This window comes from Schistocerca nitens, chromosome 2 (assembly GCF_023898315.1).
Source record: "Schistocerca nitens isolate TAMUIC-IGC-003100 chromosome 2, iqSchNite1.1, whole genome shotgun sequence".
Classification (NCBI taxonomy): domain Eukaryota; kingdom Metazoa; phylum Arthropoda; class Insecta; order Orthoptera; family Acrididae; genus Schistocerca; species Schistocerca nitens.
In genome coordinates this window covers 808,106,894-808,178,982 of record NC_064615.1, presented here as the reverse complement: position 1 = coordinate 808,178,982, position 72,089 = coordinate 808,106,894, and the positions used below count along the sequence as shown (strand labels likewise).

The 72,089-nt window shown below is 39.8% G+C and overlaps 1 protein-coding gene across 2 annotated transcripts; it reads left to right on the top strand.

Annotated features, from left to right (window-relative positions):
* Positions 1-26,851: 26,851 nt before the first annotated feature.
* LOC126237068 (tumor protein D54) lies at positions 26,852-50,456 on the top strand. Of its 2 annotated transcripts, XM_049946863.1 has the most exons (6): positions 26,852-28,290; positions 30,139-30,251; positions 35,387-35,535; positions 46,665-46,724; positions 48,297-48,459; positions 48,629-50,456. In XM_049946863.1, the coding sequence occupies exons 1-6, from the start codon at positions 27,996-27,998 to the stop codon at positions 48,770-48,772; spliced, it is 924 nt and encodes a 307-aa protein (XP_049802820.1). In that variant the 5' UTR covers positions 26,852-27,995; the 3' UTR covers positions 48,773-50,456. The 2 variants fall into 2 exon arrangements, with proteins under 2 accessions (XP_049802820.1, XP_049802821.1); XM_049946864.1 differs by lacking the exon at positions 46,665-46,724 and having other exon boundaries at positions 26,856-28,290.
* Positions 50,457-72,089: the final 21,633 nt, after the last annotated feature.

Here is a 72,089-nt window from a genome sequence, read left to right as displayed (position 1 = left end):
CTGTGTTAAACGTTTCGAGAGATTTTGACGAAGGGCCGATTTGACACAGTTCGACAGTACACAAACAATAGCCAGCTGTTAGCCGGACTAATACTTTGAGATAGGCACAACGTGACAGCTGCTTCAAAAGTGGGTTAAATTTGGCAGACTCAGTTGGCACTTCAGCTCGTTTGTTTGCAAGACCGGTGGATAGAAATAGCGAATTTGACGAACAAGTATGACCATTTACAGACGCCTTTACTCGTTCTTTTCTTCATTTATCTTGAACGTTGCGTTGTTTTCTCAGTGAGCGTCTAAAGACTCCTCTGTAAGCGATAAAGCTAATTTTTCAAATTAGCTGTTCGTTATCCACGGGTTTGTTAAAAACAATCGCACAGACGTACCACCAAGTTCGTCAAACGTAACCTCACTTCTGAAGCAGCTGCCGCACTGTGCGTATCGTATCGCGAAATATTTTGACCATTGTGGACAGTTTAAGAGGTGCGATGCAGGATGCATGATACAGCATACTTTAAATCTCAGAGATACATCAAAATTATAAATAGTAGTCGGACAAACAACGTGCTATTGTTTGACAAACGCATGCGTAAATGGTCAAACTTATTTATCGACAGACTGTCCAATAATTTAACAAACAGGTGATGTTTGACAAATAGTTAGTCTAGGAGGCCTCTTTCCCATGTCATAGAGTAGGAATGTCTGGGTAGTGAGCATAACATGTTGCGCACGTCGTAAATATCAAATGGTAGATGTAAATCGACTTTTGACACAACGGCCTTTGTTTACATTTTGCCGCATGACCGAGTTTCCGATATTACACTGTTTTGACTTGGTTTTAGGCATTTATTGATTAGTAAGAGCAGTGTTCAATAATTGTTATATCTACGGATGCAATCAAAATACGTTACAGGAGGATCAGTTGGTTATCGTAAGTACCTCAAACCTATTACTGTTCAAATGGTTCAAATGGCTCTGAGCACCATGGGACTCAACTTCTGAGGTCATTAGTCCCCTAGAACTTAGAACTAGTTAAACCTGACTAACCTAAGAACATCACAAACATCCATGCCCGAGGCAGGATTCGAACCTGCGACCGTAGCGGTCTTGCGGTTCCAGACTGCAGCGCCTTTAACCGCACGCCTATTACTGTGAAGGCTATGTATATTGGCCACAAAGATTTTATTCTGCTTCCACTCTATGAGCATATCCGTAAAAATTTTTGAAGATAATCTTGCCCACTGCTGCAGCTCGTAATTGCGTATTGGCTTTTGTTCTTATGTAGCTAAACCTTAACCATATTCTTTGCTAGTCATTTAAAAATTACATAAACGCTATTTACATATCTAAGTAAGTGGATAAAGTCTCAATAAATCCAATCACTCTTTTAACAAATATTTAATAAAGACTAACGGAAAAAAGTAAGAAAGATACAAATATCAGGATGGCAGAAAACAATGAATACATTGATACTAGAATAATACAGTACTGTGGTTGAACAAACAAAAAAAGATACGTGGTATATCGTATCAAATAAATGGGAGGGTAGGTGGGTGGGTGGATTTCAAACTTCGGCGCGAAACAGCGTTGTCATCAGCGCCCTATCTCAAGATTGTGAAACTGGTATATGAGCAGTCGCACTTACTAAAATGGAAAACACTATAACTTCTGTCACAGGCACAAAAAATTTCACGGACAGTCTCCAGTACAACTATTCATACCGTTGTTATACGTTAACAGTATTAAGAAAACAGTGGATAGTATCAAGAGGGCTGATTGATCGCGGAAATAATAGGATGAGCCAGCCACCCAAAAACACATTTAAAGCATCGTCCAGTTAAGTTGGGCAGGGGTCCTGACGCCATCCAAAATGTCAACAGTTTACTTTATTGCTTAGTCTTCGCTTAAAACTGAAGGTAAGTCCGTCAATAGATGAAAGGCCTCCCTCCTGTCCGCGTAAAAAATATTGGAAGACTAGAAAGAAACCATAATTTACATACTGTACATGAGGTAATGAGAATTGCAGTAATTAAGCTGGCATTAGTCAGTTGAATCTCTACTATAATATAGCCGGCAGGTATGACCGAGCGGTTCTAGGCGCTTCAGTCTGGAGGTTCGAATCCTCCCCCCCCCCCCCCTCTGCGCCCCTCTCTCTCCCCTATTTTATGACATAGATTAGGTGCACGAAAATAAAGGGGTATTGGCATTACAAGGCTATGCATGGTCTCACAGCATGAGAATTCAATTTTGTCTGATAATGAAATAAGTGTCTCAATTTCGTGATATGGAATCGAACCTGAAAATGTTCCTGTGAAACCTCCCTCCACTCAGTTCGTATGGTAGTCCACGAAACATCAGTGATTGCTAGAAGACCGTAGTGATGAAGTTGGAGCCCAACCATTTCCCAGTAATTCGCAGTGGACGACATGTCAAGCGAACGTGTATGCCATGTAAGGTGTAATTCTGCGTGATCGGCTTCCACATTCTCTGACACTTGTAGTCGGCCATTCGTCATGCTCAAATGTAGCATGCGGAGTTACTTGAAAAAGGGCAGTATCTTTGGGGGGGTGTTCTAAAATGTCCCTATGTTGCACTTGCTGTTCAGAATACCTTCAGTACATAGGAGTTCGGATTGCATGTTGGAATCAGTGGCCCTAAAAGTTGATTACACTGTACATTCATCCTCTGTCGGTCGACAGTGCAGAATGCTAGATTCCAGTCAACGCGGTAGTGAGTAACAAGTGTGCAGCCATTGGATCGGTATTGGACCGAGGACATTACATTTTCCGAGCACGGAAGCAACTGCGGTCGTGCACCCGTTACGATCGCAGGCATGTTTGTCTTTGAGGGAAGTTAAAACCTACGTAAGGTGTGTACACCGCCAGTCACAGCCCATAGTAGACGGCATCGAACTGTCGATCCAGACAGGCCCACGTCTATTTCGCCACGCTCCTGCGTCGAGCCAACACTTTTTGACGATGCTATGAGGCCCGTTATCGCAATGCTGACAGAGCGTCGGTAGTAAGTTTGGGTAGTCCAGTACCGGCTCGTATCTGCTTACTAGCCTTTAGTCTCCACTGGTAGTTCCATGCACGCACTGCTGCTGTAGCAACCTGCCCTTCAAGAGTCGAAATGTCACGGTATGACAATCCCATGTCTCAGAGAGCGATCGTCTCCCCCCCTCCCCCGCCCCCCCCTTCTTCGGACCCTTTGACATAGATATCACAAAATATTTTGAAGCATCGATGTATCGATTTTTCGGTAAAGCAAATGTCTTCGTTCACCATATGTTAAAAGTAAATTAGCGATATTTTCGGCATATCGTAATTTTTATATATCATAAGTTCTTAGGTTTGAAAAACGAAACTGTTTAGATTTTTTTTTTTTTTCAAAATTCGTCTGGCCATTTTTCACATACAAAACAGTTACCGCTGCTCCGAACGTACTAATAACCCGTGGCTGCCAAAAACTGAGTGAAATGGCGCATTGGTGAGCTACACAGTTCTTATTGGGGGGGAATGTTGTTTCAAACCCCATTTTGGGCATCGAGATTTTGGTTCTCCTGTCTTTCCTTAAATCACTTAAGGCAATTGCCGTGGTGGTTCCTTTGAAAGATCATGGCTGGTTTCCTTCCCGAGACATATCGTGTTCTGTCTCTAAAGGAGCTCCTAGTCGGCAGTATGTTAAAACCTAATCTTCCTTCCTCCTTGCAATGATAGAATAAAACCAACAAAAGTTAGTGAGGGATAGTGCAAAATAGGCTTCGGCACACTTTTGCACGATTAACATGCGAATGTTTTCATATCTCCAAATATCTGCTGGGTGCACAGCTCAATCTGAATGGAATTTGGTAGACGGCCCATGTTCTCGGAAAACGCGAAGATGAACCGGAAGAAATACTTAAAACCCTCAAATTAGGCGTTTGATCCTCGTAGTACTGATTACAGGGTAGATACATACGCAGAAGCAGTTTTGGAGGACGTTCTGTCAGTGACAAGTTAACAGATATCCATCACACCTTATTTGGTTGCTCGTGGTCGATGCTTTACATAAACTTAATTTGTGAGGTCTTACGAGTGACATAATGTTTGAAGTATTCCACAGTTGCCACCCGTACCACCAGTTCTGTTGCTGCTTCACTTTAAGGAGCGTGGCCTCACTACTCAACTTTGACATCAAATAGAAATTTAAATGTTACGAATTATTGTCCGAAGGTATTGTTTGAAGTGTAGCTTGTACGGAATTGATATACGGACAATCAAATAAACAGTTCAGATAATAACAGTAGTAGATTTGAAATGTGATGCTACAGATGGATACTGATCAGATGGGTAGATTGAATAGCATACGAAGAAAGGCGGAATCGAATTAGAGGGGAAAAGAAATGCACGGCAAAACTAGATTAAATGAAGGAATCTAGTGTTAGGACAGATCATGTGGCGTTAAAGAGTTGTCAGTTTGATAATGGAGGAAATTGTGTGTGTGTGTGGGGGGGGGGGGAGAAAATGGTAGAGGGAGATCAAGACTTGGCTAAAGTAAGCAGATTCAAATGGATTTTGGGTACAACAGCTTGCTGCCTCTGCATCACGGAGTCCCAGGTTCGATTCCCGACCGGGTCGCGGGTTTTTCTCCCCCGGGGGACTGGGTGTTTGTCTTGTCCTCATCGTCATTCGGTAAGTGCGAGACTGGAAATGGAAAGATTTGGACTTGTACGGGCGCTCATGATAACGATGTTGAGCGCCCCACAAATCGTCATCAGCAGCATTTGGACTGAAAACCACGACAACACGTAAAGATGGTCTATCTCTGCCACCAGAGTTCTCGTAGGTGTGTTTTCGTGCTGTTGACAGTATAGGTAACTGGATCGATATACCTGTGAACGAGTTGCAATGCAGGAATAGTGTGCCCCTCCCCCCTCGTGCCGTTTCCCGCTGAGCTGCACTTTCTCGTCGTCGCGCTCTGATGCCCGCTTCGGTGTCTCCACAAGAAACACTGCACCGCGCTCTCCTGCTCTTTTGTTTCCTCGGGTAACTGGAACCTGTCCAGCGGGCCTCTGTCTAGAGAGAGGAACGCGAGCCCACTTCCCTCGAACACCCGGTCACTACAGGCGCTACTGACACGGTCACTCCATGCGTGTTCAGTTAGATGACAAAGATTGATGGAGGCATCGAAACTACCTTTAGTCACCGGTGCTCACGTAGACTGCAGGTCTGCATTAGTGAACCGCTATTTGTTCCTGGCAGCTATGCGTTTTACAGAGGTAGATCGTGCGTGTACCTAAAGTCTACTTGCTCACCGGGGTTATGGCCTTTCGCGGCAACTGAATAGGATTTAGTTCTGATAGAAACGGCGTTCGCAGATAAGAGGTCATCTCTGGGTCTAGATAACAACATAACTCCGGTTCCGGATGACATATGTAATGAAAACATTGACATCTGGCACGGAGGCAAGATGCCTGCCAGAATTTGTAGGAAGGTAGTTATATAATATCGCAGACAAGATAACAGTTTCTAAGATGCGTTTGTGATACATACCTGCTGTTCATCTGTTGATCGACTGCCATTTCCTCCGGAGTTTTGCCAGTTAGACACAATGCCGACGGAGTAATATGTTTGTGTGTGTGTGTGTGTGTGTGTGTGTGTGTGTGTGTGTGTGTGTGTGTGCGCATACATGTATGAAGTTATTTTATCTTCTTTCGGAACATACTAGCTGATTATCCAGTGCTGCCCGGTTGCCCTTGTGTCCCATTCTTATATTCGGTACGAAAAGGAATTAAATCTGTTTGTAGTATAAATTGCACCCATCCACCAATACACTCAGTGAGGAGAAATATCATCTGGGCTATCACCAGTTAGTCCAGCAAACCAGAAAACAATGGATTCGTCAGTAATATAGTTCGTTTCAGATTTTAAAATGTCACCACCTTGACATCTGCTCCCATACATAAGGGTGCTAGGGGTGTCTCACTAAAGTAAAATGTTCTGCCGAATTTCCATATTCCTTAAACAAGTTCGGCCCATAACGTTCCAGAAATTACAGATCTTACAAACGATAAATAATTGTAGACAGAGGAAATCGAAACGATGATAAGCCCCGGCCTCTTTGGCCGAGCGGTTCTAGGCGTTTCAGTCCGGAACCGCGCGACTGCTACGGTCGCAGGTTCGAATCCTGCCTCGGGCATGAATGTGTGTGATGTCCTTAGGTTAGTTAGGTTTAAGTAGTTCTAGGGGACTGATGACCTCAGATGTTAAGTCCCATAGTGCTCAGAGCCAAATAGAGGGTTAAGCGTGTGTGATGTCTCACAATAAATTGCGCATTTTTCAACCGAAAATGACCGAGGGAAAAAGTGTTTCATTACTTATCGAACGGTCCTCGTAGATCAACAATTTTTCACATACTTGATTTGAGGATGGTAAACACCGTCATGTTAAGCGCCGAAAAACATTTACCCATACAGCTATTGCAGTTCGTGTTCTTTTTTATTTGCCTTCCTTGTTTCTGTCATTTCACCTTTAGTCATCGGAAGAACTTTCTTACGGAAGAGCACATGTTTATATGCGATGCCCTCCGCCCCCACCCCACCCCCAAATAAGTTCATAGTGAATGCGTGGATGATCCCTTCAACGAGATTAGGTTCCAGTCGACGTCCTGCTGCACTCTTATTATTTATCTCGAACCTGTTCTGTTTCCTGTTACTTCGACCTCGGCGGGCCGTTGAACTTGTCTTTGTTTCCAAAAACGATACACTATTCACATTCGTCGACACCAGACTGTCCGTGACGACGTGCAGCGACCGACGTGCGCGCAGGCTGGCAGAGAGAATCTTCCAGTTGTCAGCTTAGCAACAGCGTCGTCTTTGTATTCATTTGTCTAAAGCTACAGATAAGCTTTAAAACATCCTATCCAAGTCGAGACCCGACAGTCTATTCTTTAATCACAGAAAGTAACGATCAGTCACATTAATGGAAACTTTTCATCATCTGTTCAGGTGCAGCAAACTTCAGAATTTCTGTATATACTTTTGGAAAAGCAAATAAAATTTCAAAAAATTGCTTGTGCTCGTCGCGGTCCTGTTCTGAGAGTGTAAAGATGGTACACACAAAATTCATGCTACTTGTGAATAATACACACATCAAAAAAAGTTTTGCATCACCCCAGTTTCCAGAACTCCTGAAGATAGAAGTTGACTGTGGACATTGTATCACAGACACAGTCACTTTGACTGTTCAGAGATGTCACTAAAGCCTCTCAAATATGTAAACAAGCATGCATGAGCAGCGCCTCTTAAACGGAGGGGGGTCCCACAGCCGATCAGTTCATTCCACCAGGAAGGAGGTACACGGCTCGTGTTGTCTGTAGGTCAACCTTGCCTAGACGGTCAATACCGCGGTTCAGTCGCGTCCGCATTGTTACTTTGTGCCAGGAAGGGCTCTGAACAAGGGAAGTGTCCAGGCATGGTGTTCACTACTGCTGCCGGCCGCGGTGGCCGAGCGGTTCTAGGCGCTTCAGTCCGGAACCTTGCGACTGCTACGGTCGCAGTTTCGAATCCTGCCTCGGGCATGGATGTGTGTGACGTCCTTAGGTTAGTTAGGTTTAAGTAGTTCTAAGTTCTAGGGGACTGATCACCTCAGATGTTGAGTCCCATAGTGCTCAGAGCCATTTGAACCATTTGGTGTACTTGGATTCCGTCATACTTTCCGGATTTTATGGTCAGTGCTCGGATATCAAGTCCCTAAAGCAGTGCGATGCACTGCTCAGGAAAACAGAACTGGCTTTGAAGATTTGTGTGTAGTGCTAAGTGTGACATTTCAAGCTTTTTAACACGGTTCTTGCAGCTGACTGTGTAATTTATTATAAAATTTGTAAATTAAGAAATTTGGAATCAGTTTTTTAAAATAAAAAAATTGGTCCGTTGCGAGGAGGACTCGCACAGTAAGCATTCCGTACAAACTTAATAACGTATATGGACAGTTCATACATTCTGGGAACCGAGAATCTCGATCATTTTCGCTTGTCATCGACATTTATTCTGGGAAGGTATCGGTCCCAGGGATTCCAAGATTTTCGAGAATGGTTTCATTTCAATAATATAAACGTGAAGTTAGTCATGCAGTTAGGTTAGTTAGGTTTAAGTAGTTCTAAGTTCTAGGGGACTGATGACCTCATATGTTAAGTCCCATAGTACTCAGAGCCATTTGAACCACTACTGCTGGAACACTGTGTTCCAGCAGTAGTGGACATCATAAGATCCTGAGGAAGATCCCAGCAGAGAGGTCGAAATGTCGCCATTTTAGTAGAAATATGACACGGCCTAATTACCCAGATGATTTTTAACTTCAACACCATTCCTCGTCGAAGGTTATTTCCATACAACGCAGCCATTTGCTTCTCGTCGTCAGTTAGTGGTGTTTTTAAGTATTCTGTCGTTCCACTTTTTTGTCACCGGAAGTTTGGTGTAAATATTGTAAGTGTACCCTCATTGTTGTAACGACTAAACTCGGATTATGCTTGGAACGAAAACACTATTACTCCCACATGTTTCCTAATGATGGCACGTACCGGATTACCTTTACGTCATCACGGTCTTTTGTTGTCTATTGGAAGCCAACAAAGAACTTTTTTGGGCCATCTGCAATCCATCGCCCTTGTTACATGTAGACCGACCTCCCACATGGTTTCCCCTCGGGTACGTTCCCTGATCCATGCCTTTTACCTGTCTCTTCTTGTAATGCCTGAGCTAGTCCTCAGATTTTGAATGTTTCTTCTTCTTCTTTTTTTAAGTTTGTGTCTCATGATCGAAAGTAAAAACTAGTGACATGCTAATAGCAAGTTTCGTTTTCAGATATCTCTAAAACTATGTAATTCAACAAAAGCACTTCAGGATGGTTTTACTCTTACAGTTACTTCTTTTCTATCTTCAATGACCTCGTCGCCAACGGGGCGTCAAACCCAGTTCTTGTTTGATTTCTCTTAGTGCCTATTAAGTCGCAGTCTATCACCGAAAAACTAATTAGTAGATTCCGCGAGTTCATTGTTAACTTTAACAAATTTTTTCTCTGTTTGTTCATTGTCCATTATTTTAGTATTCGTCTAGTTCTTCGGGCTTATTTTTATCCTGTCCGATACGTTGTGACGATCATTACACTTGAGTCAAACTGTGCAATACCATCGGGAAACGTAAACTCTACAGGTGGCAGTGTTCCTTCTTGATTCTCAGAGTATAATAAGGACTTGCAAATTTCTGTAGCATTTCTGTGAATAGTTTTGATCTGTGGAATCTCATTGTGAGTCATTCTTTCGACTGTGAATAAACACTAATGCTAGCGTTGTAGGCGCAGGCGGCCGAATTTTACGACGAAGGAATTTCTAAGCTCGTCCATCGCTACGATAAGTGCCTTAATTTAAATGGCAACTATGTAGAAAAGTAGTATTGAAGTGTGGCTTTCATCTGTATATAATAAAAAAAAATTCCAATACTTTATTCATTTTTAATTCCAAAACGTAATGTACTTTGTGGATAGCCCTCGTATTTTTCAATTTTTTCTCCTGTTTTCTTCTGTATTTTGTTGTATTGGGTATGGATTATTTCGATTAGTTGTGTTAATTTCTTCTTTTTATTGGAGAGTATGATGTCAGGTTTGTTAGGTGGTGGTGTTTTATCTCTTATAATGGTTCTGTTCCAGTATAATTGGTATTCATCGTTCTCCAGTACATTTTGTGGTGCATACTTGTATGCGGGAACGTGTTGTTTTATTAGTTTATGTTGTATGGCAAGTTGTTGATGTATTATTTTTGCTACATTGTCATCTCTTCTGGTGTATTCTGTATTTGCTAGTATTGTACATCCGCTTGTGATGTGATCTACTGTTTCTATTTGTTGTTTGCAAAGTCTGCATTTATGTGTTGTGGTATTGGGATCTTTAATAATATGCTTGCTGTAATATCTGGTGTTTATTGTTTGATCCTGTATTGCAATCATGAATCCTTCCGTCTCACTGTATATATTGCCTTTTCTTAGCCATGTGTTGGATGCATCTTGATCGATGTGTGGCTGTGTTAGATGATACGGGTGCTTGCCTTGTAGTGTTTTCTTTTTCCAATTTACTTTCTTCGTATCTGTTATGTGATCTAAAGGGTTGTAGAAGTGGTTATGAAATTGCAATGGTGTAGCCGAAGTATTTATATAAGTGATTGCTTTGTGTATTTTGCTAGTTTCTGCTCCTTCTTCTTTATTATTATTATTATTAGAGGCATTATTTTGCATTAATCCACATTTAATGATAGCTGTCTTTACGTTTGCTCGTACAACCAGTCAGCGACGATATTTTTCTGTACACAACAGGTTCGTCAACAAGAAACCGGAGTGTGCTACTTGAAATTATTTGATGAATTATACAAGGTGTGAGCAAAAAGGAACGGAAATTTTAGTTTTTCTTAAAAACCTTTATTTATGAGCATCAATTTTGTCCCCTTCAAAGTAATCTCCCCCGCCCCAGATACAGTACACTTGTGTCAGCGCTTTTTCCAGTCTTGGAAGCACGTCTGGAACTCACTTTTCGTTACGGTGTTCAGCCTGGTTCAGCTCCTTCAGCGATACAGTTACCGTCTCATCAATGGTGGCAAAACTACGTCCTTTCGTGGTTCTCTTGAGACGCAGTAATAGAAAGCAGTTGCAGGGGGGCCATGGCCGGCGAATGCAGTGGCTAAGGCACAACGCCTTTTTTTTTCCGAAAAATCGCGATTAAGCATGGACGTGTGAACGAAAGAATTATCGTGACCCAGTTTCCACGAGTAGTTTTGCCACGATCATGCTAGTTTTCTTTGGACTGCTTCATGCTTCACATCAACGACACATAACTTAGAGTTAGTATTCCTTACTGACCGTACGATCATAAGGCAGGAACTTATGGCGCAGTATCCGATTGTAATCGAAGAAAACAATGAGGTAAACCTTCACATGTGGTCGAACTTGTCGAATTTGTCGAATTTTTTTCGGTGTTGCGTCTTGAGACAGTTTCCATTGGGACGACTGGACCTTGATTTCAACGTCATACAGATACACGCATGTTTCGGCACCTGTTGTGACCTTCTTTAGAAGTTCTGGGTCGCTGTCGAACTCATTCAGCAATTCCTGAGCGACGTCTACGCAGCGTAATTTTTGGAACATTGCTGCTACACGTTTCATTCCGTAAAAATTGCTTGGCATGAGCCAGCGGATACACAGACATCAGCAGCAGTCTCTCTGATGGAGATTCGGCGATTTTCCAGAACCATTTTGATTAGTTGTTCCACAGTGTCGTCAGTAATTGTGCTAGGGCGATCAGGGCGGTATTCGTCTTCAACGTCTTCTTGGCCCTCTTTGAAACATTTATACCAATCGTAAACTCCTATCTTACGCATAGTAGATTCACCAAAAACCATAGTAAACATTTTGAATGCGGAGCTGCGTTGTATTCCATTTTCAAACAAAATCTAATGCAAATTCTTTGATCTGCCTACTTTGGAAGTAACTGTTCTCCGAGCTCTCGAAAGCACACATAACTTTTCCGACTGTCAACAACTGCTGAAAACGCAAGCATACGCCAGGAACAAGTGTACCGACAAGATAAAAAAAAAAAAAAAACTGAAAATCGAATGTATAAAGCCCGCGAAATTAACTTCGCGTTAATTTTTAATCACACCTCGCACGTAGGAAATGTTAGTGGGCGTACTACACTTCCTTGGACTACACCCGATATTACTTTAGTTTCTGTTGACCATCCGCCGCCCCGTATGTCATAGTTCAGTCAGTCAGAAGTATTTTTAGCTCGTCACATTTCAGAAAGTATTTGTTATAGTCGTATCTTCGCTGTCAGAAAAATTCTAGTAAGGTGTCGAACGCCTTGCCGAAATTAAGACACTTTACCTGTCCATCTGCAGTTTAAGGCAGGCTTAGAGTATACAGGTGGACATGTGGAACGATTCGAAAAGTCTCTGATTGTAGTATGAGGCAATTGAAATAAATATATATGTGTGTGTGTGTGTGGGGGGGGGGGGGGGGGGGGGGGCACGCGCGCGAGCGAACGAACGAATAATGACTCCTCACTCATTAAGCTTTATGCACTTAAAAAGCAGAAGTTATCCAACTAAACTCATAAAGCAAAGGACCTTATTCATCTCATGGAAGTGTATTAGCTCAAAACTGAGAGGAAATTTTTACAATGTGACACTCCAGACAAGCAGGTCGTTGCAGGTTTCTGTTTAGACGTGTTTGTTTGTAGGTACATACATAAAATGTAACTAAAAGATCTTGTCCCTCCAATCAGTATAACCGCAGAAGTTAATTAGTTAACGAAAGGAAATGTTGCAGCAAAGTAAGAGTAGAAAGTTATTTGCGAATAGGCACTGAGACTCCCACAGTGTATCATTGATTTGAAGCTGTTTCCATTGCTTGGCATATGACAAAATTCAGAGAATTTGAGAGATGTTAGCATTCAAGCTTTAGAGAACATCCGAGAAAACTTTTGTAGTATGTTTGCAGAAGGCGTTGGAAGCCGCGCCTGTATTCACGATGAAACCGTGCTGAAAAGTGTCGATGTAGGAAACTACAGTCACAGCTTAATCATGCATCCATAGCGAAAGTTAATTCTCCGTAAATACGTGCCTGCTGCTGTAAAGACATGCGACGCGCTTTCAGAAGCGGCTTGCCGTTTAGGGTTGCGTGCTCACAGAACTGTCGCGAGGAATGAAAGCATCACGCACATATGACGCAAACCGCTTATTACCTGTGACGGAATTCTATTAGCACTACGAGTAGGACAAAATATCGTTTGTTCGTTTTGCGATCGACGCACTATTTGGGTTAAGTAGATTTGGTTTAAAGCTAACATTGTTACCAGATATGAGGTACATCTGTCTAATAGTAAAAGTGCGCATCATTATTTTTGCGGCTTCCTCTTACGAGTTACCATGGTGCCTAAAAGTTAAGAATAAAGAAATGAGAGTATATTTCTTGAACAGTACATCGAAATCAGTCGCAAAACAAGGCAAACGAAGAGCAAAACGACATTCGCCATTAAACAGTATCTAAAACACGTACTACGGAAATAATTCTAAGCTGGAATGAATCTGTCACTGTGTAGCGGAGTGTGAGTTGTTTAGGGACTTCGTGGGGAGCGAAAATTGCTGGGACAAGGCACGAAATCTGAACCTTAGCTTTCCCGGACAATGCTGTTCCTGATTGTGCTATCCGGGCAATACTCACGTCACACCCTCACAGCTTTACAGCCTTCAAAAACTTAAGAGAAGTTCTCTTTTGTACTCTCTCTCTCTCTCTCTCTCTGTGTGTGTGTGTGTGTGTGTGTGTGTGTGTGTGTGTGTGTGTGTGTGTGTGTGTGTGGGCGCGCGCGCGCGTGAAAGCTCCTAATAACGTGTCGGACATCCTTTCGCCTGGCGTAGTGTAGCAACTCTCACCGTGGCATGGACTCGGTCATTGGAAGCCCCTGCAGAATGCCCTGCAGTCATGCTGCCTATATAACTTGTGCAGAACCTCTTGGTCATCTCCCAGAAATGTTTCTTGGGATTAATATCGGGCGGTGGGTGGCCAAATCATTCGCCCGAATTGTCCAGAATATTCTTCAAACCAGTCGCGAACAGTTGGGGCGCGTTGACGTAGTGTGGGAACATGAAGTCCATGAATGACTCCCAGTAGTCTCCAAGTAGACGAATATGACCATTTCCAGTCAGTGATCGGTTCAGTTGGACCGGAGGACCGGGTCCATTCCATGTAAACCCAGTCGACACCATTATGGTGCCACCACCAGTTCGCACAGTGCCTTGTTGACAACTTGGATGCATGGCGTAGCGAGGTCTGCACCACACTTGAACCCTATCTTCAGTTGTTACAAACTGAAATCAGGACTCGCCTAACCGGCCAGTCGTCTAGGATCCAACCGAAATGATCACAAGCCGAGGAGAGGAACTGTAGGTGATTTCGTGCTGGTAGCAAAGACACTCGAATCTGTCGACTGCTGCCATAGCATATTAACGCCTAATTTCGCCTCATTGTACTGACGGATATTTTTGACATGCCCCATATTGATTTCTGCGGTTATTTCACGCAGTGTTGCTTGTGTGTTAGCACTGGCAGCTCGACGGAAATGCCGCTGCTGTCAGTCGTCAAGTGAAGGCTGTCGCCCACTGCATTGTCGGCGGTGAGAGGAAGAGCCAGAAATTTTGTATTCTCGACACACGCTCGACACTATGGATTTCGGAGTATTGAATTCCCTAACAATTTCCAAAATGGAAAGTCCCATGCATTTGGCTCAAAATACCACTCCGCGTTCAAAGTCTGTTAATTCCCGTCGTGCGGCCATAATCACGTCGAAAATCTTTTCACATCAATCACCTGAGTATTAATGACAGCTCCGCCAATGCACTGCCTTTTATGCCTTGTGTACGGGATACTGCCGTTATCTATGTTATCATATCGCTATCCCATGACTTTTGTCATCGCATTGTATACACTTTTTGACAAAAGTGAATCACCGAGCGAGGTGGCGCAGTGGTTAGCACACTGGACTCGCATTCGGGAGGACGACGGTCCAATCCCGTCTCCAGCCAACCTGATTTAGGTTTTCCGTGATTTCCCTAAATCGTTTCAGGCATATGCCGGGATGGTTCCTTTGAAAGGGCACGGCCGATTTCCTTCCCAATCCTTCCCTAACCCGAGCTTGCGCTCCGTCTCTAATGACCTCGTTGTCGACGGGACGTTAAACACTAACCACCACCACCACAAAAGTGAATCACAGAGAATGGGGGAAGGAAACGTAGTGAAACTATACGGGTTGAGTGATTACGTTATATTGCATTGATTACAAAACTGAGTCAGCTTTACAGTGTCAGCCACGTATTACTACGACGTTTAACCCACTCTGGTAGAGATGAATGCTTTCATTCCATTGGGAAGGCTGTCATAAGGCCGTTTTATGATATCCTTTTGTAACTGATCCTTGATACCTTGGGTATGGCACTGGAACGAAAGTGACGTCCGTACTTGCCCACACACGCTTTCTACAGGCCATGGATCTGGGGGTCTTGCTGGCCACATGGGTACCTCAAGTGACACGTCCAATAGTGGGGGAGCATTTTGCTGTTGAAAAATGGCGCCATGATACTGTCGCATGAGAGCTAACCCTCGAGGACACAGGATGTCTGACGGTACAGTGGTATGTCAGAGCTCCAGTAAACACTACCAGTCGTGAGCTGAAGTCCTGTCCGATCTCCGTGTCATTCAGTGATAACTCGACATCTGACGCTGTTCACGCCCATATATCCTTACCAGGCCCGATAAGAACACTAAACAGGAACAACAACAGTAATGTTCTCTGATCATTTTACTTGTCACAAATAATTGCAACTCTGATCATTTACGTACCCGCAGTTGGTGTGTACATTGACAGCCGACCGTGTTTGAGCGCTTTATTGTTTTTGTGAGGCAACGTAGCTTCGTGAAGAAGCAGGATGGCAAAGTGGCGGCAACTGGACGATAGGCGTCACCGTGTCATTGTCAGACTGCACACTAGCCATAGTTGACACGAGGTGGATAGCGAATTGAATGTCGTCCGTAGTTTTATGTTGCGGCTGCGGACAAGATTCCTAGACGTAATAAATACTCAACGGCAGTACGGACGTAAACATCCAACCAGCATAGCACCTACTTCGGGGATGGAGATTTCTGTGCAGCCTCTGGGTCTCTCAGCTCTCGTCAGAATGTATTCTCGGTTTCAAGAGATTACTCTGCATACGCATCTACCTGACAAATCCATTCCGCTCATAAGCACTCTGTTTGCATAAGCGAACGTGGTGCTTTGTCCTTCGCGTGTGCTCTCAGGAATAGTGTCGGTAGTGTTCTGTTCACGAATCTCTCGGTTTAGTCTGGAATGTGCTTATCACCGACCATTCAGCTGATGCGCCCCTGTGACATTTGTCCTGACAGTATTGTGGAAAAGGGATTGATGTTGCTGGCACCAGTGTTCTCACCTTAGCCAGAATCATGTTAAGCATCCCCAGTCAGTGGTCGATTCTCCTTATACCTCGTACGCGTATCACTCTGTCACTTAACTCAGGGCTGCCATTAAAACCTTGGGTCGCTTGCTACAAGAGACGGAGCCGAGAGAACGTGCGACTCCTGGGTGCGCCACGTTGGTATCTTGAATGAGAGCGACAAATTATTGCTACAGCTAAAGCAAAAGATAAACAAATAAATAATACCTGCGTGTAGCTTTCACGGGCAATGAGGAAATTTTTACATACAGCAAGCTCCCGACTATCTGGTGTAATGCAGACCCTATATTGCACGGATAATCCGAAATAGACGTGCCGTTAATGAAAACTGCTATGTGCTGAATGTACAAGACAAGTTTCACGTCATATATGAATCCAAATCATTATTTCCGAGTTGCTCACTGGAAACGATCGACTTATAGCTCTTCGGGAAATGGCTAGGCAAACATATGAACAGGAAATCGGTTTCGAGCATATTAATAGGACAGAATCCCTGAATTTACGTGGAGATGAAATGGGAACAACGAAAAAGTATTTCAAGGCTCTCGGAAGGTGGGATTTGGCTCGTCTTCCCACGGTAAAACACGAGTCTCTAGCATAATAGTGTATAGTAAACGGAAACATTTGTTCTAATTACAACAGTGTAATTCATCCTTCCAGAAATCTCCAAACTATGCACGGATAATCTGCAGCCGTATACTCGGCTGGTTGCTGTAATTACTTTCTTAGTAAAGCTTCGTCATGGCCACGTACGTTTAAACTTAATACGCATTGCATACGACGACTTACAATAAGTGTCTTCGAGAATAGTTCTCGCGGACTTTAAATTAATGGATCATTTGATCATTTTCTGTTTTAGAATTGCACAATCCAAAGAGCAACAAAGCAGTTGAAAGACGAGCATATTTAGATACTAAAACTCGGCCTTATTTTTACTTCAAAAACTGAAAGTAAATAAGAGTATTAATTATTTAGCGGACCAACAGCCCGCGATGGATACACGGTTCCCGCCGGATTTCCGAAGTTACACAACGTCGGGCGTTGGCAGTACTTGGGTGGGTGACCGTTTGGGTGTGCCAAGCGCTACTGGCAGTTTTTCCTGTGACCTTACGACGAAAGGAGGGGGTTGGTAGCCTGAAGTTCCTGATCAACAAGCCTCACTGCCTTGACTCATGAAGTGACAGCATGATGACGCTCTTAATGACGACGTTAACCTCGGCGGCCCCCTTTATACTTTCAGAGAGGAGGTAGCTGTGTGCTGCCTCCGGTTTCACCCTCTCCCTTCTCATCATCCATAACACAAACCCAGCGCTACACTGTACACACATTCATGTCATTCACACTTGACACTCATAACAAATCTAAGAGAAAGACTGGCAGATCACCTCCACGAAGACCTTGCCATGAACAGCGATGCAGGAGTCCTGCATCTGCTTCCCCACAGACGTTTTCTGAGTTTGGAACTGTTCTACTTGCACTTGTTAAACCTGTATTGGTCACAGTTGTGGCAGACGCTGTCGGTCACTTATGTAGTTCCGTCGCTTGGGCGCACTTCGTGTTCTTACACGTTTTCACTCCCAGATGAATTCACGTATTCCAGTTGAGACTCACCAATCATTTACGGAAATGCTACTACAGTTCTGATTTCTAAAGCACATTAGTCTACATTTCTCAGCATCGAGAGCTGATTGCTTGTGGTTTTTCATTTTTTAATACGTTTGTATTTCATAAAGATGTGACAGGATATTGCAATGATTTTACATCAGGTAACATTCCCTCATAGATAACCGCGTCATCCGCAGACAAATATTATCCGCTTTATTATTAATATGCGTTCATAAAGTGCAGAGACTTATGACACTTTCGTGTACAACATCTGAAATCACTTGTCTGTGGGTGACTCGTATTGCCCGTTGTCGGGTACCCGTAAAATCTTTCGTCTTTCTATTGATCTCGAACGCTCACCGCTGATTCAGTATTCTTGTTACTATGCCCTGCAGCGTTCCACAGTGTTCCGTTGGGAACATCTCATGGCCACACGACGGAGGTTACAAGCTGGCAAGGTAGTCCTGCTTCAACAAGGGGGTCATACGTGCAAGACGGAGCAACAAGAGGAAAGCGTGCCTTATTAGCGAAACAAAATCTGACGAAGCATAGAGAAAAGAAAAATCTTTTTCCAAAGCATGAATCGCTGAACTAGTCTGTGTATCAGTTCTTACAGGACGGACTTTTAAGTCCCTGATAAAGTTTGTCAAAAATAGTTTCTTGGTAGCCGAGAAGTGTTACTGGAGACTATTGATTCGTAGCGTCCGTGTCTTTGGTCGATGACGCGAAATTGTAAGGGCAACGTGGTCGCTCTGACGCGAGATTTCGAGTTTTGCTCAAGTAAGAATCATGACGGTAGGAAGAACTTTTATTATTCACCACGTGTCGAGAAACGCAGGTCCTGATCACCACATTGACAACTTTATGGATTAAATCAAAAGTATCTTCGTGACATTGCAGTAGTAGTTGCCCATGCTTTGACTATTTTAGGTGACTGAATCCATGCCTTTCACTCACAGCGGTGCTGTTTGTGGTAACTTCATGCGCCACTTCATACGAGGAGAGCAAGACTTAAGACGGTTATAACAAACCTGTTTGTTAAATGTGAAATGATTTTGTTGTTGAAACGTCAAGCGGGGTGAAAAATAACTTTATTAATAAAGCGCGCATCATTCATTTGGCACACTGTCTCGCCCTTTTTATAATATTCGACTGCCACCACGACGCAAATGTTTCGTACTATTTCTCGTACGTATTATATTAAAATCTTTTGACTGTTTTGACGTTTCAACAATAAAATCATTTCACTGGGACAGGGCATGAGCCACGTGGTTTTAACGGAATTACCCTGACATTTATCTTCAAAGATTTAGTGAAGCAACGAGAAACCAACATCTGGATGACCGGAAGAGCATTGGAAATACCATCTTCTCAAACAAGAGTCCGATATCGTTCAATTCTGTACAAAAAAGTTGGAGCGAGATGGTGTAGTCGTCGAGTAATTTCACCCGAAGAAAAATAAATATGGTCTGTGGTCCCAGCTTCGCACAGTATGTAGATACAAAAAATAGAAAGGCTAAAGATGATAAAGATCTTACCACTCGTATTATTCGTTTCTCGAGAACTGATGGAATAATGCTATATGAGCCTGTTCTGGCAAAGAATTTGAATATTCTTCCAGAAAATAAATTAGTCCGAGAAAAGTTTCTTTACACAACCAGTCCCATCCTGTTCCGTATGTGGTAAAGTCGTCCATAATAGGACGTTAAACTTCTGTTTTATTTTACGCACTTAGTTACGTAGGACAGAAGTGAGGAGCAAATCTGGTCATAGAACGTATCAGTACATGTAATTACAACAGAAAATTAATAATACGTAAAATAAAATGTTTATGAATCCTAAAGACAAGCTGTAAGTTTACACAAGCGCGGTCAACAATATAACTCAGGAATTAGCTTAATTTTTCAAGGAACCCCTTGGCAAAATAGGAGTGACAGATGAGAAAACCAGTTTGGATTCGAAAGCACGAAGACCACTGCAAAGATTCTTGTGGCAATTCATTGAAAACGGATGCAGTAGAATACTGCACGCCTTGCGATGCAAGAGACGTGCAGGTACGATCCAAATGCAGATTGGATTTCTGCCTAGAATTCACTGAGTGAGAGCTGCTTGGGAATAAGGTAAAATTGTTAACAAGACACTACTGTAAAGAATATATAATTATATTGAGAGACCGGTACCAGAATACCCAGACTAATGAACAGGGGTCGACAAGAGGTTCGCCGGCCGCTGGTGGCCGAGCGGTTCTGGCGCTACAGTCTGGAACCGCGCGACCGCTACGGTCGCAGGTTCGAATCCTGCCTCGGGCATGGATGTGTGTGTTGTCCTTAGGTTAGTTAGGTTTAAGTAGTTCTAAGTTCTAGGGGACTTATGACCTCAGCAGTTGAGTCCCATAGTGCTCAGAGCCATTTGAACCATTTGACAAGAGGTTCGCGAACCTAACACCACTTATTGCCCGAACCGCCCGTTTCTGAGTCTAAAATACCCTTTGAGAATGAGAAGAGTTAACCAAAAATATAATGCCATACGTCATAAGCGAATGAAAATAAGCAAAGTAGACTACTTTTCGCGTCGAACTATCACTTACTTCAGATAGTAAAAATGGCAGCATTAAGACTTTGAGCACGATCCAGAATGTGTGTGTGTGTGTGTGTGTGTGTGTGTGTGTGTGTGTGTGTGTGTGTGTGTGTGTTTTCCGCGACAGTGTACTGTCTGTCTGAACACAGAGAAATTTGAACTGTACAGACTCACAAATAATATGCACATTCTGTGTAATAAGAACGACAGGTTTGAATTGTTGGTTAGAAACTGTAAAAACTGGGCGTTACTGTGGTTCACCGTTAGTTTATTTACTGCAAGCCATGAAATTATATCTTGAACTCCGCTATTTGAAACAGTGAGAACGTTGCACACAACGTTCTTTACTACCAAGCTAGTGTCACCAGCAAAAAAAAGTTTAGAATCACCAGTAATACTAGAAGGCATATCATATATACACTGAACAGCCAAAGAAACTGGTACACCTGCCTAATATCGTCAGGGCGCCCATGAGCACGCAGAAGTGCCGCAACACGATGTGGCATGGACTCGACTAATGTCTGAAGTAGTGCTGGAGGGAATTGAATCCTACTGGGCTGCCCATAAATTCGTAAGCGTACGAGGGGATGGAGGTCTCTTCCGAACAGTCGGACAATAAATTTTCACACCAAAAAGGTTTGTTAATAATTACTGTGTCTCCTAGATGATAAGAAAGCAACATTGATTGTGTACTTCTAATTAATTTATTTATTTGCTACAATATGAAACTAGTAATTGAGCTGATCCTATAACTACAAAATCTGTCAGCCCATCCAAATACCTAGTATGGTATATGAAATGGATTGGACACAAAGGCTCAATTGTAGGGAAGGTAGGTGACAGACTATGTACGGTTCATTGGCAGGGTACTCCGGAAAACACAGATGTTCTGCAGAGGAGGCTATTCACCAATCACAAGTGCGTCCCATCTTAGTCCTGGCCCGATACACTTCAGCAGTATTCTAACAGAGTACATTGAACGTATACAAAGAAGAGCGGCAGAAGTGGTCACAGGTTTGAGAGACTCGCAGGCGAGCGTTATGGAAATGTTGAAAAACGTAAGTTAGGAAGCACTTGAAGATGCCACCAGTTAGGTATATCACGAAAGCCTCCTTACATTGAAGAACTGATATTAAGTAACAAATCTAGAGATATTCTTCATCCTTCTACGATCACTCCCGTAGGGACTGAAAAGATAAGACCGATCATAGCTCGTACGGAGGCTTTTGAACAGCCGTTCTTCCCGGGCTCCGTAAGATATTGTAAGCAGAAGAAACTCTAACATGTACCTGCCTAGTTAGCGTCTACCAGGTACTGCACTCCAGTGGTTTGCAGAGTGTGTTTGTTGATTTAAATGCTGCTGTCTCGTCGTTGTAAAGGTAAGTTGAAATCTAACAGGCAGGCCCATAACACATTGCCTTTCGTCTTGCCTTACGGCATGCGCATCAATCGTCCACCACCACCACCACCACCACCACCACCACCACCAGCAGCAGCAGCAGCAGCAGCGAAAGGATTAGCATCACGTACAGCTTCGCCGTCAACACCGGCAACAGCACAGATATCACCAGCGGAACAGCATACGAGGGTCGTTCAATAAATAATTCCCCACGTTTAAAAAAAAAGACATTAATAAACAAACGTCCTTGTTGGTGCTTCACATTTGAATATCTGTTCTGTGCGCCGGTGAAGTTTCGAACCGTTCTGGCAGATGGCAGACAAAATGGCGACTACATTCGACTCACGTTACAAGCGGCTTGCTGTTATTGAATTCTTGTGTGCAGAAATAGAAACCGTGCTGAACATCCGTAAACGTTTGAGTGCAGTGTATGGCGACGCTACAGTTCATAGGACTACAGTTGGGCGATGGGTAAAGAAAGTTAAAGCCTCAGGAAATGCAGAAACAGAGCTCCATGATCAGCCACGCTCGGGACGTCCTGTTACAGCCACTGCTCCAGACATGCTGACTCGTGCGTTTGCCATTATTCGTGCCGATCGGCGCATCACAACTCGATAATGGCTCTAAGTTGTCGGTCAGTATTGGAAGTGCGTCTGCAATGATAGAATCTCGGATATTCAAAGAGGTGCTCACGATGGGTTCCCCGAATGCTCATAGCGGACCACAAGATTCAAAGAAAGGCCATTTCATGTGAATTGTTGGAGCATTTTGAGACCTAGAGAGAGAGGCCTTTTTTTTTTCACGGATCGCTACAGGGGACGAAAGCTGGGTGCACCACTTTGCGCCGTAAACAAAAAGGCAGTCCATGGAGTGACATCTTCGTTATTCACCACAAAAGAAGAAATTCAAGACGACCCCTTCTGCCGGAAAAGTCATGCTGACAGTCTTCTGGGATTGTGATGACTTCATTCTCGTGGATGTGATGCCAAGAGGGTCAGCCATAAATTCAGAGGTATACGTGAAGACTTCGAATAAACTCACGAATCGTTTCAGACGTATTCGATCAGACAAGAATCCAGCTGAAATCTTGCTCCAACACGATAATGCATGCCCACAACCTAGTCTGAGGACCTGGGAACACATCGCCAAAGGGAACACATCGCCAAATTGGGCTGGACACCATTGCCTCATCCACCCTTCAGTCCAGACCTGGCACCCTCGGACTTCCATCTCTTTGGACCACTTAAAATTCTCTACAGGGAACACATTTTGAAGATCACGGGAGTGTTAGTCATGCAGTGAAAACATGGCTACACGTACAGGGCTACAGCTTTTACCAGCAATACTAAACAGTCATCCAAAGTAGTACGTTCCGTCAACGATTTAACAATTGCAAATTCCAGGGAAAACCTACAGCAGTTACGCTGGGATGAGGTGTACCGTGAACCTGATGCCAATTTAAAATATTATTTCATGACATTTTTGTAAATGCATTTGAAAAATGCTTCCCCAACAAAATAGTTAAATATACTCGTAAGAAACCTTGTAACAAACCATGGCTTACTAAGGGTATAAAAAATCTTGTAACCGGAAAAGGGAAATGTGTCTGACAGCAAGAAAGAGTAGTGACCCAGAACCTATCAAACATTATAAAAACTACTGTGTTATATTAAGAAAAGTTATTAAAAAATCTAGGACTATGTGTATCATGTCTGAAATCAGCAACTCTGATAATAAAATTAAAACAATTTGGAATATTATTAAAAGAGAAACAGGTCAACCAAGAGCACAGGAAGACAGTATTACCATCAAATTGAATGAAAACTTTACGAACAAAAAGTCAGAAGTTGAAAATATTTTTAATAATCATTTTCTAAATGTTGTGGATATAGTAGGATCCAGGTGTTCATTAGAAGATGCTAGGCTGTTAATGGAAGAGGTCATACCTATGCAATTTGATGCAATTTGATACAATTGAAATCTCACCCACTTCTCCCTCTGAAATTAGGAAAATAATAAACTTGCTTAAAAGCAAAAACTCACATGGAATTGATGGCATTTCCAGCAAAATACTAAAAGCTTGTTCTCAACAGATAAGTAAGATTCTCAGCCACCTGTGTAATAGCTCTCTGGAACAGGGCATTTTCCCTGATAGACTGAAATATGCTATTGTTATACCTTTGCATAAAAAGGGGGATAGATCTGATGTCAACAATTACCGTCCAATCTCCCTTCTAACAGCTTTATCCAAAATTTTTGAGAAAGTAATGTATTCAAGAGTAGCTTCACATATCTGTAAAAATGAAGTACTAACAAAATGTCAGTTTGGTTTCCAGAAAGGTTTTTCAACAGAAAATGCCGTATATGCTTTCACCAATCAAATTTTGAATGATCTGAATAACCGAACACCACCCATTGGGATTTTTTGTGATCTCTCAAAGGCTTTTGATTGTGTAAATCATGAAATTCTGCTAGACAAGCTCAAGTATTGTGGCATGAGTGGGATAGTGCACAAATGGTTTAATTCGTACCTAACTGGAAGAGTGCAGAAAGTTGAAATATGTAGTTCTCATAACATGCAAAGATCAGCACATTCCTCAAACTGGGGAACTATCAAGAATGGGGTTCCACAAGGGTCAGTCTTGGATCCTTTGTTCTTAATATATATTAATGACTTGCCATTCTATATTCATGAAGAGGCAAAGTTAGTTATCTTTGCTGATGATACAAGTATAGTAATCACACCTGACAAACAAGAATTAACTGATGAAATTGTCAATACTGTCTTTCAGAAAATTACTAAGTGGTTCCTTGTAAATGGACTCTCACTGAATTTTGATAAGACACAGTACATACAGTTCCATACAGTGAATGGTATGACGCCATTAATAAATATAGACCTTAGTCAGAAGCATATAGCTAAGGTAGAATATTCAAAATTTTTAGGTGTGTCCATTGATGAGAGATTAAATTGGAAGAAACACATTGATGATCTGCTGAAACGTTTGAGTTCAGCTACTTATGCAATAAGGGTCATTGCAAATTGTGGTGATAAACATTTTAGTAAATTAGCATACTACGCCTATTTTCACTCATTGCTTTCATATGGCATCATATTTTGGGGTAATTCATCACTGAGGAATAAAGTATTTATTGCACAAAAGCGTGTAATCAGAATAATAGCTGGAGTCCACCCAAGATCATCCTGCAGACATTTATTTAAGGATCTAGGGATATTCACAGTAGCTTCTCAGTATATATACTCTCTTATGAAATTTGTTATTAACAACCAAACCCAATTCAAAAGTAATAGCAGTGTGCATAACTACGATACTAGGAGAAAGGATGATCTTCACTATTAAAGATTAAATCTAACTTTGGCACAGAAAGGGGTGAATTATACTGGCACTAAAGTCTTTGGTCACTTACCAAATAGTATCAAAAGTCTGACAGATAACCAACAAGTATTTAAGAAGAAATTAAAGGAATTTCTGAATGATAACTCCTTCTACTCCATAGAGGAATTTTTAGATATAAATTAAGAAAAAAAGAAAAAAACAAAAAAATATTTAAAAAATAAAAATAAATAAAAAACAAAAAAATAAAAAAACACAAAAATAAAAAAGTTGTTATATTAACTTAAGGATGTTCTTAAATTAACTTAATTATGTCATGTATTGGAAAATTTGACTCGTTCCACATCATTACGAAATATCGTATTCATGATCCATGGAACTAGTATTAATCTAATCTAAAAGCAGGGAATACATGTTCTTCCACAACATTGGCGTACGGCCATAGCACGTGATGGAGACTACCTAGATAAATTGGACAGGGACGAGACATGTTGATGGTATATTGTCACCAAATTCTGACTCTTAACAATAAATAGGTAGTGAGAAAAAATGTGGGGCTTTACTTATTGCACGACCCTCAGAATCTGTCAGCACTTGCAGATCATAGAACCAGAGACTAAAACATGAACCTGTAAGCAGCAGTTATATTCTAAACTTACGTATCAAATCGCTGAGTGCACTCGAGGGCTGAATCCACGTTAACGCTCCTAATGCCACTGTGGTCAATATGACCCCACAAGCACATTGGAAATACATACCTCCCGTGTTTTCAAAACTATTATTTGCAAAATGACATGAGTCAATTGAACCCACTGATGTTTCATATATTTCTATGTTTACAACACACTAAAATTTATTCATGGTTTTTTCACTGAGTACCACTGGGGCCAGTAGGACCCCAACCTAAATTTACTTTTGTTTCTTGAGCTTAATGTTTATTAAAATAGAATCATTGTTAGTTTGTAGAACTGTAATGAACGTGTTTGTTACATCATTAAAATACTGCCAATGTATCCGGTGTATATTACATGGGGTCTGTATCACCTCAGGGATACTCAGCGAGGCCGGCAGGAGTGGCCGTCCGGTTCTAGGCGCTACAACCTGGAACCGCGCGTCCGCTACGGTCGCAGTTTCGAATCCTGCCTCGGGCATGGATGTGTGTGATGTCCTTAGGTTGGTCAGGTTTAAGTAGTTCTAAGTTCTAGGGGACTGATGACGTCAGAAGTTAAGTCCCATAGTGCTCAGAGCGATTTGATACTCAGCGAGAAAAAACCCCGGTAGTACGGCGATTAAACTGTAGTATCCCTATAAATGATTGGGTCGGTCATCTTGAAGGGTGGCAACCCTATATATCACCTCCAACAAGACAATGCCTGGTCAAATAATATTGTGATTGATGACCGCTTTACTTTACGTATAAAATCGCACACACACTAATCTGTTGTTAACTTTCATCAACTATAACGCTTACGCTGTAAATTGTGTACCTGTGACTGGAGGGAGGAAACAGCTCTACCCTCGTGGAAAAAAAATATAAACGCACAATGGGTCAGCGTAACGGAAACCTTTAATGCAAAATGCATTTGCGTGCAACATTTGTGCCTCATTTGATGCGAAGAAAAGTCTGTCCTGGTTACGGTGTCTTACAGAAGTTGTGTAGAGAAGGTGGTTCGAAATACAGAGAGGACACCGTTAAAAATCTCTTACAGCAAAACTCCTTCCAATAGTTTGGGTACGCAAGGGCGAGTTGAGTTGCTGGCGGGGCGGAATACCTGTGTGGTGACGTAGCGGCTGCTAGCTGGAGAAAAAGAAACGTGGGAGGAGAATGCCAGACAGCTGGATCCAGCGTGCCGGGTCAGTCTTGTTTTACCTGCGAATAGTGCGCGTGTGGTCTGTGCCGTTGTGTACCGTTACACGTGGCATTCAGTGCGGAGTCCAGTCTGACAGGCGCTCTGCACTAGATGTCAACGCCGTATAGTAAACGATTTTCCTTTTAAACTGTTTTACAGAGCACTTGCGTGTGGAATTGTTGAAATTCACTATGCACCAGTGATGATACATTTCGTATGGAGGGATAGCTCGGCCTCTGGAAATTAGTCTGTTATCGCTTTACATCGTTGCGAGTATATCACTCGCAGTGAAGCTACTTGAGTGTTTTGTCACGACAGGGGCACAAATACGGAACATAAAGCAAAAAATATTGCGGCCCAGTTCGGTGGTCTTGATGTAAAAATGCCGTTGACAGTAAATAGATCAGGACTATCAGCTCATTGAATGATATTTCCGCTTTCTAAAATGTTCAGCAGGCAGTGTTTGATCCAACATTGACAAATTTTATTAACAATTGTGCAGCTATAGGCGTTGAACTTCAATTGGTTCAGTCAGGACTCTGCTTCTCCCCCAGTTTTCAGTCGGAGCTTAAGCCAAGATTCCGTGATTTATTATTCTTGAGGTCCATTTTTCTAAGCCAGTGAAGCATGTATGTTTAAAAAAAAGTTACGTTCTTTTTTTAACTGCTCATCTTGACTCAAGCGTAACTTAGTAATTCCCATATAGTGTAATATGAGAAACTATAATGGATTGGCTTAATGCTTATGCCACAAACTAGTAATGTGTGCCCATTTTCATTTCCTTAGATTTAAAACGTCATACACATTTCCAAAGGAACTTAGTTTATTTGCAGAAATACAAAATCAAAAAAGTTGACACACAGTTTGTTTGGCTGTAATTGCCAGTAAGTAAATTTGTAAATAAAACATTTCAGATCACATAGTAAATGCAGTTGCGTCTGCATTTAAAGTGTATACTGAAATGTTTGTACCTTTTATATAATCTTCCAGAGAGAAAATTTACAGTCAGATCAGTTTTTAAAACTGTTGAAGCATTATCAGTGCACATGCATGATAGTTTGCATAAAAGACCCATAGGAGGTTATAGACTGAGAACCATTGATTAAATTGATAGTGTCCAAATGAATATTATTTAAACACATTATAATGTTTTAAACTACCAAAGATATGGATGATGAGCCTCAGTCCCTCGAATATGAAGAAGATTGCTACTATGCATACATATCAGGATCGGGAACACCAAGTTTTGATCATAATTGGCCAGATGATGTAGATTCAAGTACTTTCTGTATTGTTGATGAACATGATGAATCATCCCTGGAAACAGAGTCGTGTAGTGTGGAAACGGAGTTTCAGAAAAAGCCACATAATGTCAAAGTAACATTTCAAGATATTTCAAAGCCCTATCTTGCTCGTGTCAGCAGCCCCAAAAACTACAGGCGTTTTCTGCAACTTGTGAAAGGTATTCAGTTTTTATAATGTAGCATTAATCTTTGAGTGTGTGAAAGAGAATTTAAAAAAAGAAAATGCTATAACATCTGCTTTCAATCTTGTCCATACTTACTTAGCAATCTGTATGTCAGACAGTGTTCAGTAATTTGTGCATATAGCATGTTTCCACTCCAACCTAAATTTTTCTCACTGCATTTAAATGGGAGTGGTATTTATTTTAAAATTATTTTATTATCATATGTTGTTTCATTTCACTCGTTGAATTTGCATCCTAATGGGATTGTAACTTTTTCATAATAAAGAAAAATTGTCATTTATCAATTATGACTTTTGCTATTAATACAAAATGTTTCTTGCAAGTATTAACACGTGGAAGAGATTTTTGTCTCTAAACTGTGGGATATTAGAGGTACTGACTGTGCTCCATATTTTTAGTTCGCTGTAGCAGATTGAAATGAAAGTACATGTTATTAGTCAAGAGCTATATACCTCCATTGATGTTAAAATGAACTGGACACAGTTACAAAACACACATTGAAGGTGCAACAATGTGGCAGTGACAACTAAGTTCTTGAAAATTACTCATATTTCTCATGTGTAATAATAGAAATTTAGCTAAATATATTGCCTGGTCCTGGTTACTAGCATAATGCTGTTCCCAGCTGTTCAATGTTTAGGGCAAAAGACACAGATGTTAATATCAGTTTTTATTGCCAAATATTTAGGTCACTGTGCAAGCCACTAAAAACACTTGACTCAGAAATTGAGCGTACTCATTCTTGTTGTCCATAGAAATATAATCTCCCACACATAATGTGTCTGGTTCACTTCAGAGCATTCCACTAGAGGCTCAGAAGAATGCAGCATACAGTTTGGATATTTGGCCATTCCAATTGTCACGTGTTCTCACACAGTTTGGATATTTGGCCATTCCAATTGTCACGTGTTCTCACACAGTTTGGATATTTGGCCATTCCAATTGTCACGTGTTCTCACACAGTTTTGAGTGAATGGCAGTTTGTTAGAGGTGATCAAATGAAATGCAATGACTACATGACGATAGATGAGATTTCTGCCAGTAAGCAGTCACAAATTTATTGAAACTTAAGATTTGTTTATAGCACTACGCTGAAAATGTTGATTTTTGCCATCAGTTTCACAGTGTCTCTTAGTTTACAAATCATCTTTTATATGTCTAATAATAATACCTTTATGCTGTGTAGGAAACATGTAGGGTTTCTTTACATTTATGTAATCCAAAGTAGATTGATGAAGTTGAGATAAATATTCCTCCTCATGTGCATGCATAAATATTGGATTCACGTGCACTAATTACAGCTCATATAGCTTCTATAAATGATAGCAAAGTTTCCCTTGAGTGGTTACAATATTCGATCCACATTAGTGTTTTGTGCTGGTATTTTTTGCATTATCTGATATAATGAAACAATTGTATGAACTGTCAGAAGTAAGTGACCTGTGGAAAGGTTACAGTAGCACATTTCCCTTTGTTTTGCAGACAGTTCAGCACTGGCAGTCGTCTTTAATTTTCACTTGGAAAAGCTGATTTCTTAACTGTATCTCTTTCAGCGGGAGATTTAAAGAGCAGATAAAAAAAGTAGAATAATGTTACACCTTTTTATTTTTATTGCCTGTATATGGTTGTTGTTGTTGTTGTTGTTGTTGTTGTAGAACAGGGCAGGGATATTTGCAGGCATTTTGATGTGTTACTTTCTCCATGTGCATGATAATTTTAAACCATATCTAAAATGATGGCTTCCGTGTAAATAATTTTACATGAGTGACAGCTAAAATCTTTAGAAGTAAGACGATTTAAAATATCCTCTTCTGTTTACAGCTGAGGAGGCCCCTACTGATGTCTCACCCGATTCTGGTATCAATGAACTTCAGGGTTTGAGTCCTGAGGAACAAGAGAGACAGAAACAGGAATGGCAGCAGGAGCTTGTAAAGGTATCTCTCTCTAATGTACAAGTAAGCTTCAACAGAAGCAGTTTAGTATTCACCACACTAGACAAAACATGATTGCAGTATGTTTAATGACCTCATTGTTAACAGGATATTTCTTCAGATAGTTAGAGGTGCATCATAAAGCATAATGAGATCATCATAAGAGAAAAAAGCTGAATTATGAACATATCAAAACATGCAGTTCTGCTAGTTGGGTGTAATTTTCAGCCAGTTCAGATATTACATGGCATCATTACAGCCAGCCTGGAGATGAGATCAACAGAACAGAATAATGAGTTAGATAAGGTGATATTTCACCAGAAGTATGTTCCACTATGTGGGGAGATGTTAAAATTGTTAAACTGTGAGGAGAAGGAAATGTGTTGTCAGTATTCTGTATTCAAAATATCTTCAGTTAGTTTTGACTGCCACAGTTGTCCAACTCAGTCAAATTAGTATGAGTGTAGTGCTCAAAATTAACATTTAAAGACAAAAACCATATAAAATCAGAATCCTGAAAGGAAAACATTGAAGGTTATCAGTAGCTTCATTGGGCAACTTGAGGGTTTGATGAACCCATGGTGAGCTATAAGAAAATTGCTCAACAGAAGAATTAGTTTATTTATTGAGTCAAATAAAATTTTTGCTGAGTGTGTTGATACAGTGAAAAAATATGTAATGTATTATGTGGCCCACTATCAAACAGAAAGCAGTCACATATGGGAGTAGCTGTGCTGCTGATATAATACCAGAAGCATGCTGGTCTCTGATTGGGAGACAGTAAGGCAGTTCACATCATTGAAGTACTCAACGTGCTATTGGAAGCTGTTCCGCAGTAGTAGTGTCAATGTTGGAGTGGAAATGCTGGTGATACATCAGTGAGACAAAATGAATATTTGTATTCAGAAGCAGACGCCCTTCAAAAGGTACTGGGATAAAGATACACGGGAGATTTTTTGTTGATGACACCAGAGTGCTGCTCTCAATAAGGTGTGTTCTCTTAGAAGCACGGCAATTGCATTTGAATATAAGTAATAATCTGAGTTTCTCTCTTTTGGAAGAAAGTGAAATGTATTTTTTTCCTTATTTCTTTATAAAATAAAGGACAAAATGCAAATTGTGCAATGCACTATAGAAAGAAAATGTTGTGAATAATGAAATGGACCTGGAAGACATATTTAATTTGTTTATTTGACTGCTTAAATCGTATCAGAGTTATTTATTTACATAACTTTTGTATTACAGTTTAATTCATAATATCATAAAAATATTATTAGTAGTGAAAAGATGACATGAGCCAATTGCAAGGACATCTGAGATAGACAGAAGATGAGCAGGAGTTCAGAATTTCATTGAGATGGTTATTGCATTGAAATTGACTGCTCATATAAACACACTGACTCATACATATTTGACTAAGCTGCCTAGTGGAAGGTGGATGCATGAAAAAGTAGCAGGAAAAACTTAGCAGCTTTAATATTCCAAAATCCTTGACCCACCAGTGGAAAAAATGTCTGCCACTGTTTCTAAAGACACTACTTAATTAAACCCAGTGTATAGATACAACTGTGTTCATATACTGTGAGGGTACCAGATGTTTCTTTACAGTTGAAAAGTGTGTGAAGTCCCACATTCTGGACATTCTTTCAGGAAATTAAGTTAATTACTAAAATGTAAAGATCACAGACACATAATTACTAACAAATCTTGGTGTTTTTTAGCTTTCAGTGTGGTAATTTTTCCTTTATAACCATACAAGTTAAATAGTAAGTTATTTGAGAAAAAATATTAAACAGATATTAAGTAGGAAAATTAGTATCAGAGTTATGGAACAAGATAAATGCATTTAAAAACAAACATTCTGTTAACACTCATAATGGAGAAACAGCTTGTCTCGAAAAATTTTCAATTATATCACTCTTCAGTACTTACTAAATGGTTTCCTTTACCATCCAGACATCCACATTTTGAAGACTCTTTAACTTCTGCCTTTATTTTAGAGGAATTTGAGGGAGTATTTACTCATCAACAGATGGCTTCCCTGGCATTGAAATACCTTCCAGCTTTGATGGTATGAAATACCTTTAAACATTTATTCCTCCTTTTGCAAACATCAGTGTTGGAAGTCTAACAACTCGAATGATGATTCACTTTCGAAAAAGGGAAAAGATAATGGTACAGTAATTTCATACCAATTGTTGCATGTTCCTCTTGTCTTGCTAAAAGACTGGAACAATTAGGAAAATGAAAGACTAGGGTGTTGGTTGGAATTGCAGAATGTCTCAGCCTCTTCTCAGGTTGGTTTCAGAAGGGAAAAGGTGCAATTGACAATATTGTCCTTTTGTGATCTGACACCTTGCGAACTCTCTCAAAGAGAGACATGATTGCAAGTATGTTCCTGGATATCAAAGGAGCATATGACAAAGTAAATGTGGACATTTTACTACACAAACTAATGGCATTAGGCTTCATGGAAAAAGATGTTTGCAGAATTGACTGTGTGATTATGGAAAATAAGATTTGATTTTTCCTTTGCAGTGGCTAAACTGTTCTGCTACAAGGAACGATCCAGAGTCTTTAACACTATGTAGTCGCTGCATCAGTGAAAAGCTGGCGATGAGTTAACAACTTGTAAGCTTTTACAGATAAATCTTATCTTATTGTGTTTTCTACGCCTTCATATCCATGCCTTCCTGATGATAGCCTTCCTGAAGATACTTCTACATCACTGATGCCTAGTGTCAGAGAAGTCCTTATATTTAGTAATTGTTTTTGATTCATAGTTTTCATGGGTTGCTCACGTGAAGACCAAAATTATCGATCTTGAAAAGGCATCAAATATCGTCTGGTCTCCCAGGTTTGGTTTGTCTTGCACCCTACCACCACTGATTCTACAAGATTCCATACAGTTTGGACTATGATTTTTGGCAGTCCACAGTGTGTGCAAGGATAGCCTGTGGAAATTATACATACTTAAGTTTTGATGTATTTGTCAGTGATTGGATGCTGTGGTCTCAACCTCCACAAATGCCGTCTTAATTGAAGCTACAGAAATGCCATTATATATTCAGAGACAGCTGCTGGCAGGCAAATTCTTACATACAGAAACACTTATTTCAAAAAACCATCTGATCACAAAACCCAAATTGTCATATTGATATACTAAAATAGTATAGCAGTTCATGCTCTACATATTTCAAACCTTGTGTCACCTGGCCACAAAAATCCTCGTAGCATAAGCACTTCATAACTATATGTACAAATACTTGGCCCTCTCCCCACAAAGTGATCATATACATCAGGTCAGCACACCAGCAATTGAAAGTCTGTTGTTTTGTGTTGTTATAATTTACCACACCATCGCTGCATTCAAATCAATCCAACCTCATACTGTGACCACACAATGTCTGCAGAAGGTAACATTAACTACGTACTGTTGACATGCACAAAGTCAGAAAGAAACAGGCTACTGAAAGTAAAATTTCCACATAAGTGCTGCTGTTTACAAAGAGTTTACAAAATTTTTACAAGCCAACAAGGAATCCTTATATATTAAATGCACTGCTGGGAATTATGTTAGCAGTTATTGTGAAATGAACTGTGTGTAAAAATTGTATTTAGCAGTTCCATCACTATTATTTATTGTTATTATGTTCTCTTTTCATATCCTTTATTTTTCTACTACCAAATAATTATTTTTGATAAATCTGCACTTCCATACTGTTGTTTACCATTCTATTCCTCTCTTCATATTATTTCCATCAAAATTTTTGCCTTTAGTTTACCAGAAAGCCCATTGTTAAACTGGTGATTTTTATTAATTTTGTATTGTGTGTTTTAATGAAATTTATTTCATAAAAATATGTCAATGGTTGTACCTTTTAAGAGGACAAATTACAGATAATTGTCAGATCAGGGGAAGGTAGCTCCCAGTATGATGTCAAGTAAAACCCTGTGATATTCTAATAAGGCTAGTGGATGATGTTGCTTTTCTTTTGGGTTGGTTAGAGGTATATGCCACACACTTGGAAAGATTACTGTTCAGCTTGTGTCGAAGGGCCATGGCTCAAGTTTAAATAACTTGTATAACATGCATTGAAATGAGAACTACTGACAATGTGATTTACAACAGAGGACATTGCATAAAAAGATGTCAGTGGTTGTACCTTTTAAGAGGACAAATAACATATATTTGTCAGAAGCCAAATAAACAATATTAATAAATGAGTCATTTTGTGTGGAATTGTGAAGCTCCCAAAAATCATGCATGTGCTAGCCATGAACGTAAATACACACAATTCGTTAGCCCATCCGAAGGTGAGAAAAGTTACCTGAAACTAACTAGTAATTTTTTGTTTGTTCGTACGTATGCATTGAAAACAATTTTCACCACCAAATAACACTATCAGAATATCCCAGAAGACAAGATCATACAATACCATAACTCGAGGTTGTTAGTTCAGAATGCTTATGATGTCTAGTTAAAAAAATACCTCCATAAATGTCAGACGTCTAGCTGTCAAACAAAAGCAAATGTGGTGAAAAGTTTTCTTGACTGACAAGTGCTTAAAATTGAAGCTTGAACAACAGTGTTTCAGACAAGAAATCCAGCACATACCCTGCCATTTGCAGGATTGCCAGCTGCTGGCAGGCTTAAAAATCATGATGTGTGATGTTTTTCAAAATTCATTGTTACATTTTAATGGCAGAATTTTTGTTCTATATAAAAAGATAATTCGGTTATGCCAGTAGAAACTAAAGTACATTAAACATTAAAAGAATCTGAATACCACCTGAAGGTGGATCATAGATTCTGAAATGCAGTGTGATTAAATAATGAAAAGCAAGAATACAGAGTACAAATACAATTTAAAAAACTTGTATCAATCTGATTATTTATTTCTATCAATCGAATGAAGTCACAGATTGAGACAATACAACAATGTGTTTATGCACAAATAAGTCCTTATACCTAAATAGTGAACCTTTTATGAATATATTGAGGTCTAGGATTATAAAAAATTTCTGTTTCCAATTTAGTGTTCAGGCAATCTAGGTGAAAAATATGCAAGTACATAATCTCCTTTAGTGAGGTAGAACAATTATTTGAAAATGTTAGTGACGTTCTTCATTTTCAGGTTGAAGAGGAAATTCAGACTCTCCGCCATGTCTTGGCATCAAAAATAAAACATTCTCAAGAACTTAAACGTAAACTTGGGATAAGTGTGTGGAAGGAATTTCAAGATGATATGTCCCAGAGCATTCGAAATGTGAAGGAATCAAATATGTGAGTATACAGGTTGAAAATGACTAATTTGTTCACATTTGCTGGTGTACCTATTTACTGATTATTTTATGATGACAGATACACTTTTTAAACTTTGAAATGTAGTTTATCAGCAGATTATTAATTCTCATGCACTCTAGTACAGGCTATACACTGCCTTTGTCTTTGTAGATATTCTGTAGAGCATGTGCTTGAGTATCTGAGGTGACTGCCAATAGATGTTACTTTAATATATATCATACCATAAATATATCTAAAAACAAAGATGATGTGACTTACCAAACGAAAGCACTGGCACGTCGATAGACAAACAAACATACACACAAAATTCTAGCTTTTGCAACAAACGGTTGCCTCGTCAGGAAAGAGGGAAGGAGAGGGAAAGACGAAAGGATTTGGGTTTTAAGGGAGAGGGTAAGGAGTCATTCCAATCCCGGGAGCGGAAAGACTTACCTTAGGGGGGGAAAAAAGGACGGGTATACACTCGCGCGCGCGCACACATATATCCATCCACACATATACAGACACAAGCAGACATATACAGACACAAGCAGACATATACAGAGGCAAAGAGTTTGGGCCTGTATATATGTCTGCTTGTGTCTGTATATGTGTGGATGGATATGTGTGTGTGTGCGCGAGTGCATACCCATCCTTTTTCCACCCCTAAGGTAAGTCTTTCCGCTCTCGGGATTGGAATGACTCCTTACCCTCTCCCTTAAAACCAAAATCCTTTTGTCTTTCCCTCTCCTTCCCTCTTTCCTGATGAGGCAACCATTGGTTACGAAAGCTAGAATTTTGTGTGTATGTTTGTGTTTGTTTGTGTTTGTTTGTGTGTCTATCGACGTGCCAGCGTTTTCGTTTGGTAAGTCACATCATCTTTGTTTTTAGATATATTTTTTCCCACATGGAATGTTTCCCTCTATTATATTCATACAATAAATAGATGCATGATTGATTAGTTACTACAGAATTACTTATTAGAATCATGATTAAGGGCAATACCCTTAATTTATGTTAGCTTCCTTTGTGTTTCCAATTCTATAACTTTAGGTAGTGAGTTCATAAAGTTCACAAATAATTACTGCCAAGGAAAAGGCCTTCTTAACAAATGAATGTTGTGTACAGTATATTTCAAATTCCAAACATATCTGGTAAACTTTAATATTTTTCTCATTATTAATAGACGCATATACATTAGAACACATGCCCTGTCTCATTTTATAAGGTAATGTAAAGACGGAAGTTCACTTTTATAACTGTTCACTAACCATTGCTTCAGCATATTTAATCTAAATGTGGCTTATTTATGTACAGTATTATTCAGAAAGAGGGAGCCAAAAAGTAAAGCTTGATAATTCTTTATTGAACCAATGTACAAAAACTGTAATGGTACAGAACCACAAATTAAACTTATTTTCAGTAAATTTTGGTTGATATGTGCCATACCATGTTAGCTAATGTCCAACTAGTGGTCCACATCTCTCCATGTGGGGTTCCCATATTACACAGTATCAGATATGTTGTGCAGGAGATGCACATTTTCAGACTTCATTTACTGTAGGTGTACAAGAAAGGTGAGTTAGTAACATAGGCAGAGGTGTTAAAACTAGCAGTGATGGAAGCAGAATAAAATCCTAATCTCCTACGTGACTGGTCCAGTACTACTCCGGTATTGGTAAACATCCGGGTGGGAACATGGTCGTATTAAACTGCTGTATTGGACGGTATAAGCTGAATGGCTACCGTGTATACTTAGTAGTGGGTTATGATAAGAAAAAAAGAGCCCCCTCATTGTGCAGAACGTGCCTCAAATCTGTAAGTTCTGATTACTGACAGTCATGATCAGGTGGAAATCTGCCTTATCACTGAAATTTAATGTAATCAGCTAGGCTGAGTTCTAAAGTGCTTTACAAATGATAAAGTATTTTGTCATGCCTATTGATCCACATATGAGCACAAACTGCAGTCTGTGTTGTGTAAAGATTCATGATTGAGTACCTTATTTAGTAGATTGCTCAGTATTCATTGTTGGAAAATTTGGGATGGGACATAAGGTGTATATGATACGCCAGTTGTCATCAAGTAAACCAGTACATACTAATGACTGGGTGAATAGAGGGTGAATAAAAAATGGGAAATTTTACTGTGGTTTCATGTAAAGTCCTCCTTCAGATTTAAGAAGACAAACTCAAATTTGCTGTATCTTCTTATGGTGCTGCCTGTCACCCTCCAGCAAGGGTTACAGACAATTGAAATGCATTTCTTATCTTTTAAGAAATTTGTCTGCAGGTCTTTTTAATCTGAGATGACACCATACTTTGTATTTGTATTTCATTGCAGGATTATAATTTTGTGTGAATAATGCCATCATTTTAAATTATCTAACCCAAAAATCATAGTCTTAGCCATGACTGCTGTAATTATATTTCTATACCTAAATAAAAATATCATTGAAGACATTAAAAATATAAGGAACAAAATCACACTCACAGGAGGTGAAATTATTGATGGATTGTTACTGATAATAAGAGTAGAGTCCAAGTCCCAAACTTTAGATCAGGACATTCCTTCTTTAATAAGAAACAGAACAAAGGAATTTTTTTAAAAAAATGGCACTTGTATGAAAACCTCTTCACAATTGGGCAATAGGCCTTTCTATAAACAATACACTTACTTTGTCTGTAACACATGAGATCGGGAATTCATGGCAACATGTTGTACTCACTAATGGTAAACCTATGAATTGTTTTAAGGACCACTGCATTTTTTCATGTAAGGAAAGTTGTATGTGTTATGTTTATACACGATTTTCAATTTACAATGGGTATCACTGTTTTTGAGATAGACAGCTGGTAGTTTGCTGTTCAGTTAGGTAACAATGATACCATTTACTGATGGTTGTAATTTTGCATGGGAGTACACAGCAAAAGCAACCGACATCTGTAATTAACAGTGTACATAAATACGATCACAAGAAAAATGAAGAGAAACCTAACGTTCTATGACACTTGTAGCGGTCACTTATTCACCTTTAGCACTTAAGCAATGTTATGTTCTTCCTTTTTATTGCTCATATTTGCTTTTTAAATTAGTGTAGTTTAGTTTTTCTTGCTTGTGTGTTCATAATCTATGCTTTTCATTGAGGACTTTTAAGTATTTGCTCAGTGTCAGTTTCTTTCGGTAAATTTGGCTTGCACAATTGCTGAGGTAAAATGTGATGGTGTGGAGGGATAAAGGGCTTCCTGCTGTTAAACTGTACTGCAAATTTGAGAAGAATCATGTTTCTTACAGCTTTTTCATGTACTATACTTGGGTGTGCCTTGTTGGTTCATTGATCAATAACATATGAATTGTTGACCTATCATTGCCATTTCCTAACATAATTTTCAGTGTAGAATCTACGGAAATGATAGGGAAGGGCAGTGTGTGTGTGTGTGTGTGTGTGTGTGTGTGTGTGTGTGTGTGTGTGTGTGTGTGTGTGTGTCATCTTAGTTAAATCTTAAATCTTTTGCTAATAGCCTTGAATGTGAAAGAGCATTGTAGTATTCAAAGCAGTGCACTGGGTCCATTCATAGTGTGACTGCCTTAGAGTTGAAGAAAGTGTGTAAATCAGTTTGTACTTTGTATTTTGTTGTTGGTAATTAGGGGTTCTGTGCAATTAGATATGTTTCATGAAGCAAGTTCTGTAGTACATACATTAAAAAAAAAGGTTTTGCATCACCCCAGTTCCCAGTACTCCTGAAGATAGACATTGACTGTGGATATTGTATCACAGACACAATCCCTTTGACTGTTCAGAGATGTCACTAAGCACTCCCAAAGATGTAGTAAACAACCATGCATGAACAGCGCCTATTAGACGGTAGGGGTCAGACAGCCATTCCGACAGTCATTCCACCAGAAAGGAGGTATGCAGCTCGTGTTGGCTGTAGTTCAACCATGCCTAGAGGGTCAATACCGTGGTTTGATCATGTCCGCATTGTTACTTTGTGCCAGGAAGGGCTCTCAACAAGGGAAGTGTCCAGGCATCTCGGAGTGAACCAAAGCAATGTTGTTCGGACATCGAGGAGATACAGAGAGACAGGAACTGTCGTTTCCATGCCTCGCTCAGGCTGCCCACGGTCTACTACTGCAGTAGATGACTACTACCTACGGGTTAACCCCGACGGCAATGCCGCCATATTGAATAATGCTTTTCGTGCAGCCACAGGACATTTTGTTAGGACTCAAACTGTGTGCAATAGGCTGCGTGATGCGCAACTTCACTCTGTACATCCATGGCAAGGTCCATCTTTGCAACCACGACACTGTGCGGTCTGGTACAGATGGGCCCAACAACATGCCGAATGGACCGCTAAGGATTGGAATCATGTTCTTCTCCTATGAGTGTCGCATATGCCTTCCACCAGACAATCGTCAGAGACATGTTTGGAGGCAACCTGGTCAGCCTGAACGCCTTAGACACACTGTCCAGTGAGTGAGTGCAGCAAGGTGGAGGTCCCCCGCTGTTTTGAGGTGGCATTATGTGGGGCCAACGTATGCCGCTGGTGGTCATGGAAGGCACTGTAATGGCTGTACGATACATGAATGCCATCCTCCGACCGATAGTGCAACCATATCAGCAGCATATTGGTGAAGCATTTGTCTTCATGGACAGCAATTCATGCTCTCATCGTGAACATCTTGTGAATGACTTCTTCAGGATAATGACATCGCTCGAACAGAGTGGCCAGCTTGTTCTCCAAACATGAACCCTATCGATTATGCCTGGGATAGATTGAAAAGTGCTGTTCATGGACGACGTGACCCATCAACCACTCTGAGGGATATACGCTGAATTGCTGTTAAGAGTGAGACAATCTGGCCCAACAGTGCCTTGATAAACTTCTGGATAGTATGCCACGACATATACAGGCATGCATCAATGCAAGAGGATGTCTTACTGGGTGTTAGAGGCACTGGTGTATACAGCAATCTGGACCACTATCTCAGAAGGTCTTGCTGTATGGTGGTACAACATGCAATGTGTGATTTTCATGAACATTAAAAAGGGCAGAAATGATGTTTATATTGCTCTCTATTCCAATTTTCTGTACGTGTTCCGGAACTCTTGGCACCGAGAGAGACTCTTTTTGATGTGTGTACATGGTATCATCCCTAAGTAGCACACGGGGACTGTAAAATGAATTATTTATAGATACTATTGTATACAGAAGGAAGAAGCAATTTCTCTCGAGTTTTTTCTTTAAAGACTGCAATGATCTTTAATCCATATTAATATATAAAAAGGACATATTGTCTCAAAAAATCTCAATGTTCGTGACTGATTTACTTCAAATTCTGACACAATACTCTAATAAACATTTAGACGGACATAGGCTATATTGTTCTTTTAAAAAAACAGTGTATAAGTTTTCTGTTAAAACCAACTGCAAGAAAGAAAATGCTGCACTATGCTTTGAAAGTGTGTTTTCTTTTTCACAGTTGTTGTAACTACAATAGCAGAGTGTATAAACCATTAGACAAATTTTTCCACCGTATATATAAAATTCTAAACAAAAATTATGTACACAACTATGTGCTGTTTTGATCTCTTCCTTTGCCAGTTTTAACAGAAAACCTATATGTTAATAATGTTGTATTTGTACCTTATGGATTTTTGAAAAGAATACTACTACGCAATCTGAATCATCCAAAACTTTGTAATGCTACCCATTCCCAGATTAAAACTATGCAAAGTAATGATGTCATTGAAGGTGCTCTCCTCACAGAGCCAGCAGGTAGAGAAGTCTCTCTCATACTCTGTATATTGATGTCCCAACCAGTTTACCCCTCCAGGTTTCGTTTGCAGTAACAATAAAGCAAGCTCAAGATCCAACATTCAAACATGCTGGAGTTTATTTATGATCAGTGTTTTACCATTGTCAGTTATATCTGATCTTTAACTAACTCCTGACACACAGCATCCCAAAAATTAAAACTATACAATATTGGGGCATGTGCTAAATATTTTTTAAACAACAATTAATACATAACAATAACCTATATTAGATATACTGTTTTGTTTTCTTCTTCACAGTCAGTGTTAACTGTAATAGTGGGGCATTTAAACAATTAGACAAATTTTTGCATAGTCATTTGTATGTTGCTCTTTCATGAACTGGTGGTGCAAAAAACCATTTCATACTCTTACCACACAGTATTCAAAAAATGAAATATGTTGTATATTATGAAGTTTTGTATCATATACAAAAAATTAAAAACAGGGACTTAAAAACCCAAACAAAGGAGTCTTTTTATTCAGATTCTATATGATTTATTATAATTTGAAAATGGTGAAGGAGCAGAAATTTGTCCCCTGCAAAATTCCCAGGTATGTCACAGAATATACTGAGCATCCAATTACCATGCATATTTAGCAGATGGGAAGCATTGGCCGAGTTAGCTAGTTTTCTCATAAAGGCGAATGATGAGAATAACTACTTACTTTCTGGTTTTGAGAAAATGAAAAAGAGTAATGTGACTCACTTTTTTTTAATGATGGGAAAGACTTCAAAATAAACTGTAGGGAAGGAAGTTTTGGGGGTGTTTCAAATTGTCACGTAAAACAAGAATGGAAATTATGAATGGAGAAATATGTAAAATAAGGGAAACAACGGATCAATGTGTGAAAACAGCACTTACGCTAGCTTACAGGCAATAGCTTTTTTGGGGATGTGGAATTAGTCAAGGTTTATATTAGCAAAAGGTAAGCACGGAAACAACAATCAGAAACTTAATCTGTACGCAGTGCAGGCCATAAACTTACATGATGATGATGATGATGATGATGATGATGATGATAGCACAGATGAAACCAAAGACTGCAGATAACTATAATTTTTACTAATGAAACAGGTCCAAATAATATCATTTCATGTAAATAAAAGCAAACAGCATACTTATTATACTTGTCCCCCTCTTTTTTTAGTATTGGGGAAAATGGCTGCAAAGTGATGTAAGAAAAACAAAGTTGCCGTAGATATTTGCTGTTTTCTCTCCTCAGCATACTGTTTGCGACCCCCCCCCCCCCCCCCAAGCCAATCTACTTTAATCACTTGTTCTCTTTAATGATTGTAACTTTCATTATTTTTAAAAATTGTATTTCCTAGGCATGTATAATTTGACAGTAACCATAAAACTCTTGTTATTGTAGAAATTAATAGCTTGTGTCCAAATAATTTCTGAACTGCTTTTGGTACCACAGCTGTCAGGACTCTTGACAGCCCCCCCACCCCCCACCCTTTCGCCTCCCTTGCATAATGACTAGGTTTTTCAGTAATTTGACATTTTAGTAGGTTGTTCTCCGTAATTATAACTAGGTTGAGTTTTGATTATTAGCAGCAATGACTTAGTTGATGCTCAAGAATTTATATACACTAATAAAATGTGGTTCTTATGTGGTGGTTGTAGCAGTAGTAATGTAGTCATGGTAATTTGTTTGTGGACATTACTCCATTGCTTTTCTTAATTATTACTTCAATTTTATGTTGGTCATTACCGGAGGAAATCTTTTCTTGTATCCATCTCTAAATTCAGTTTTTTGCTTATATTACCTCTCCGGAAAAGTGGTTTTTTTGGTTGTGGTGGTATTTTTATTATTACAAGCCAAGATCATAAAAGTGTAAATTGTGTAGAATATCATCTACAGTGACAATGCTATAAACTTGTTTTCTCAGAGTGATACCCTACACTTCTTGTTTACTTGACTGAGAATTTTGGTGAAAGTAATTTATGCAACTGTGCAGTTCATAATGGTGAAGTTATTGTGATTCACAATATTGCATTTGACAAATGTTCCAAGTCATCTGTAGATTACTTTTATACATCTTCTTCCTGATATTGAATTTCCTTTTTCCATTGTTGGTAACATGTACAGTCACATGCAAAACCTGCACTACACATTAATTTTTCAGGAAAAGTCATATGATGAAAGAAGCATTGTATAATAATTTATTAATGGAGTAATGGAATGAATTGCATGTTTGTCACCCTTGTCTTAGTGAGACACAAAGAAATTAATGGTATTAGTTGCCAGTAGGCATTGATTAAAATCAATTTGGAAAGTGGTCATCGCAGCTGCATGGCTACCCTAGCAAGCTTCCTGTTAGGCCCAAATTCTCAACTTAGGCACACACTACTAACGTAATGCCCCTTGCCTATTATTCTTATTACTCACAGCATTTCACAGATTTCCATTAAGAGTTTGAGAACAGTGTGCATCCACACTGAAGTGATCAGTTGATAATTATATATGTTTCTTATTTCTATGCTGCTGTAGTCACATTCTTCCTATGGGACAAATGTGGTGTCTTGAATGAGTTTTGATAATTAGAGGTTCTACACACTCCAGTCACATTAAGATGGCCACTGGCTCCATTAGACATCAACATGCCATAATCGCTCACAGCAGCAGATGGCAGCACTAGCAGTGGAGGGTACATAAAGCATGTCAGAGGATGCGGGAAACAGTGCAGTCATTGTCGTAATGCAGAAATGGAGCGATTTCTTATGTTCAGAATAGCACGATCATTGGCTTTTGGACCAAGGGTGGGAGCATTTCCGGAACAGCTATGTTTGTAAATTGTTGGCATGCCGCCATGGTTAAAGTATACTGTTCACGGCAAAATGGTGCCATGCAAAACCGATGCCAAGGCAGCTGTGGTGCACCACAGGCCATAGGTGACAGGGGTGAATGATGGCTGCAGAGACATGTATAGGGAAATAGATGTGCAACTGTTCAGCAACTGACCACCCAGGTGAACCGTGGGGCCGCCAACAGTATCTCCTCAGCAACCATTCAGTGAATGAATGTTACCACACGTTGACCTCCGCAAGCACGCACCTGGCTGGTGCGCCAATGCTGACTGCTGTTAAATTGGATGTCCACTGAGTAGCAACAGGTGACCTTTCCAGATGGAGCATGTTTTACACTCCATCAGACATACGGCTGTTGGAGTGTCTGGCACAAAACATCTGAAAGCTAACACCCTGCAACAGTTGGTGGAAGGGTCCAGGCCAGAGGAGGAAGTTTCATGTTCTGGGGGATTCCATGGGTGATCCTGTAATTCTGGAAGGCACAGTGGATCAACAATAGTATACATCTATTCTTAAGGACCTAGTCCACTTCCACATGAATTTTGTTTTTCCTCGACTTGATGACATTGGACATCAGGACAATAAAATGTGTTGCATAGCTCCAGTCTCTGTTGGTCCGTTATGGCCAGGGGACACCGACTGATACATACTTCTCAATTCAATAAACTTTACCAACAGCCATATACTTTAGGTTATTTTATTTTATATCGAATGCTACCAGTTGAACCAGTGTCGCCCTTTCTTATGAATCAGTTGCATAACGATTCGGATTCATGGTTCCAGTCTTATGACACCATACAATAAGTTTTTTGGTATGAAAAAGGCGTATGTGGTCTCAAGATGGCAAAATGAATTGCTGAAACTGGTAGTGTTCAATATAAAATAACCTAAAGTGTATATGGCTGTTGGTAAAATTTATGGAATTGAGAAAAATGGTTGAGAATCTGTGGGACAACCTCAGACTATTCATGCCATGGATCCTATCCAAGAAACTTAGCACAGCTGGCCACAGTACTGGACTCATCATGACTCCACATCCCTACTGGTACCTTACAGAATATCATTGACACTCTTCCTACATGTCTCACAGTGCCCCACACTGCAAAAGGTGAGTATTTTGACAGGTGGTCACGTTTGCGTCTGGACAGTGGATAAGGATTCTGAATCTCCCTTATTTCTCTGACTTAAATTCAAGTGCCTTTGTTTATCTCATTAAAGAAAGCCACACGGCATAGACTCTTGGCTTGCAATTGTGTACAACAGTAATGGATGTAGTGGTTGAGACATAAACAGTTGTATGTGGATACCTAGAGCAATGTGGCCAGTAGGGAAATTTTTGTCATTTTATGCACTCGTGTGGCCTAATTACCTAGAAATGTGTTCAGAGCGTAATCTGAAATTTAAATTACTTTGTTCATCTGCCCATAGTCAAAAAATAAAAAACACTAAATATTCATTACTAAAACAAACATTAAAGATCAGTTCATACAGCATAATGTGCAGTGTGCTACCTTCTGAGACAGGAAGGTAGGCCACTTCCATATAGAATGTGTGCAATGGATTAATGTGGTGGGATGCTACCTGGGCCAGCCTGAGGGTGGTTTTCATCTGGTTCCAAATTTCATTTAGGCAAATTCTGGGCTGGTCACTAGCTTCTGCCTCAGAATATGATACACAAACAGTTAACTTACACAGAGAACAAAATTTACATGATTCACAGACTGATGGAGTGCACTACTGATCCCTTAGGTTGCATTGACAGTTGGGACATTAGGAAGTCCATCTGATCACATAGTTAAATAATACTGCTAAATTCCCAAAAAGCAGACCCTGTGCTAGAGACGATAAATGCTAGGGGGAAAAAGAGAAAGAAGAAAACCAAGATCGATCAATTTTTTTTATTAGCTGACTTTCTAGACTTTTTAAATTAATGTGACACAAAGAATTATGCTTACTGTCCCAAAATACACTTCATGTATTTCAGATGGTACCATAATAAAGAAACATGACATTTTTTGGTACCTCCACCCTCTGTGTTGTGAAATACTTTATATTTGTAAGTAGAATATCCAGAACCTGATTGTCATACTTGTCATTAAGACTGTTTTCTTTTAAATAAGACTGATGGTAATATTATGATGGAAACAGAAAGAATACAGACTTGTTACCACTCATCTGCAGATGAATGGTAGGTGGTGCAACCTTAGACCAGATAACTTTACTAGCTTTTTGCTTTCTTGCATCTTTTGGATGTATTTGCACACACCAAAGCTGTATGAGGAGTGAAAGCTCAAAATTGCTATTCATTTGCAGGCAAGTGGTCACCTCTCCTCCTGTCTTATACATTGAGGGGAACTTTGTTAAAATAGAGGTAAATATTAGCAAGGAATGAAAATAACATTCCAGAGAAAATACCACATAGATTATGGACACACATTGTTTTGTGTTCTGCACTCCTTACTTGCTTATTTTTATTTTTATCGTAACAGTTATCAGAATGTTGAAGACAAACTAGGGAAGTTCAGCAGGGCTGTTACAGAAGCACCATTGTAAGTACTGTAAATGCTACTTTCATGATGCACACTTTCCTATTTTTAGTTGTTTGCTGTAATGTGATCAGTTGGAAACTGAATCAGTTTGGAACTGAGAAATAATACCTATTGAAATTAATTTGTTTTTATGTTTCAAGAGACTGATAGCATAATTCCTGATTCAAAACTTTTCAATTTTGGATTGGAATTTGTCGCTACACATACCTTCATCCATGACTGTCCATGTTCTATGTATATAAAGTGTTTATTTCATAGAAAAAGTTGTGTATGAGACTGTAAACAGTTAAAGATAATTTAAATGGGAGGAAACCCCATTAATATTTTGGAGAGATTACTCTAAGCACTTTTGTACGTATTTCAATGTGCAACTTATGATCCAAGTGGCTTGGTAATACATTATCTGTTGACTACAAATATTAATGAGATATTCTCATGTAGTATCTCATAAGCTGACTTCATGGTATCTGTTGAGCTTTATCTGTAGGGACATACACTGATAATTAATTTTAGTTACTAGGTGTGTTTATTGCCTCATGTTTTAGGTTGATTTATCCATCATCATTGCTATTGCAGTTTAAGCAGTCAACAATTTGCTGTTACAGAGACATAAGTTGACATTTTGGTGGCTCTTGATGTCCTGTTCCTTCAGTCACTTGTCATTTTCCTCAATGTTTGATGTTTCCTCTGTTGCGGGTGTTTGTCATGTAATGTATTCTTGCCAGAGTAGCAAAGTGTTCCCTCACCCTGCCTCCTTAGATTGCTGCCATCACCTAGAGACTTGCTATGAAAGCCCAGTGTGATTCACATTGAGTTTTTGTGATGGCTCTTTAATGACAATCAGTTTAGATGAGTACAGCAATTTACCCTTCTTCATTGTTTGATGTCTTCATAATGTCATTCTAAATTCCTATATCTCTCCGTGCTGAAAATTTGTTATGGAAAAATGTACACCTACTGTGCTTGGTTCCACACCTCTTCTGTACTATTTCATGTTGTTGGAATCTCAGTCCACAAACTTTACAATTAAGTGTAGCTATGAAACAATCTGATTTACTTTCATACAGGAAATTCCTTCAGTTTTGTATGTTTCTAATGTTTGCTTTATGTGCTTGTAGACATGACATTAGTGCTAATTCTGTGTTAAGTGAATGCTTCATTTTTAAAATGTTTACTTCAGGTGCAACGTAAAAAATTGTAATTATACTTAGCTATGTAAATTATTTTACCTTTTACTCTAACAGTTTATCCTGTGAGAAGATAGGTAATACTAATTTTTCTTTAAAGATTAGTTACGTATCATTTCAGTCCAGTTATCAATAAATTTTTTCTTTGTTGAAATTCAGAATGTCTAAATAATTTACTATAACATTTAATTCACATTGATAAACGGAGATAACTTCTCAACAAGTAACGGTGTGTGTGTGTGTGTGTGTGTGTGTGTGTGTGTGTGTGTGTGTGTGTGTTTTATGATTTATTACATTTGTCTCCATGCATAGCAAGTAGTTACGATGAACTTAGCTTCATAATGCATGTTTGGTCATTGGCTGTTCTTCATTCTTTTGCTTCTAGGTATCAGAAGACTGAATCTGTGATTAAAACTACAGCTGAAAAAACTACTACTCTTCTAGGTGGTTTAGGCTCCAGTGTAACAACAAAAATTGGGCAGCTGAAAAATTCAGATTCTTTTCGCTCTTTAGAAGAGAAGGTTGGGTCAGCATATGAAAATGTGAAGGTTGGTGCAAAAGTGTCTAATGAGATCCTACTGAACAGCAGCATACAAACTATATTCTTTAAAATATTTAACTGTTGTTTGTTTTTAAAACAAGTAAATTCCATAGTAATATGCCAGAGCATTTGATAAGATGGAATGAAGTGAGAAACTTTTCAATATTCATTTACAGACAAAAGTGGTGACTTCACGCTCCAACTCAACTCAGAGTTTTGATGAGGCTCTAAGAGAGGCAGAGGCAAACCGAAGACCCAGTAACGGTGCTTCGACACCTGCTACAACACCAACCATACCAGAAGAGAAGCCACTCTCCTAGAGGAATAACTTGTTCGGCTGCAAAAACTGGGTTTAGTTAGGCATCTTACCTCTTGATGTGGAATGGTTAATTCAGTTCAGCTTAAAATGCAATGGGTATATTGTGGATTGGTACAGCTTTACTGCAGACTGAAGTTATGGTTACTTATTAATTATTACATTAAATGTAGCTATACATATTTTTATAATACAATATTTAATGGTATCTTTTGCCTATAACATTTCATAATAAACTGTTTGACTAAACTGTCCACTCCAGGTGTTAAGAGAACTTCAGAGGCGTGCTTATTGAAATAAGATGTCGTTTACAATTTGTAGTCAGCAATCACTTTAAAGTTTTTTCATGAAAAGAAAGGATCAACTCTCCAACTTGGGAAAATAGCCATATTGCTAACTCTATTGTATAGAATGTTTAAGAGGCATGCTAATTAATTATTGGAAGTGACTTTCATGTGTTGTCACAGCACTAGAGTTCAGCATTATTTAACTTGAATGCTTTTTGTGAGAAAACGGTGGCTTGGCTGTGTTGTAACGACAGCTTATGTTTCTGTTACACTGCTTTGCATATAAATTACTGAATATGTAATTAATGGAAGCTTTCATATTCAAGGCTGTGCCTGTAACTGGAAATTTAAAATTTTGAACAGTCAGTTCTCTGCGTAACAGTGTCATTCAGATAATTCTTATTCTGCAATATTTACTACATAATACAATAACACACTTAAAATGAGAAACATCTGTTGTTCATCATTAGTAGCTGAAATGTGTGCAGTAAGGAAGACTACTAGGCAGATTGATATTTCAGGTATTATCATCACATATGTAGTAGTGCCAACAACAAATTTTTTTCCACTCATTTGTGCTACTTCCTGCCTTCTGGTGTTGGTCAACTCTCACCCACATTTATGATGCTGTCACGCTCTCTCGGATAACCATCTCTTTAAGTTGTTAAAACTTAAATTGTTTTCCATACTGATTCATCTGTAGCCATCTGGGAAATAATTCACTATAATGTTGATTGTATTTTAAGTGATATAGGGGCTTGTTCTATGGCAGCAACTATTGTGATCTGTTCTGGACAAAGGAACCATATTGTTTTTGCATTAAATTGCAATTACTCATCTCCATCCACCTTGGCCTTGCTGTAATATTTTCAAAAAATCTCATACTAAATTACTGTCAAATTTTTGAAAAGAAATGTTTTCTATTTGATAGTATTGATGTATATTTTAAGAAAATAATCAGTGTAACTAGATATTAAAAAGTTTATTGCACATTTTGATTGTTAAAATATTCTAATGTTTTGTCTGTCACATTGATTATAATAAATAACTTTTTGTTACATGAAAAGTAATATTTTCCTCATTAACTTTTTTCTTTTTTATATAATGTGTAACTTCAATGTAATCATGCCATCTCAAGTCTTGATATCAAATTCTATTTACAGAAAAACGTATTTCGTGTATGAAAATGATGTAACATGCTAGTCACACACATGTAATGAAAAATCTTGACTGTTTATTTATTATTATGAGAATTTTTGGAGATCACATAATTATAAATATAATTAAATCATTCACTCATTGTTATTTTTGCTCATTTTTCTTGCCTGTCACAAACTGTTTACTTCACTGTTTACTATATCTCCAGGGATAATTTTCATTTAAATAAATTACTGTAGTGCACACATGTCTTTCAATATTAGATTTTATAAACATTAATATGAAAATAAGGATATAGCAAATGTAGAATAAAAGTAACTCATTTCTGTAAATATGAATGAAAGAATCAGTGTGGTGTTACTGGAGGAGCCTTTGTGGTATTTGGTACCTTTGTGAGCTTGGCAGTGGGTATCCTGTACTGCTACTAGTAATTACCTTCCCTGTTACACTAGCAAATAGAGCGAGGAAAAAATAACTGTTTGCATGTTCCCTAATTTCTCGTATTTTATGTTCATGGACTTTAATCAAAGTGTAAATTGACGGCTGTAGAATCATTCTGCAGTCAACTCCAGATGCCGGTTCTCTACTTGCTAATAGTGTTCCTCAAAAAGAGCGCTGGCTTCCCAGGGAACTAGACATCAGCTTGATTGAGATCAAACTTTTTTCCCCGTATTTGTTATGTTATTGGTAGAGGACATATGCAGACACACAACTTTAGTGTTGAAAGTTGTTCAGTCAAATGATAATATAAATTCTTTAATTGCTTTAGTTGGTTAAAAAAAGTGCAGTATAAAAGTACAAATGATATTACATTGATTAACTACATACATAATGTAACTACATAAAATTGTAGTGATACCATATGTAAGGAGGCACCCAAAAGAAACTGAACTAATTTTTTGGTAGTGTGCAGAGCTTTTGTAGCGCCGCATTTTGCTGCTAGTAGCACATGGAGAAAACATTCTAGACACAGTGAACAGAGCGCCATCACTGATGGAGTTCAGGACTAGTTTTGGTAGCATTCATAGTGACAACTGTTTTGTGTAATTGTTGTTTTTGCAATGGCTGAGTTTTGTGAACAGCATGTGGTGTTGAAGTCCTGCTCTCTGCTCAGAAAAATTGGAACAGGAGCTCTTAAAATGTTAAAAACAGCATACAAGGATGATGCTATGGGGAAAACTCAAGTGTTATTTTCCGTTTCAAAAATAGTGAAATGTCAATTGTTGAATAAACCTCCTCCTGGTCGTCCTTCCACAGCCTGAGCACATGAAAATGTTAAAAAAATTCATGCAAACATCACTTAAGACATGATGATGATGATGATGATGATGGAAGAAGTTGTGGAGCTGTTGGGAGTGACTTAGAGTTCAGTGTAGTGAATTGTGATAGAAGATTTGCAAATGCAAGTGGAAAGGGTGGGTGCCAAATTTGTGCCATGATTGCGGACTGCTGAACAAAGACAACGTTGCATAGATGCACACTCTGCTTTGAAAGAATAGTCCTGAAACGATTCAAACATTTTTCAAAAATTGTCCCAGGTGATGAAACTTAGTGCTACACTTAAGATCCTAAATCAAAGCAACAGTCAAGCCAGTGGAAGACTTAAAAATTTGCCTTGCCCCAAAAAAGCTTGTCAGGTGAAATCAAACATTAAGACAATACTGATTCGTTTCATCCATTCAGAGTCTGTTCTGCAGGGTCCATCAGTTAACTTGGCTATCTACTTTTAAGTTTTGAAAAGATAGTGCAACAATGTGTGATGGAAATGGCCTGATTTATGGCAGTTGGCTGACTGTTTATTTTCGATCATGACAGTGCCCCTGCTTGCACAGCTGTATGATAATTATTGACCAAAACTGGTAGGACCCCTCTCCCTCACCCCCATACTCACCCAACCTTGCCCTGCACAACTGTTTTTGCTTCCTAGAATGAAAAGACATGAAAGGAAAGCATTTCACTGAGGTGGAAAAAAAAATTTACTGAGGTGCTGTCAAGCATCACAAAAGATGAATTCAAACAATGTTTTGAAAACTGGATTAAAAGGTTAGACTAGTGTGTTTAGTGCAAGTGGAGAGTACTTTAAAGGGGATTGAAGGTTTGTGCATAAATGTGAATAAACAAATTTAAAAAATTGAATTTCTTCTGGCTACCCCTCATATACTGACTGCAATGACTGAATGCAATGAAGATGATCAGGTTTCCAAGTTAATTGGCATTGAAGTTAGCCAATGAGGCCATTGTGTCAGAATGTACCACGAGTCAACATGCCAATGTGGCTCAGACTAGAGAACTGCTTGGGTAGCCAGATGGGGTGGGGGTACCATTATAGTTCGGTTTGTGTGCTTTATTTAAAATGAGGTGACCATAAAATAACACACAAGTGTGTTTGCTTAAAAAATCTTTTAAAATGAATGTATAGTATTCCACATCCACAGAAACCCCAGCCAGTGGCAAATAATGACTTTCAAAGATAAAAAAAGGTAAGTAGTTCCTATTGTCATATGGTCCCATTGGCTAAGGAGTATTTGTGCTATCACCTTTAATAATTAGTAGTTTAATTTTGGACCACAAACCTCAAATTCTTCAAAGAAAGGATCTCCCATGTATAAAACAGCTTCAAATGTCTGGTTATTTTACATATGAGTTAGTGTCAAATATTTTACATTAAGCATGTAAACAAGAAAAAGTTATAAAAGGTTTGAAATTGTGTTAAGCCCAATTTGTCGGAAGGCCAAATTGCTGTCATTATAGTCACTGCTTCATTTTAAGCAAAAGCAAGTTTTTCACACATATCAATGTTTGTGATGTGATATCTCCTGAACTATGTGTTGTATCAAACTGTGTTGCGAATAGAGATAGCAGTAAAGAAATAAGAAATTAAAACATGTCTGTTATTGAAGTTTTACTGCGTGAAAAGCAAAAATGTAGTAAATGATAATTTTTCATTTCACCATTTTGTGCAGGGAAAGGGGGGGGGGGGTTCAATCAAGAAAAAGTTTCATAAAGGTTTGAAGTTTGTTGGAAGCCGCTAAATTCTCTCATTCTCAACTACTGGAGAAATAAACTTCAGGTATCTGTGTGCCATCAGTTATGCTGCCTCAAGACAAACACAAAGTTTCTAACTGTAATATTTCTCTTTTTACGTTAAACTTTTAACATAAGATTCTCTCTCAAAGAGTTGATTGTGACCATTTGAAATATTTTCAGTCAGTCAGTAATAAAAAAAAAAATACTGAAGATGAAATGTTGCCCCTGGAAGCTGTTAGGTAGGCACTCTGCAACTGGTAATGGGTTCCAGGACAGTCAGTTAGTAATACATAATTCATCAGTAAAATGTCCTTATGTCTTCTTTTATACTGTTACTTATGTTTTATAGGTCTAGTGGTAATGGCAGTCAGTCAAAACCAGTATTGTCCTTAAATAACATATGTGAGCATTTGACTGATACAAACTTTAATGTTAAAATTGCTTCTTGTAGCTAATATTTGTCCAGTTGGCATACAGGCAGAAACTGGATAGGCCATTAGCTTGGATCATCTGGGGAAGGAGATTATAAAATGAACTAGCTCTCTTCTGATTAAGATGTTAACTGCCATGGTAAAAATGAGTAAACTGCTTCCAGAAACTGTTGTAAATGGTTCATGCAGGAGACCTGAGACAATCTCCAAGTTGAATTATTGATTAAAAAGTTCTGCTGAGATGCCAAGAATTATCACCAGTCAGTCCCTGGTTTTTGTTTTTCTTTGTGTTTTCAACAGTTTAGTTCATTTTATCATTGCAATGGTGTCAATAACTGTTCCTCTCTTCATTGCAGGTAATAAACTGATACATGCTGTCATGTGATCTGCTTTCTTTGTAGAATTGCCAGTAAAAAAAAAAAAAAAGGGTGATGTGAAACTTGAACAGCTAATTAACATGAATGAATCAGATTGGAATTAGTTTGTTTGACTTCTTGGAGTGTGTGTATAGTAACTGTCCTCAAGTCAATATTCAGGACTGAGACAGAAGACAGTGAATGCAATGAAGATGATCAGGCTTCCAAGTTAATTAGCATTGAAGTTAGCCATTGTGCGTGCAAATTCAAGCGGCCCGCCAGACACGATGTCACAAAGTGTGCGCTTTGCTTGATTTCCTAAAACCCAATGATATATTTAACATGGGACTGTAATAAGGAATGGACAGGAGCCAAAGGGTGAGCAGTCTTGTGTGCTATCATTGATGCTGTGAGAACAACTGACACTAACTGTGCCTGGCAGGCCACTTGAATTTGCAAGTGTAATGACCTGATTGGCTAACTTCAATGCTAATTAACTTGGAAATGGCGTAATGTATCCAGTTTTTTCTTAACACTTATTTTTCAGCAAAACGTTCCCTACAACACTTACACAAGCTTTTCAGACTGTTTCTGACCACTTTGTATGTGAGGCAGGTGACAGGAAAATGTGGGTGGAGATAAATGAGACACTTGAGGTGAAAGGATGCAGATGATGTTGAAATGAGGGTTGGTGAGACTGTTGCTGCATATGAGATTTTGCTGTTTATCATCAGTAAAATATTACTACAGTAAAAAATCATCCTTAATTGCCATATCTTTGTGGTGCACTAATGTTTGTGAAAATTGCAACACCTGAAAGACATGTTATTACGATGAAATTTGTTGTACAGGCTAGGGACATGACAATACTTAACTGATTAGAACTACAGTTCTGCAGATGCATGTTGACTATCAGAATTAAGTGCGGTGTGAAGCTGCCGTGTGCCTCAGAGCTAACATATAGGTCGAAATTTATTGAACTATAGGAAATAAAACTGTCAACGTCTGAATGGTTTGCGTTAGGACATTCAAATGGCACAGTTGGATGCAGTGCATGATGGGAATTAGTATGTGCATGCATGGTTTGATTTAATGATAGAGACCACTTTCATTTGGATGGGTTCGTCAGTATGCAAAATTGGCGCATTTTGTGGACTGAGAATCTGCATTTCATGATTGAGAAGTCTCTTCTCTCTCACCCAGGTGACTTTGTGGTGTGCAGTGTCCAGTCACAGAATAAGGAGTGTGATATTGTTTTATGGCACAGTGATACCGAATGGTACGTGAAGGTTTTGGAAGATGATTTCACTCCCATTATCCAAAGTGACTCTGATTTTGACAAGATGTGGTTCATGCAAGATGGAGCTCAACCCCGCAAAGCAAGAGAGGGTTTGATGTCCTGGAGAAGCACTTTTGGGACTGCATTCTGGCTCTGGGGTACCCAGAGGCCACTGGGGAGGTCCTCGATTGGCCGCCATATTCTCTGGATCTGAACATATGTGACTCCTTTTTGTGGGGCTATATTAAAGACAAGGTGTACAGCATTAACCCAAAAAACATTGCTGAGCTGAAAACAGCCATTCAGGAGGTCATTGACAGCATGAGTGTTCCAACACTTCAGCGGGTCATGCAGAATTTCGCTGTTCATGCTGAATTTTGCTGTTCATCTGTGTCTCATCATCATCATCATCATCATCATCATCATCATCATCATCAAGGATGGCAGGCATACCGAACATGTCAAACCCAAATCCGAATACGTGTAATGATGTTTACTTGTTGAATAAAGTGTGTGCATGCCATAGTTTGTAACTAATTTATTTACATTTTTTTCATATGGTTCAATAATTGTCATTCTGTACATTGTCATATGGAATCAAGAGGACCTGAATATGCTGCTGGGGAACACACTCGTGTGTGGTTTGTAGGTGTGTCCCCAAAGCATCATCAGTTGTTGCAGGAGGATCAGAACTGACACGTTTCCGGCCGACTGTACCCCAGCCATTTTTTATGGGGGCCACGTCAAGTGAATGTGCAGGCCAGTGAAGCAGTGGTAGCAGTCATTCTACTATGAGGGCTTCCACATCCCTCGCCACGTATGGTCAGGCATTGTCCTGCTGAAATATGTGTGGAGATGCCAGCAGAAAGGAAAGTGTCACAAGCCATCACACTTGCTAATTGTCCATTAAGCTCCTCAAGAATGTGATCTTGCCAACTGCCTTCACCAAAGTAGCATTTAACACGTAAGTGACTATGACTGTAGAACAGGTTGAAGCTTGACTCATCCAAAAACACTGCATTTTGCCACTCAGCCTGCCAGTGGCAGCAACAAAGCACCAGCAACAGCATGTGTGTCATCTGTCGCTCTCAGCAGATATTGGCATTGAACCATTGACAAGCATGCCCACACCTGTTACAGTGCATCAGTGCTTAGCCAAGCGGACAAGATGGAGGTCATCCCACACTGTTATCACAGACATTCTACCATGTCCGAATGCACTCGTGCAGATATTACATCCTTGGATGTAGACAATGCATGCCATTAGTTGCTTAAACATTTCTGCTGTGACGCCTCTGCACTGAATACATGTGACATAGCACTGACCTATTTGCTCACACAAAATAGGATGCTGCTAATTCTGTGTTCTCTGCCTCATGATGACTGGGTGTTGTGTGATGTCCTTAGGTTAGTTAGGTTTAAGTAGTTCTAAGTTCTAGGGGACTGATGACCATAGATGTTAAGTCCCATAGTGCTCAGAGCCATTTTTTTTGCTAATTCTGTGTACATGCTCCCCCCCCCCCCCCCCCCTCTCTCTCTCTCTCTCTCTCTCTCTCTCTCTCTCTCTCTCTCTCTCTCTCTCTCTCTCTCTCTCCCCCACCCTCTCTCTCACCCCCACCCTCTCTCTCACCCCCACCCTCTCTCACCCCCCCTCTCTCTCCCCCCCCTCTCTCCCCTCCTCACTGCAAAATTGATAGCTTATCAAGATTTCACTGCTTGTACACAACCTCAGATTTTGGTGTGATTCAGACCATTCCTTCTGGATGTTGTGATGCTGATTAATGGTAGTGTATATTATGATCAGGAATAGTTTTAAGTTGTTATTCAAATATCTTTACTTTTAGACACTGTTTGCAACTGAATGGCAGACTGTACAAAATTAGACAACTTGTGAACCATTTCAGTAGCATCACAAGCAGTAATTAAATTCCAGACAAAAAAACTTTGCACTGACAAATCACTCAGTTTGTCAAAAATAAAAAAAATAGAAGTGTCGTGAACTTTTATTGGTGCAATTCTCAAAATAACTTTTTCATGTAAATTTTACAATTCTTCTTTGAAGATCTATACACTGTCACAAGATGTATTTCGGGTCTAACATTAACTCACAAGTACGTGTTTCGGTATATTAAATAATTTAATTGGGCAGATAAATAGAGAACTCACCAAGCGGCGGCAGAACACACACACATAAAAGGAGGTTATAACTAGGCAAGCTTTCGGAGCCAGTGCCTCCTTCAGGCAGAAGGGTTGAAGGGGAAGGGAAAGAACTGAAGACGTCTGGGAAAAGGGGTAGATTTAAGGGAAGTCATCCAAAACCATGGCTCAGGGGACACTTACTGGAGAGGATGAGAAAGAAAGACTGACTGTCAGGGAGTGCATCAGATGAGATTTGAAAACCTGAGAGCTTAAAGGTGGAAGACAGGGTGATGTGCAAGACAGAAATTACTACTTGAACATTGTGCACTGTATGGAACAGAGGGGACAGTGAAAAATAGATAGGTAAGACAATGATAGACATAAAAAACTAAAATAGAGTGAAGAAAAGAGCAGTTACTGTGAAGAAATGCTGAGACAGAAAGCATTAATGCAAATTAAGGCCAGGTGGGTGGCTAGAGGCAAGTACATGCTGTAGTGTTAGTTCCCACCTGCTCATTTCTGAGATACTGGTGCCTGGAGGAAGAATCCAAATGGCGCATGTGGTGAAATAGGCCCCGAGGTCACAGTTGTCATGTTATAGAGCGTGCTCTGTAACAGAATATTGCATGTTGCCAGTAGACATCCTCTGCCCATGCCCATTCATCCTAATTGATAATTTGGTGGTAGTCATACTGCTGTAAAATGCCAAACAGTGTTTACACAACAGCTGGTATATGATATGTGTCATTTCACTGTGGGCTCTCTTTGATAGTTAATGTTCTGCCAGTTACTGGGCTGATATAGGAGGGTGCATAGGGCAAGCCTTGCAGCAGGCACAGTAACAGGGGTAGAAGCCATAGGGTAGGGAGATGGGTGCAGAAGGAGCATAGCGTCGGACAAGAACACTGCGGTGATTGGGAAGGTGATGAAAAGCTATTCTAGGTGTGGTGGACAAAATCTGACAGAATGAATCTCATTTCAGAGTATGATTTTAGGAAGTCATGGCGTTGTCAAGTATCTGGTTAATACATTCCAGACCAGGATAATACTGAGTGGCCAGTGGTGTGCTCCAAAGTTGTTTCTTGGAGGGATCAGCTGTACTACGATTGGATGTGGCGGCCTGGGAAATCTGAACTTGGCTGGTGGAGTAATTACGTCCAGTGAAAGCTGTGGTGAAAATGGTAGTGTATGGCTGTAAAGAGTCGGCATCCTAACAAATAATTTTGCCTTGAAAAAATGTAAGTATTGTTCTTTGTTGGCATGTTTAATATGGACAGGAGTGTGTAGCTGGCCTTCAGTGAGGACGAAATCATCATCAAGGAAAGTGACACAGGATTCAAAATAGAACCATGTGAAATTTTATTGGGAAAAGGTATTAAGAGATTCCAGGAATTTTAGCAGGTCAGCCTCCTCATGAGTCCATATGGTAAAGATGTCATCAATATATCTAAGCCAAACCAAGGGCTGAAGAGCTACGCGTCCCAGGAAAGCCCCTTTCAAGTGACCCATGAAAAGGTTGGCATAGGAAGGAGCCATACTGGTTCCCATGGCTGTACCACTGATCTGTTTGTATGTCTGCCTCTCAAGGGTGACGTAGTTGTTGGTAAGTGTGAAGTTGATTAAGGTGAGTAGGAAGGGTGTCATAGGTTTGGAATCAGTTGGGCGGTGACAGGAAATGTTCAGCATCAGACTGACTATGTACGTGGGGTTGTTGGTATAGAGGGAGGAGGCATTAATTGTGACAAGCAATGTGTATGTTGGGAGTGGGATGGGCACAGATTTTAGATGCTTTAGGAAATGATTGGTATCTTTGATACAGGAAGGAAGTCTTTGTGCTATGGGTTGCAGGTGCCAATCAACTAAGGCAGGTCTAAATTTTGAGAGTGCTTTGAAGTCAGCAACTATAGGACGGCCAGGATGATTGGGTTTGTGGATCTTAGGAAGAAGATAAAAGATGGGGTGCATGATTTGGATGGGGTGAGAGGTTCGATGGATTGAGGTGTTAGTCCTTGTGAGGGTCCTCAGGTTTTAAGGACTGTAGGTCAGTTTGAATCACAAGGATGGGATCTTGATGGCAGACACTGTATGTAGAGGCATCAGACAGCTGGCATAGACCTTCACTAACGTATTCCTTTCAGTCATGTACTTCATTGGTAGACCTTGTGTCTGCAGGGAGGACAACAATAGAGTCATCAGCTTTTAGAGAACATAGAGGCTGGCATTCTGCAGAGGACAGATTAGGGTCATGTTGTAGGGACCTGAAGAAGTTTTGTGAAACAATGCTGGATGTGAGGAATTCTTGGAAGGCTGGTAAGGGATGATTTTGAGGTAGTGGTGGTGGGTCAAGTTGGGATTGTAGTTGGAACTGTTCAAGGCAGGTTAAATGTCAGGTTTGCTTTGGAAAGGTTTTGGGATTGGGTTGCAAAGTGATATTTCCAGATGATATTATGTGTGAAAGAAAGTAGGTCCTTCACGAAAGCAGCATGACAAAATGCAGTTTTTGGGCTGAAAGTGAGACCCTTAGATAATTCAGGAGGAGGAGTGCTTTAGACGAGAGGTTGCGGACACTGTACTGTTATCACTGGTTCTTGTGTATGGGCTATTCTTGGTCTGGGATTCAGTGCTTAAGGCTGTGGGATGTTAAGGAGGTTGGACAAGATTGGTTTGTAGGAGAGGAGTTGTGGTGGCTGTTTAGGGAGCTGCAGAGTGACAGGAAGGGAAACACGGCTGTTCAGGTAGTTTAAGAGAAGGTGGGATAGCTTTTTGAGGTGTCTGGCATTTTTTTCAGTTTGAAGTTGGTTTGACAAATGGTACCATCCAAAGGAACATGAGAGGCAGATAACTCCAGGATTTTGTTGAAGGAGAGAAGTCTGGTGGAGTGGAAATTGGCATATAGGTCACAGATTAGCTGGGTAAGAGCAATAGATTGCTGTATTTGAAGCTGAAAAGAGCCTGTTGTAGAATAGGATTATATTCAGAATCAGGACTTCCAATGTTAAGTCTTTTGGAGTAACTCCTACGGCCAAGCAGGTTTCATGAAACAGAATTTGGGACCTTAGTTTTGATAGTACAAAAGCATGTTTTCGGAAAGAACTTATGTAATATGAGGGGGGATTCATCATGGCAAGAAAGGACAGCATGAAGTGTTAGAAATTGTGGGAGTGGCAAAAAAGATGAGCAGAGGATGGATAAAAGACAAACACGGAAGAAAAGCAAGGAAAAAATTCAGAAAAGTCAGAAAAAAATTGTACAAAAATTGCGAGAACACAAATTGGTTAATAAGAGGTAATTACTGGGCCATCTGTATGATATGAAAAAAAGATAGGAAAAGAGAAAAGAAATTGATTGTGCAAGTCATGAAAAGACAAAATTTTAAAAACTGGGTAAACAGGAAAGGAAAGTGATAGGAGAAATTGCAAACTACTTAGCTTGGCAATTAAAGTGACGTAGGAGATAGCAGCAAAAGTCGATCAGAGCGGTATGGTGAAAAACAAATGCACAGAAACGTGAAAGGAGTGTGTATAAACAAGATAAGTGGGGGATGGGAAAGAAAATAGCTGTCAAATATGCAAATAAATTGGCGAAAGATGATCGGGAGAAGGTCATGCATTGTAGTGAATCATAAATTTTATATGCACATTCATAAATAACTATGGAATTGTTACATGCAAATAGTAGTGGACTCATCTATGTGCACAGAAGTCAGTACCAGAAAAGATGTAGGGGCAAAGTGTTGATTAATCTTGGTGATACAGGTAAATAAACAAATGGATTAGCTTATAAGGTAGAAAACAATGACAGTTTGAACAAGACAGACAACAAGAGGGTTACATAAGAAAGAATGATGGCCACATGGGCTAATATAACAATGAAAACAAATTTGACAAAATAATTTAATTGGATAGATAAAACATCTACTCACCAAGCGGTGGCAGAACATGCATACAAAAGAAGGTTACAATAAGACATGCTTTCCAATTCTTGTCAGACCCTATGATCCTTTTGCATCATCAATCTTTCTGCCTTATGGCTCCTAAGTCTGTGACCGTCACCACTGCAAGACTTGCCTTATGCACCCTCCTACCACCACCTATACCAACCCAGTAACTGGCAAAACATAAACTATGAAAGGGAGATCCACCTGTGAAATGGCACGTCATATGCCAGCTATTATGTAACCACCATTCAGCCTTTTACATTGGCATGACTACCACCAGATTATCAATTAGGATGAACGGGCATAGGAAGAGGATGTATACTGGCAACATGCAATATCCTGTTGCAGAGCATGCTGTACAACAAGACAATTGTGACCCCACAGTGCCTGTTTCACCACATGCGCCATATCGATTCTTTCTCCAGACACCAGCTTCTCAGAACCCTGCAGGTGGGAACTAGCACTACTTGTCCTTGGTTCTTGCCACTCACCTGGCCTTAAGTAATGTTAATTTTTTCTGTCTCAGAATTTCTTCACAGTATCTACTCTTCTTCAGTCCATTTTAGTTTTCTACATCTTTCATCGTCTTACCTGTCTACTTTTCACTGCCCCCTACACCTCTTATGTACAATGCACTTAGCTTTTCACTCTTACTAAATCATGAATGATGTTTAAGCAGTAATTTCTGTCGTGCATATAACCCTGTCTTCTACTTTTAAGCTCTCAGGTTTTCAAATCTTGTCTGATACAATCCCCAACAGTCAGTCTTTCCTCCTCACCCCATCTGCCAAGTCCCCCCTGACCAATGGTTCTGGGTGCCTTCCCTGAAATCTACCCCTTTTCCTAGACCTCTCCACCCCTTTTCCTTCACCCCTCTTCCTTCCCCTTCAACCCTTCTGCGTGAAGGAGCCACTGGTCTGAAATCTTGCCTAATTTTAACCTTCTTTTACGTGTGTGTTCTGCCGCCACTTGGTGAGTAGATTTTTTTTATCTATCCAATTAAATTATTTTGTCAAAAATTGATTTTTTTCTGCAAACTAACCTATATAGAATTAAATTAATTCTGTATATTTAAATACATATTTATCCTTCTGTGAAAATGAAAACTTTTCCTTTCTCTATGTAAAGCTAATTTTTAAATATTTATGTTAAGATTTTTTATCACGGTGCTTACACGGCATTCAGACAGAAACATGATATTTCATTGTCAATTACTGAAACCTTCCAAATACATTAACAGCTTGTTAACTTTAATTTTGATCCCCATAATATTATGAAAAAGCGGGTTGATTTCCCCTTTCTTCTACTTTCGTATGACTAATTTGCAGTCTGTCAACATTCTTTTCGTTTAATACTGTCTGCATGAATTCTCAATTTAAACGACCCTAATGACCTCAAGAATTTGCATTTGTGTCCAGGTGGACCCCATTATGCTGTCTGCTAAAAACTGTCTTTGTCATCCTACTTAGGTGTAGCCCATGAGAAGTATATCTCCATCTTTCTATATGTCCACTGGAACAACTCCAATACATAATCTCGCAGCTGTCCCATGGAATTATCCCAGATTTGTGTCTATTTGCTTCACAACAGAGAAAATCCAGGATCTTCAAAAGACTCACATTTGTGAGTTTCGTAACTGGTTCTATTTTATATAGTCACCCCCCATATTGTATTTTACCCTTATAGCCAAGTTGTTTCCAGCTTGGCCAAATCTTTAATTTTTCCTTTAGCTTCTGGGATTCACCCCTGCCCCCTTTTCGGTTGCTACTTCGCACAAGAACACCTCTTTTTCTATTCTGTTTTTCTCCCAACTTATGTGTAAGGTTTCCAGATTTGTTGTGCTGCACCTTACATTTGGGGCATTCCATTGTCGTGTGTAGGACAGCTGAACTACATTTTTCAACACTCAGAAGTTAATATAACAAAAATGTTTTATGTTCCCTTTAAAAATGAAGAACAGTGGTTTACAAAGTGAGCAGTTAATCATCTTTAAAACCTTGTCACACATGCGAAGCAAAAGGAGATGGAATGGAATGTCCAGCAAAAAGAACTCTATGAATTATGCATTCGTTCCTGTTTGAAAACAGTGAATTAGCACTATTAAAACAATTCTCTACATACTGAAATATCAATAAATGTAACATAATATTAATATTCCCTTTCTAAAAATTCCAGTCGAAGACCTTCACATGTGGAATCCATGTTAAGTAGAATCTGTTTTTATAAGTTAAAAACTTAATATTATTATATGTATTTATAGCTCAAGCAGTAACTGAAATGTTTGAACACAAACATTTTATGAAATATTACTGTACTGTAACTGAAAAAGCAATGACATTGTATTTCTCAAGGAGTGCTTTCTGTTATTTTGTAGGAAGTTGAAGATAGAGAACAGTTTTCAGAGCCCTGCACAGGCAGAGCTGCAGTGGTGAAAAAGTCCATGTTAACAAAGAAAATACACAGTTTGTCAGAATGTTTAAACAAGAAGCAGCAGTTGAGAATTTTATAGTAACAGCACTCCTAATCTGAACACAAACTATTCCAGTGATAGTAACATTTCAGGCTGAACAATAACAAAATATCAAAAATACTTATGATGTTAACTTTAACGTAGTATTGGAGCAATTAAGGAAAATATATGCACTCTAAGACAAAAAATACAATGCACCATGAAAGAATTATCAGACTGGGATGCCAGTTGGTAGATGTGATGTACATGTACAAACAAATGAATACAATCAAAATATCCATGGGTATACTGCCGGTCTACAGTGTCCAACGGGCACAAAATTTCGGCGATCAAACATGTCGCCATCATCAGGTGAACTGACGGACTGAGCTCCTGTGAACGTGCCGGTACGGAGATCCGTACGCTATGGCTGCTCAGGGGGAACTGGCTTCGGTCGCGGCGGCGGCAGCCGATTTAAGTACCCTCCGCCCGCGGCGCACTCCCTCCGCTTTCCGCGCCCCGCGCCACAGTCACGCGGTGGAACAGATTGCGACGGCGTCTGAGATGACGTCGGTGTGATGGCTCTGTCCGCCGTGGTCGTCACAACTATACATTTGCTCGATTTACTCTTGATTAACCCAATCTCTGGTTCCCAAGCCTTGCTAAGATTATAGCCACAGTCACGGTTTATGAGGCCATCATTGGTGCGAATTTCGATGGCCTCTCTAACAATGCTGTTCCAGTATCTCAACGTCCGTACCAGAATCCTTGTGCGTTCATACTCCATAGCGTGATTTTCCGACAAACAATGTTCAGCAACTGCCGACTTGCTCGGATACATCAGTCAAGTGTGCCTCTGGTGTTCACAGCATCGATCCTCGACGGTACACATCATCTAACCAATATACGACTTGCCACATTGACACGGAATCTGGTACACACCGGCCTTGATTATCAAATACGCCGGGAGAAACTTAAGAATCACAAATTAATACAGTTTCAGAAAAACTGGATGATTTATTCAAAAGAAAGAGCCTCAATAATTGAGCAAGTCAATAATGTGTCGGTCCACTTCTGGCCCTAAAGCAAGCTGTTGTTCAATTTGGAATTGATTGATAAGTTGTTGTCTGTCCTCTTTAGGGATATTGTGCCAAATTCTGTCCAATTGGCACATTAGATCATCAAAAACCTGAGCTGGTTGGAGGGCCCTGCCCATAACGATGCAAACTTTCTCAACTGGGGAGAGATCTGGCGACCTTGTTGGCCAAGGTAGGGTTTGGCGAGCACGAAAATAACCTGCAGGTACTTTCACCTTGTGTGTGAATATTGTTGATGTACCGCTGTGCTGTAAGGGTGCCATGGATGACAACCAAACAGGTCCTGCTATGAAATGGCAGCCCAGACCATCACTCCTTGATGTCGAGCTGTATGGTGGGCGATAATCAGGATGGTATCGCACTGCTGTCTGGGGTGCCTCCAGACACATCTTCACTGGTCATCAGGGATCAGTTCGAAGTGGGACTCATTGCTGAAGACGATTCTTCTCTAGCCAATGAGATCCACCTCGGACAGCAGTGGAATACCAACCTGACTGTGATCTGCCTTACTGTCTGACAGCCAGGAGTGAGGGTAAGGGTTGCCATTTTGTTTCATAGCAGGACCCCTTTGGTTGTCATCACAACACTCTTATAGCACAGCAGTACGTCATAGATATTCTACACCTTGCTTTGTTGCCCTTCATGGAAAGCCATCCTGGGCTTATATTTCGGCAAGACAATACCCGCCAGCATATAGTGAGAGTACTTACAGCTTGTCTTCATGTTTGCCAGACACTGTCTTGGCCAGCAAGGCCACAAGATCTCTTTCTTTTGTTCATCGTTCATCTCAGAATCTTTATATATGGGGGAATGTACATGGGGTGTAAGTTGAAAAACTTGATTTCAGTGTCTGGGTATTCGTGTTCTTTTTTTGTGTTTAAAAAAAAAAGGGCGGAGGGGGCTTCCTTTACTCTCTTCATTTAATATTCCTGCAAGCTAACTCTTACCCCAGTTGCTGGGCCTCGAATGGACTTGACATGCTTCATACTGGTAATTGCCTGCTGATTTTAATACTTTTTTCTTGTCTTCTAAGAAAATGTGCTTTTGACCTTTTTAGGCAGGCTTTCCCATACAAGCATTGTTTTATGATTGCTGTTTGTTTTTTGAGGGGCTGAAAGAAGCACTTCCTTTACCTGAGAAACAGCTTTGCTGAAGGGCAGAAGATCCTATCTAGGAAGCACAGGTCTCTGACTCATCTTCAGTTGAAACAGGTTTTAGTTAAAGCCTACACAGCCTTTTTCTTTCAGCTTCATTCTTATGATGTTGAATTAAAATTTTTGACAGAAGGATGTTTTTATTTTCTTGTTTCCTGTCATTTTATGCCCAGTTCTTTCTTTTTCTTTGTGGGTGTTGTATTTGCTGGCATCTTCCTGCAACTTTTTTCTGTATTTTCTTGTATGCTACGCTGATATTGTTTTTCCCATTTTCTGAATAAATAACACCTCAGTATTATTGTAAACCATCAAGGCTCTGATTATACAAACATAACTTAAAAATGACAAGAAGTGTTAAATGATTGGGTTTTTCCACTCCTAACCTAAAATTAACAGAATTGCTGAGTTAGAGTAAACTCTTTCATGTTTTTTTTTTTTTTTTCTTTTTTTTTTTTTTTTTTTTTTCCGGCTGGGACAGTAAATGCATAGCTGTTTTTGTAAATTAGCTGCATACTTAATACCTTACCTTTCTTTAAAACCTGAAGTTCGTGCTAAAGGTAAAGTTGGTCTGTTGAAAATTAACAATTCAAACTACAGTGGCTGCAAATTAAATTTAAATAGCTGCCAATATAAAAACCAAACTTTTTGCCCTCCATCATCATCATCTACAGAAGTACTGACTTTGTTTAGCTATATTTTCAAACACAGTTTTGTAACTTCAATAATGTTTTTTCATGACAGTAAAATTTAACTTCTGTAGATTCAGAAAACTATGACATAATGTAACTAAAAAAATTTAAAAACTTTCAGGCTTAGTTTCACATGGAATCATCCATTAGCATAGAGCTCTTGCATCTTGAATTCTGATGGCAGGAGAAATCTATTGTTTACCTAAATTTTGAATTTATAAAATAAATGTTTTCCTGTTCATCCTTTACTTGTCAACTTTTCCCACTACCCCTTCTCTTTTCTACCATTTAACAGTCAAAATTCAATTTTCACTGCCTGTCTTAAAGTCAAAAATATTCTCATGTTCTATGATTTGCTAGTATAATACATGATTGGAAGAGCCTCATTAAGCACCACTATTCTTTCCTGCATTGTAATTGCCCCAATGAAATCACAACCTACAGTGTTTCAAAACACTCATAGTTCAACTACTGTAAGGCAACATCCAACTTACCACACATGGCTGATACCTATTTTATAAAACTTTAAAATTAGAGACACTTACAAAAAAGCTTTCTCTTTGCCTTTAAAGCATAATGTTCCTGATCACCAGATTTTGTGCCAGTATCTGTATTAAATTCCAAATCTCTTCAGTGTGAGTGTGTGTGCACCTGCCTGCCCCCACACAAACACACACACAAAAAAATAATATACATTAAAGTCACATACACTTACCAGACGCTCTTAAAGAAACAAGTCTCACACTTTGCAGAGGAGAAGTGCTACCGTATGGTGAAAAACAGAAAAACCTTTCTAATTAGGTGGGTCTCCCTGCCAACAGTGCCATATGACTTGACTTATTTTTACTGACAAACAGTAAATACACTAAAGCACCAAAGAAACAGATACAGGTATGCATATTCAGATACAGAGATATGTAAACAGGGAGAAGATGGCACAGCAGTTGGCAACACCTACATGATGACAAGTGTCCGGCTCAGTTGTTAGGTCGGTTACTGTTGCTACAATAGTAGGTTATCAAGATTTCAGTGAGTCTGAATGTGGTGTTACAGTCGGCGGACAAGTGCAAGACACAGCATTTCCGAGGTAGCGATGAAGTGGGGATTTTCCCGTAAGACCATTTCTCAAGTGTTCCGTGAATATCAGGAATCCAACAAGACATCAAATCTCCAACATCACTGAAGCTGGAAAAATATCCTGCAAGAACGTGGTCAACGATGGCTAAAGAGAATCATTCAGCATGACAGAAGTGCAACCCTTTCCCAAATTGCTGTAGTTTTCAATGCCGGGCCATCAACAAGTGTTAGCATGTAAACCATTCAATGAAACATCATCGATATGCACTTTTGGAGCTGAAGGCCAACATTTGTATCCTTGATGACTGCACGACAAAAAGCTTTATGCCTCGCCTGGGCCCATAAATGCTGAAACTGGACTGTTGATGACTTGAAACACGTTGCCTGGTCACACGAATCCCATTTCAAATTGTTTCAAGTGGATGGATGTGTATGGGTATGGAGACAATCTCTCTGTCCAAGCTGGTGGAGGCTCTGTAATAGTGTGAGGCATGTGCAGTTGGAGTCGTATGGGATCCCTGATACGGCTCTGACAGGTGATACATATGTAAGCATCCTGTCTGATCACATGCATCCATTCATGTCCATTGTACATTCTGATGGACTTGGGCAATTCCAGCTGGACAATGCAACACCCCACAAGTCCAGAATTGCTGCAAAGTGGCTCCAGGAACACTCTTCTGTGTTTAAACACTTCCATTGGGCACCAAACTCCCCAGACATGAACATTATTGAGCATATCTGGGATGCCTTGCAACGTGCTGTTCAGAAGAGATCTCCACCCACTCGTACTCTTACAGATTTATGGACAGCCCTGCAGGATTCATGGTGTCAGTACTCTCCAGCACTACTTCAGACATTAGTTGAGTCCATGTCAAGTTGTCTTGTGGCACTTCTGTGTTCTCACTGGAACCCTACACGATATTAGGCAGGTTTACAAGTTTCTTTGGTTCTTCATTGCATATTTTAAGTATTAAAAAACTCACATCAAAGCCAGACTTGAGTTCTCTGGACCAAGGAAAGTTGCTTCCTGAAAACCTGAAGGCAAGAATTGTGGATGACAGAGACAGTTAGCAGACATCACACTCAGTCAAATTAAAAAAAAAATAATGTGTCATTAAAAATACTAACCACAGTAGGAACCACAATGCATACTATTCTAAGCTATGGACCATAGCCACATGTTTTGTAAAATATATTATTGTAGTAAATATGTAACTAAAAATAGTAATTTTCACATTAAATCAGGTGATGCTGAGGGAATTACATTAGGAAATGAGAAACAGAAAGTAGATGATTTTTGTTATTTGGGCAGCAAAATAAGTGATGATGGTTGAAGTGTATAGGATATAAGATGCATTTGTAAGAAAAGTATTTCTGAAAAAGAGGAATTTGTTAACATCAAATATAAATTTAAGTATTAGGCAGCCTGTCCTGAAGGTATTTGCCCTGAGTGTAGCCCTGAAAGGAAGTGAAATGTGAGTGATAATCAGTGTAGGCAAGAAAGAATAGAAGCTTTCGAAATGTGATGCTACAGGAGAATTTTGAAGACAGGTAGATCACATAACTAAGAATTACTTAATCAAATGGGGGGGAGTAAGAAATAATTTGTTGCACAACTCGACCAAAAGAAGCAGCTGGTTAATAGAGCAAATCCTGAGACATCAAGGCATAGTCAGTTTGGTGATGGAATGAAGAGTGGGGACTGTCCAGTAAGCAGGTTCAAGTAGAAGTAGGTTTCAATAATTATGCAAAGATGATTGTTGTATAGGACAAACTAGTACAGAATTTATCAAACTGGCATCTGGACTGTAGACAACAACAAAAACAACAACAACAACAACAAGAAGTACTATCAGAAGTAAGGCTTTGCAGGTCAATCATGAGTCAATGCAGAAATGCAGTCAGTAAGAACATCACCCGTAACATCCCTGTTTTGGTTGCTGCAGCTAGAGGAAATGTGTACAGCACTTTGCTCACCAGGTGTAAGCACTTCAGGCAGGTGGAACTTGCACCACCAGACCAGGCCCTGTGCATTAGGCATGTGGCTCTCCTGTGGCCCCTGGTTGCAACATTGCATCAGAAGTGTGGTTCTACTGTGGTGCCATGTGGGATAGCTGCGTGGTCTGAGGTGCCTTGACAGGGTTCACGTGGCTCCCCCTGTCAGGGGTTTGAGTCCTCCCTCAGGCATGGGTGTGTGTGATGTTGTTAGTTTAAGTTAGGTTAAGTAGTGTGTGGGCCTAGGGACTGATGACCTCAGCAGTTTGGTCCCATAGGAACTTACTACCACCACCCCCACCACCACCTCCACTGTGGCCATTGGTGGCCCCATTGCAGTCAATGTTTTAAAGCTGCCTCTGCTGCACAATCTACAGCTGTTCAGGCATGTGAAAATGTGGGTGACATATCAGAGACCATTGACCCACACAACACTTTGAATATGATCAAAGGAATCATTGTCCTCAGAGACCCTATCTCCAAATAGACAAGGAGCTACAAGCCAGTCTTTAGTGCTGAGTCATACATTTTTACCATTCCATCTAAAAAGGTCCAAAGATAATCAAACAGATACATGTGTCTTTATCTTAGCCTTTGAAGGCAATGTGCTCCTGTGAAAATTTAAAGTCCTGGTGTACAGTTATATCATGAAACCTTAGGCACCACCACTTTGATCACATATTATCCCACTGGATGGCAGACCCTTAACACAGTAACAGCAGATGATCATTCCACAAAGGTAGTGCTTATGAACAACCACCTTTGTGTTTCAATTGCACGGAATACCATTCTCCACTTTCACCAGTTCGCCCAGTCTCCAAGAAAGAAAAGAAAAGACAGGGGTATAAATCTGTTAATAAGCCCTTGTATACTGAGGCAAAAAGATATGTACACTTACGGTCTGTTGATGTGACAACCAATTATGCAAAAGGTATAGCCCGTATTACCCCTACAACTTTTCTTTTTTTTTTTCTTTTTTTTCTTTTTTCCTTTTTTCTTTTTTTTCTTTTTTTCTTTTTTTCTTTTTTTTCTTTTTTTCTTTTTTCTTTTTTTCTTTTTTTTTTCTTTTTTCCTTTTTTTTTCTTTTTTTTCTTTTTTCTTTTTTTTCTTTTCTTTTTTTTTCTTTTTTTTCTTTTCTTTTTTTTCTTTCTTCCATATCAAGTCCTCCCTCCCCCCCCCTGGCCCTCCTTTCTTTTGGTTTCTATGACATCATCTTCTGGAACCATTTCTTGTACCCAGCCGGAGGAAATGCTTCCTCCTCAGGTGTCTATTGGTGACAAGACTCCTCAGAAGTCCTCTCCCTGGAAATTCACTGAAACCAGCCAGTGGCTGAAGGCACTGCAGCTTGTGGGTGACAGGGCTGCCCACTCTTCATCCATCTCCATGCTGATGACGGATATATCCTTGCAAGTATCCCAATCCCCAGAGGCTGCAAAGGAGGAGGAAGAGGAGGAGGAGAAGGAGAATTAGGACAAGTTTACTCGGGATGCACCAGATCCCTCAAAGCTGTCTGATTCTGAAGCAAAGCTCACTGACATGGTTCCGTCCCCATCAGTGATGGACAGTGATCCTGAAGTGTGACCATTCGTCCTGCTGACTCCACACAAAACCTGGACACCCGTAACATGATCATTCAGCAGAACATCAGTGGATATTACTAACACTGCCGGAACAACAGCACCTTGTTTTGTCCTCTTCTGCAGTTTGCGTTGTTCTACAGGAAACACACTTCAGTGCTGCCCATTCCCCAATGCTCCATCATTATCGTGCATTTTATCGGTACCATGCTAGCCACAAGTGAGCATTTGAGGGACCTGTACATTGGTTCATACAGAAGTCGTCAAAGAATGGATTCCCATTTGAATCTCTCTGAAACCAGTAACATTTATTTACCTCCAGGCAGGCCACTTACTTACAGTAAGTGACCATCTTAACTAAACAACTTCTTCCTTTATTTCCTCCTGCTTGGAAACTTCAGTGTGCTGCACTCCCCTGCAGGGAGTATCAGTTTGTCTGGTAGGAGCTTTCTATTTCATCAGTTTCTTAATGACCATGATCTGTGTCTCTTCAGTGATGGTATTGTTACCCACTTCGGTGCTAGCCATGGCACCCTCCCAGCTATCGATCTAATGATCTTTTCTACCAGTCTCATGGCTTCGTTACACTGGTCACTACATGACGATTTTTGTGACAGTGACCATTTTCTGGTGATCCTGTCATTTCCTTGCCACCACCAGACAGAT

Bases quoted from the DNA above. Each gene is read 5' to 3' on its own strand.
- LOC126237068 (XM_049946863.1), top strand. From the start codon at position 27,996: ATGGATGATGAGCCTCAGTCCCTCGAATATGAAGAAGATTGCTACTAT. The intron at 30,252-35,386 runs GTATCTCTCTCT...CTTCATTTTCAG, and splicing joins GGCAGCAGGAGCTTGTAAAG to GTTGAAGAGGAAATTCAGAC. The intron at 48,460-48,628 runs GTTGGTGCAAAA...ATTCATTTACAG, and splicing joins CAGCATATGAAAATGTGAAG to ACAAAAGTGGTGACTTCACG.